General features: G+C 35.8%; 7 protein-coding genes across 10 annotated transcripts; 3 read left to right on the top strand and 4 right to left on the bottom strand.

Annotated features, from left to right (window-relative positions):
- Positions 1-16,056: 16,056 nt before the first annotated feature.
- LOC115954624 (transcription factor bHLH30-like) lies at positions 16,057-18,549 on the top strand. The gene is made up of 2 exons (XM_031072536.1): positions 16,057-16,727; positions 17,728-18,549. The coding sequence occupies exons 1-2, from the start codon at positions 16,428-16,430 to the stop codon at positions 18,193-18,195; spliced, it is 768 nt and encodes a 255-aa protein (XP_030928396.1). The 5' UTR covers positions 16,057-16,427; the 3' UTR covers positions 18,196-18,549.
- A 3,430-nt stretch (positions 18,550-21,979) lies between these two features.
- Positions 21,980-23,867, bottom strand: LOC115955081 (ABC transporter G family member 10-like). The gene has a single exon (XM_031073129.1). It carries the CDS (start codon positions 23,865-23,867, stop codon positions 22,056-22,058), a length of 1,812 nt encoding a protein of 603 aa, XP_030928989.1. The 3' UTR covers positions 21,980-22,055.
- Positions 23,868-29,098: 5,231 nt separating this feature from the next.
- Positions 29,099-31,071, bottom strand: LOC115954465 (ABC transporter G family member 10-like). The gene has a single exon (XM_031072321.1). The coding sequence runs from the start codon at positions 30,986-30,988 to the stop codon at positions 29,165-29,167; it is 1,824 nt and encodes a 607-aa protein (XP_030928181.1). The 5' UTR covers positions 30,989-31,071; the 3' UTR covers positions 29,099-29,164.
- Positions 31,072-38,150: 7,079 nt separating this feature from the next.
- Positions 38,151-38,576, bottom strand: LOC115956883. The gene has a single exon (XM_031075156.1). The coding sequence runs from the start codon at positions 38,574-38,576 to the stop codon at positions 38,151-38,153; it is 426 nt and encodes a 141-aa protein (XP_030931016.1).
- Positions 38,577-41,176: 2,600 nt separating this feature from the next.
- Positions 41,177-52,832, top strand: LOC115955020. The gene is made up of 16 exons (XM_031073048.1): positions 41,177-41,511; positions 41,626-41,738; positions 42,284-42,333; positions 43,345-43,578; positions 43,693-43,845; positions 45,179-45,274; positions 45,362-45,382; positions 47,311-47,322; positions 48,282-48,380; positions 49,192-49,223; positions 49,398-49,498; positions 49,600-49,672; positions 49,812-49,843; positions 51,738-51,828; positions 51,979-52,093; positions 52,187-52,832. The coding sequence occupies exons 1-16, from the start codon at positions 41,270-41,272 to the stop codon at positions 52,508-52,510; spliced, it is 1,788 nt and encodes a 595-aa protein (XP_030928908.1). The 5' UTR covers positions 41,177-41,269; the 3' UTR covers positions 52,511-52,832.
- A 3,022-nt stretch (positions 52,833-55,854) lies between these two features.
- LOC115957354 lies at positions 55,855-60,642 on the top strand. Of its 4 annotated transcripts, XM_031075575.1 has the most exons (7): positions 55,855-56,021; positions 56,412-56,456; positions 58,190-58,367; positions 58,738-59,488; positions 59,571-59,678; positions 59,834-60,006; positions 60,079-60,642. In XM_031075575.1, exons 3-7 carry the CDS (start codon positions 58,272-58,274, stop codon positions 60,265-60,267), a joined length of 1,317 nt encoding a protein of 438 aa, XP_030931435.1. In that variant the 5' UTR covers positions 55,855-56,021; positions 56,412-56,456; positions 58,190-58,271; the 3' UTR covers positions 60,268-60,642. The 4 variants fall into 4 exon arrangements, with proteins under 4 accessions (XP_030931435.1, XP_030931434.1, XP_030931437.1 ...); XM_031075574.1 differs by lacking the exon at positions 56,412-56,456; XM_031075577.1 differs by lacking the exons at positions 55,855-56,021; positions 56,412-56,456 and adding an exon at positions 56,053-56,122.
- A 986-nt stretch (positions 60,643-61,628) lies between these two features.
- LOC115955055 (protein trichome birefringence-like 42) lies at positions 61,629-64,509 on the bottom strand. The gene is made up of 4 exons (XM_031073092.1): positions 64,012-64,509; positions 63,723-63,903; positions 63,374-63,552; positions 61,629-62,221 (listed from the first exon to the last, which is right to left on the bottom strand). The coding sequence occupies exons 1-4, from the start codon at positions 64,425-64,427 to the stop codon at positions 61,723-61,725; spliced, it is 1,275 nt and encodes a 424-aa protein (XP_030928952.1). The 5' UTR covers positions 64,428-64,509; the 3' UTR covers positions 61,629-61,722.
- Between the last annotated feature and the right edge of the window lie 6,784 nt (positions 64,510-71,293).

The raw sequence follows: 71,293 nt of genomic DNA, 5'->3' as shown, positions 1-71,293 counted from the left end.
CTTTTATAGTTGCATAGATCATGACTTTATCATGATCTATTGGTTGTAGGGCTCCTTATCCTCAATCCCTTTTGTAAGTGAAAGAAAATAAGATCGTTAAATTGGTTAAGAAATTATTTCCTAAGTATTTTAACAATTTTCCCCTTTTTTCTACTAGTGTATAATTCCGTGCATATGCATGAGTTAGTATATTTAAAAATAATAACAATTATATACATTACACATATGTGAGTTCAAATTATTCCAAGTATTAAAATTAAAACTACACCTTTTTTATGCCATGAATTTCTAACATATGTAAAAGTTTCTCATTTAAATATATATATATATATAACTTAATTAGATTTAGACTCTTTGATTTTTGCATCCAAGAATTCGCTTGCCACGAAAATTAAAAAAAATAAATAGGACACATGGCGCAAAGTTGAACTCCAATTGAAATCCAATTTAGAATATAATTGGATTTAAACTCTTCAATTTTTGCACATAATAATTCACTTAACACAAAAATTTTAAAATTAGATAGGACATGTAGCGTAAAATTAAACTCCAATTTAGAATCTAATTAGACTTTTTCTAAGATTTGCCTTTAATTAGATATATAGATGAAGGTAATTCCATGTGATTTTTCTTCTTGGGAAGGTGCTTAGGGATGAAAGCATTAAACATTAAAGACATAGTTGTCAATTACAGAATCTATTTTGGACGTTCTCAAATTAATTGTTCTCATCCAACTATTGAATTATTAATAATAATAAAAAGGTGAAAAAAAATACAATTTACAAAAAAAGGAAAAAAAAAAAAAAAAGAGTAAAACTGGAAGTTTCTCTCTTGCAACAAATTAAAATTTGATTTTTTTTTTTTTTTTTTTTTTAATTTTGTCATTTGAAACCCAAAACTTTATAAAACATGATTAACTAAACATGCTATCCAAAAATGTTAAAAAACTACTGAGGGAGAACCTATTTTTGGTGGTCATTATTAATGTTAGTTAAAGGTTATTTCTCTCTACTAGTTTCAAAAATGTTAAAAAACCACGGATGGATACTTATTTTTGGTAGTCCTTATTAATGTTAAAGGCTTTCTCTCTCTTTAACAAAATGGTGGGTTTTGGGAGGTTCTTTTTTGATCTAAAGCATAAGACAAACACGATGTTTGGGTGCAATAGGCAACAATCAAAATTTTCTTCCCACTAGATAAATTGCTTTGTTAGTGATTTTTAACATATATGAATATGATAAACGAAAAATGCTTGCTTCTATTCCCTCATTCTAATTTCTAACATTCCAATTTAAAAACTAGCTCCCGTTTTCCAAGCTCTTGCTTCTAGGGTAGATAGATGGTCTAAATTTGACATGACATGGCCCCTTCGAAGAACTTCCTTTTCCTTTTTGTGCTTTTCAATTTTCACCATTCTTAACTAAGACTTTTAAGCTTCAATTATGAAGAGATGAATGGACGGAAGGAACTTCAAGATTATAGATCCATCTTATGATCGATGCCAAGGGGTCCTAAACGAATGACAAATCTTTGTCCAACCCAACAGGTTTAGGAGTCCTCACCTAGGTCCAACCAGGTCAAAAGGGCAAATTTTCATGATTTATAAATTACTAGTTAGGGTAGCATGTGCAAGGCACGTGCTTGCTGTGAAAAAAAAATACTGTAGTAATTAAAGTCAATTCTATATTTTATTTGTATTATAAAACAAAGATACGAATCAAAAGATACATTAATTTTAAGAATTTTGATAATTATGCTGGAAAAAGTTAATCTCATTCATTTAAGAATTTTGATCAACCACAAAGTTAGTGTAGTTATTTAACATATAAATATTTATTTAACTATAATAGTTTTTTAATACCTACTTGCTAAAGACAATATATCTATTCTCTAAAAATTTTTAAGAATGATAACGAATATTATCATCTTCCAACAATAAATAACTGAGTTTTGCTTAGATTTAAAAAAAAAAAAAAGGCTTGTGTCATTGAATATCATCATTCTATCTTTTTTAAGAATTTTTATCATTTAAAACTCAAAATATGTAAAGAAAATTTTTAGGATGTTAAAATTTAGCAGGAGTAATTTGGACATTACACAATAAAATATTTTAAGAATCATAAGTTTTCATTAGGGTTTAACTAAGAGAATAACAATATGACATATTTGCTCTTTTCCAAAATATTATGGGAAAAATTACATAATTTTAAGAAAAAATATACAAAAAGTCAAACTCAAAAAAATTATATGTGGAATAGTGAATTTTGGCTTAACAAAGTTGATTAAACCAACAAAAAATTTCTAAAAACACAACAGAATGACGCAATATTTTCATAATACCTTTATAATTTTGTTATATTTTATTTTAACTTGTAAAGAATTGACAGTTCAGCAGTTTTGAAAATATTGCAACAAGATCAAGATGTCTTAACATTTTTCACACAAAAAAATGTTATGTTCATGACATTTTCACAACAAATCATAAGTAGTAGGTTACTACAAGTTTTATTGGTAAGCAAAAAAGTAGTTTCATTGGTAAGTTTAAATTAGAACCAATAATAATTTACCATATTTGATTTGTTATGAAAGTGTTGTGAAAATTATTGTGGACAAACCAAAAATAATATAGCAAATATACTACAACTTTATGCATTCACAAAAAAAAAAAAAAGAAAAAAAAGAAAAAAAGAAGAAGTTAAACAAACCATAACTACTGTAGCAAAATTACTGTAACTTTTCTCATTCACTCTTTTTATATAATATATATATATATATATATATATATAGAAATATACATTGCACTTACAATGTAAATTTATATTGTAAACACATAAAATTGGTAAATGTTGTACACATTTGCAAAATTTGTACAATTTTTTTTTTTTTTTGCAAATGTATATTGTAGGGTGTTGGTTTTGAGCGCTCTTCCTATTGGACGAAAGGTCTCAAACCCAACTGGCTCAATACAATGAATTTTTAGAGAGTGGGCCTAAGAACTAGGTGTTAGTCTGAACCATAATCACTATACATAGTTGGGTGTGGGCGGACCAATGAGAAAATGGGTTTAAGCTTGAAATGTTGTCCTCGGGTGTTTCGTTCGAGGAGCTTGATATTCTTCTTCTTCTACTTTCAGTACTAGGTCCCCGTGGTTCTTCAAGACCATGCAGATTGCTGCTGTTTTCTCCTTTTTCTCTCCTCCTGTCCCTTTTTCGCGATCCCCCATTCTTGGAGGGTCTCTCCCATTATATATTTCTTTCCGGTCAATCTTGACCCTCTATTTGTTGATTGTGCAGGCCATTACTCGAGTGCTCATCTCATCAGCCACCTTCCTACACCCTCTGTGAGTTGCGGCAACCAAGACCATACTGTTCAGGGGTCCCTTCATCATTAATGTGGCCAAGACGTTAGTTGGGCGCATTAAATGCGGAGATGACAGCTTTTCCTTGAACTGCTCCTACACCATACCCCCGTGTGCGTCCTACTGTACTCGTCCTTTCTTCGGGAAACACTCTGGGAGGCTGCCTTTGATGGCGTGCCGTTCTCTCCTATTGGAGTCTGGAATGCCGAGGATAGAATCATCCTCGGCAACATTTTTAGGCCATTTGGATTTTCATCGTATGTCCTTCGACATTTCTCTCCTCGGCGCGGGCCTTGGCCTAGCACAAAATGGGCCGAGGTCGCCAAGTTCTCTAGCCCTACAATAACCCCTCAAAATCCTACTGTCCGGATCCTAAGACGGAGAGGAGGGTTTTGGTAACATCAAGCTTCTATTATGGCTTGTCATGTCCTGTCCTTCGTTAATGCTAGAGTCTTTTCGTATGCCTGAGACACGTTCCTGGCGCCTTGGTATATAAAGCGTGCCTTTAATGAATGCTGGTGGCTCTGTGCTCCCCACGTTCAATGGTGCAATGGCGATTTTGACGGCTGAGACTTCCTCATCTTTATGGGCGGGAAAATCCTCACAGTTATTTTTAATGGGAGGTATAAATTCCCATTTGAATGGACTTGTCTCTTTACTTTTGCACTTAAGAGTTCTTGCGCATCTGTCTTGAGTTTAATCAAACTTCTAGCCAAACTCAAGTTTCTTTCCAGCATAAAAAGCCTGCCCGAGGAGCTTATCCTCATTTCCGTAAGTTTTCTTTGCTCTTCAACTTGTGCTTTCCCTCTTCTAAGTTTATCTTTCTCTTGCTCCTCTCCTTATTTCGTCATCCCCTGAGTCTCTTTGGCAGTTTCTAGAAATAGGTAAATTAAAAAAAGTTGGTTGAGACCGAAGAGGCGATGGAAAAATTCATCGCCGATTATAGGATACCCCTCAATGTGGGTCTGAGGTACTGTGCGGAAGGGGAGTGGCACTTTAGGAGAAAAACGGGTGAGGTGGTGATCCCCATACTTGCCTTTATAGAGGGGGGCGTGAGAATCCCCATAGGGCCAATGATGAGGGATTATCTTAGGCACTTCTGATTAGCCCCCACCCAGTGTGCTGCTAACGTGTTTAGGATCCTGGGTTGTGTGGATGCCTTAAACGAGAAAATAGGGCTAAGGCTAACTCATCACGACGTGAACTGGTGCTACAACCTCCAATTCTTGAAAGGCAAGTCCTACTATTTGAAGACGAGGGATGATAGGGTTCGGCTTATTCAGTGCCTCCCCGAGTCCAGCAAAGGGTTAAACAAGGACTTCCTCATCGTGTTTGGGGAGTGGCACGATCGCCTCCCTTGCCCTACGGTGGAGGGGGAGCTAGGTGGGGTATCTAGAGTGGGAGAGGGATGATCTCCCTCTTTTATTTTTTGCCATCATGACTTTCACGGTTTGGTTACTGATGTGAATACGCCTTCTTTTTGCAGATCCACACGCCTCTCAGCGACACTTCTATCTAACCAACAAGGAGGATTTGGAGACTATCCTCAGGGTGGCGGTCTTTGTAAACGAGGCGGAAAACCAAGTTAGGGCCGCTCACAAGATCTTGGGGTACGATCCTATCTAGAGGTCATTCGCCGATCTGAAGTAAGTGATTAGAGCAAATGATCCTTGGCTTCAGAGAATCACTGTAGTTGAGCACAGGTTTCTGATTTCCGAGGGGTCTCCTGTTCCGGAGGGCATCCCGTTGGCTGGCTCTTCTTCATTTCACCAAGTAGCGGAAGCCGAGAGTGGTTCGGGTTTGCCCGAAGAAGGATTCGGTGCGTTTGACCAGGCTAGTTCGCCTGCGGATCCCGTTGATGACTTGGGTGACCTCGACCTTTTCGAGGAGGATTTCTTGTTAGTGGGGACATCCTCTCAAGCGGAGATGGGTCTTAAAAGGAAACCCCAGTCAAGCCTGCTCGACCTAATTGAGGGCCAGCCGGGGAAGGAGGCATCAGGGAAGTTGCAATCCAAGCCTCCCCCTCCTCCGCTACAGCCTCAACCTGTTCAAACCAGGTCTTCCCCTACTCGTTCGCAAACACTATCTCCCCGGCCCAAACACCCTGCTTTTCCTCAATCGACTTTACCTCCTCGGCTTGAGCCTACCAACTCAAAGAGGAAGAGGAGTTCTAAGGGTAAAGAGCCGATGGATGAGGGGAAGTCTCACACGCCTCAAGAGGAGGGTGAAGCCCTACGGGCTCAAAAGTAGTTAAAGATTGGGCCTCAAGGCCAAGGCAAGGAGATCGATGCTCAATCTGCGCTCGAGACTTGGCTCCCTGCCCCAGTTCTCCACGGGGAGCCATTAATGGAAAATGCCTTCCTAAGGGACTTTCGAGGCGGCGAAGGCACTTACGTGGCCGACGCATTGGAGAGGGCCCTGCTCCTTCCCACTGACATGAAAGAGCTGAAGAATACGAGGAGTCAGGAGGTCTTCCTCAGCATGAAGAGGTACTTGGCCATGGTAAAGCTTCTGATACTTGTGACTCCGTCAATTTTTGTTCCTCAATTTCCCATTCACAGTGTGTTTGTTCCAATTGGCAGGCCGTCTAGGCCGCTTATAGGCTGGAAGATGAGGCTAAGGGGCAGAGCAGGTCCTTGGAGATCGAACGTAATAAGCGCTTGGACGCTACTCGCACCCTTAAAAACTCTGAGACTGACCTCACTAAGGCTACGGAGGATCTGAAGGAGATGACCAGGCAGAGGGACAACGCTGAAGCAGGCCTGTCTAGTGCCCAAAAGCAAGTTGAGACCCAGACGAAGCGCCTACTTGAAGCTGAAGATCAGCTGAGGATTGTAAAGAAGCAGATTGATGATTTAAAGAAGAAGTCGTCCGAGGCAGAGATGGCTAGAGGCATTGCGGAATGGGCCAGGGATGAAGCTCTAAGGGCTAAAACGAAGGTTGAATTTGCCAAGACGGAGGCCGAGACCTCTAAGGACAAAGCTGAGGAGGAGGCCTATAACGCGGGGGAGGCCATCCTTAAGGCTCAAATCCCTAGGGTATGCCGGCTTTACTGCTTCTAGGTCTGGAATGAAGCCTTTAAACAAGCTGGGGTGGAGGCCTCGTCTGATCTGTGGAAGACGGAGAAGGTGTACTATCCCCCGGCCATTCGTGAGACTAGCTCTGAGACGGCGAGTGCTCCGGAGGAGGCTGAGGTTGCCTAGCCTGAGGCTGCCTTGACCGTGTCCCCCGCTAACAAGCCGGCCAAGGGGGGCGAGCTTCCTAAGGTGATAGGAACGGGTGGGAGTTCTAACCCTGAAGTGCCCCAAGAGGCTACCTGGTCCGTAGTCAGTGCTCAGGACCCTCACGCCGAGGAGCCACCTCTCTTGATTCAGCCCTTTCAATCCATTTCCTCGACTGATGTCACCCAAGGTCCCGAGGCCAATCCTGCTCAGCTTCCCAAGGAAGGGGATGTCTCCCAGGGTCTCGATGCCAATCCTATTCGGCTTCCCAAGGAAGGGGCAAAAGTAAAGTTAAAGAAGTAAAGACTCCGGCCACCTTTTGTGTTGGTTTTCTTTTCAAGTTAGTTTTTAGTTAATTTGCTTCTATTTTAGGAGTCTTGGAATTCATTTGTAAGTGAATTTTTCGACTATATATATGAAATTCCTTTCTTCTTTTCCCTTTTGAATCATGTGTTTATTGCCTTTACCGATATTACTATTACTGCAAAATTTCATGGCTTGTGAATTAATTATCCTAATGGATGTGAACGGTCATGCACGTAATATATTTGAAGTTAAATCCCTTAATATTGCCTTACCGATATCAAGGGGACGCTTAGTTTGTGTCTACCCATATCTCTAGGGTGCTAAGTGTATAATCCGAGGTGCCGAGCGTACGCTTAGGCCGTATCCACAGCTTTTACAAATCTTGAAGTGACTAGTTTCCCCATAGGCTTGAGTCTGAGGACCATGCAAGGCCTTGGTTCCGTTTAGCACTTAGATTTTCTTTGTAATAGTAATACCTTCTCAGGTTATTTACATTCCATGGACGGGGTACAGCTTTTTCATCTAAGTCTTCTAGGTAGTATGCTCCTATTCCCGCAACTGAAGTAATCTGGTATGGTCCTTCCCAGTTGGGTCCGAGCTTTCCCCATGATGGGTTTCTTGCGGCACCCACAACTTTCCCTAGCACTAAGTCCCTTGGTGCTAGTGGTCTAAGCTTCACGTTAGCATCATATCCCTATTTGAGCTTTTGATGGTAATAGGCCAATTGGACCATTGCCTTTTCTCTTCGTTCGTCGATCAGATCTAGGTTCTTCCCTAGTAGTTCGTCGTTACAATCCGAGGTGAATGAACTCGTCCTCAGAGTCGGGAAGTTTGCCTTTATAGGGATAACGGCCTCTGCCCCATAGGTCATGGCAAAAGGCGTCTCCCTTGTCGACCGCCGTGGTGTAGTCCGATAGGTCCATAGGACGTGCGGCAGCTTTTCCACCTATCTTCCTTTGGCGTCATCCAATCTCTTCTTAAGTTCGTTAACTATGACCTTGTTGACAGCCTCGGCTTGCCCGTTTCCCTGAGGATAGGCTGGGGTCAAGTACCTGTTAGTGATCCCCAACTCGCAACAGTATCTTCTGAAGGCCTTGCTGTCAAACTGGAGTCCATTGTCTGAGATAAGGGTGCGAGGGACTCCGAATTGTGTGACAATGTTTATCCAGATGAACTTCTTAGCATCCACATCTCTGATGTTGGCCAGAGGCTCGGCTTTGACCCACTTGGTGAAGTAATCTGTGTCAACCAGTAGGTATCTCTTATTTCCTGTTGCCTTTGGGAAGGGTCCTACGATATCCAGGTCCTACTGGGCGAACGACCACAGACTGGACAGAGGGTTGAAGGTCCCACCAGGTTGATGAATATTCGGGGCGAACCTTTGGCACTGGTTGCACTTTTTAACATACTCTAAGGCTTCCTTTTGCATCCTCGGCCACCAGTATCCCTCGGTAATGGCTCAGTGTGACAGAGATCTTTCTCCTGTGTGACTCCGGCAGATCCCTTCGTGCAGCTCTTCAAGCAGCAGTTCTGATGCCTCAGGGTGGGCGCATAGTAAATATGGCCCGAAATATGAGCGTTTGTACAATTTGTGGTCCTCGGACAACCAGAACCGAGGAGCTTTTCTTCGTATCTTCTCCGTCTCCGACTTTTCCTCGGGCAAGATGTCATCTTTGAGGAACCTCATGATAGGGTCCATCCAGCTAGGGCCCACTCTGACTTCATGAACATGGATCATGCCTTTGACCACTTCATTCGCTCTGTCCAGGTGCTGGACGAGAATAATTCAAGGCAGGTCCCCTGCTGAGGAAGTGGTAAGCATGGCCAGCAAATCCGCATCGGTGTCTCCGCTTCTGGGGACGTGCAACAAGCTGAAAGAGTTAAAGCCCAGCTGTAACCGTTTGACCCGGCTTAGGTACTCTTGCATCCTTGCATCTCTTACCTCTAATCCTTCCTTTACCTGGCACACTACCAATCTCGAGTCCAAGAACATCTCCACTGCCTTTCCTCCCATTTTCTGTACCATGGCAATTCCTTGTAGCAGGGCTTCATACTCGGCTTCATTGTTCGTGGGTGAGAACTCAAGTCTCAAGGACTTCTCTATGATGGCTTCCTCGGGAGATATTAGGACTAGCCCCACTCCAAATCCCCTTAGATTTGCCGCGCCATCAACGTACACCTTCCAACACGGGGGTCCTGGTGTAGAGATCACTCTAACCGATTTTCCATCCATGTTCTGTTCCTCTGCCACTATCTCTACTGGGGGTTCAGCGAATTCGACCACTAAGTCTGCTAGGACCTGACCCTTTATAGAGGTTCGAGGCATGTATTTGATGTCAAAAGCTCCCAGAATTGTGCTCCATATGGCAATCCTTCCAGTATAGTTAGCGGTTCGCAGTACAGACTTCAAGGGTAGTTGGGTTAGAACAACCACTGTGTGGGCCTGGAAATAATGGGGAAGCTTTCGCGTGGCGTGGACCACAGCCAGTATGGCTTTCTCCAGGGGTAGGTATCTGACCTCGGCTTCATGCAGCGACTCACTCACGTAATAGACCGGCTTTTGGATGCCATTGTCGTCTCGTATTAGCACCAAGCTCACAGCATGGGGGGCTACAGCAATGTATGCATACAGAACTTCATCGGCCTCGAGATTGGACATGATAGGTGGCCGGGATAGGTAATTTTTGAGTTGCTGGAAAGCCACCACACAGTCCTCGGAACACTCAAACCCCTTCCACTTGTTAATCAAGAGATAGAACGGCCTACATCTATCCGCCGATCTAGAAATGAATCGATTGAGGGCTGCGATCATCCCAGTAAGCTTTTGGACCTCCTCTACGTTTTGTGGTGGTTTTAGGCCATTTATGGCCTTGATCTGGTCAGGGTTAACCTCGATTCCCCTGTGGTTAACCATGTAGCCTAGAAACTTGCCTGACCCCACGCCAAATGAGCACTTGGAAGCATGTAGGCGCAGCTTATGTTTCCTCAAGACGCCAAAGGTGCTGCCGAGGTCCCTTAAATGCTCGGTCACCACTTTACTCTTCACCACCATGTCATCAACGTAGATTTCGATGTTCTTGCCCAGCTATGGTCCGAACATTCTTGTCATCATCCTTTGATAAGTTGATCTCGCATTCTTCAGGCCAAATGGCATTACCTTTTAGTGGTAATTTCCGATTGGCATTACGAAGGCCGTTTTCTCCTGATCCCCTCGCGCCAGTGGTATTTGGTGGTAGCCTTGAAAGGCGTCTAAGAAGCTCATCTGAGGATGGCCTGCTGTTGCGTCCACTAGCTGGTCTATTCGAGGCATTGGGAATGGGTCCTTAGGGCATGCCCTATTTAGATCTATGAAGTCCACGCAGACCCGCCATTTCCCACTTTTCTTCTTGACCACCACCGTGTTGGCCAGCCATTCGGGGTAAAAGACTTCTTTGATAGCTCTAGCATGTTTAAGCTTCGCCACTTTGTCTCTAATCACGTCGGCATGCTCTTTTGACGGGCGACGGGGTGGTTGCTTCTTGGGAATGATGGCCGGGTTGACATTGAGGTGATGGCAGATAAAGGCTGGGTCAATCCTAGAGGCGTCGCAGGCATCCCATGCAAATACGTCAATATTCCTTTTAAGGAACTCAATCAGCTTCTCTTTCTCCCGGAGAGGCAACCGAGCCCCTACTCGGAAGAACTTCTCTGGGTCGTCATCAATAACCACCTCTTCCAGGTCTTCGCATTTCGCCTCCCCGACAGTTGTGTTAGGGGGCAAAACCGGGGACTTTAGTTGCTATAAATTCTCTTGAGCGGAGGCCGAGGACTCCGCTTTAAGTCGATGCGAGACGGTTGCTACCACGCATTGCCTCGCTGTGGGTTGGCAACCATGGATTTCCAGTACTTGGTCTCCTGACGGGAATTTCACCTTCTGGTGCAACGAGGAAGCAACAGCCCCTAGGGTATGGAACCAGGGCCTACCGACAATGGCTGTATAGGGAGAGTAGGTGTCCACCACGACGAAATTCACCTCCACTATTTTCGGGCCGGTCTGGATGGGCAGCCTAATCATGCCTATTGGAATGACAAGTTTCCCGTCGAAGCTCATCAGAGGGGAGTTGTAGGGCATCAAGTCCTCTAGCTTTAACCCCAGCCCCTTGTATAGGTCGGGGTACATAACCTCAGCCGCGCTGCCACCATCCACCATTACTCTTTTCACATCGTAGTCCCCGATTCGAAGGGTGATTAGCAGTGCATCGTCGTGGGGCTGGATGGTCCCAATCTTATCTTCCTCTAAAAAGCTCAAAAATGGGACGAAAGCTCATCTTGGCCCTTTTTGGCCCTGGTTGAGACTCTTCAGCAGGCAGTTAAGCCACCGATAACACTCGTGCAGGGCGCATGCCTGTTCTCCCTGGCACAGCCACTATTACACTGATCGTTCTTGCGGGTGGCCTCAGGGCAGCATCCCTCCTGGCCTCTTGATGGCCTTGATGACCACTGGAATGATGCAGAAGGTGCTTCAATCTCCCTTCCCGGACTAGCTGGTTTAGGTGGTTCCAAAGGTTTTTGTAGTTCTCCGTAGTGTGGCCATGATCTTGGTGGTATTGGCAATAAAGGTTCTAATTGCGCTTCGAGGGTTCTCCCGCCATCTTATTCGGCCACCAAAAGTATGGCTCGTTCTTGATTTTCTCCAAAACCCGATGCACTAGGTCTCAGAATACGGTGTTGACAATCTGTGCATTGGTTGTTTCGGGTTGTCCTACAAAGTCCCTTTTCGGGTGGTTGCTGCCATACCGGTCTGACCTAAAATCCCTCCTCTCGTGAGGGATAACCTTCTCTTTTCCTTTTCCCTGTAACTGGTCTTCTTCCACTCACTTGTACTTGTCAATCCGATCCATCAGTTGACGCATACTGGTGGCGGGCTTGCCAGTCATAGACTTCTGTAGGCCATGATCAGTTGGGAGACTATTTTTGAAAGTGATAATGGCGACATCGTCAAAGTTGTCTTCTATTTCATTGTACGTCTCCCAATATCTGTCCGAGTAGGCCTTTAAGGTTTCTTCGTCATGCATGGATAACGATAACAAAGCACTTAAAGGCCGAGGGGCTCTGCGGTTCATAACGAAGCGGGAGCCAAAAGCTTGGGTCAGCTACCTGTACGAGTCGATGAAGTTCGTTTTCAGACCATTAAACCACCTTATCGCCGCTGGTCCTAAGCTGGACGGGAAGACCTTGTACATCAGCGCCTCGTTCCTAGAATGGACAGTCATCCTTTGGTTGAACTGGCTCACATGCTCTACCAGGTCTATTCAACCGTTGTAAATGGCGAAGGTTGGCTGCTGGAACCGTTGAGGGAGTATGGCCCCTTCTATGTGGTGCTTGAAAGGCAACTTGGAAAGTTGATCCAATGTCTTACTCATAGCGTCGTTTCCTAAGCTCCTAGGAGATGGGTTTCCGCGCCTACGCCTCCGATAGTGTTCTTCTTCGTGGGAGAAGGTCTCGCTTGGGGGAGTCCTCGATCTTCGCCTATAGTCGTCGTCATTTTCATCATCGGAGCGCATCAACTCTGGAACGAGATTGCCTTTGTTGTGCATGGTACAGCTTTCTTTTCAAATCGTCTATCTCTCGCTGCATGGATTGCCTATCGTTCTGTTTCTAAGACATATGGCTCCTAACTTCCTCCTGTTGCATGGCTTGGCTGTTATTTCATTTCTGAAGCACGTGACTGCTTGTGCGAGAATGGCTCCTGCTGGTTTGGGTGGTGTTTACGCTTCCCTCTTGAAACCTTCTGTTCTCTTCGTTTCGGTCGCACTCGAGGTTGGGGAAGTTACCCTGCTGTTGGGATTTGGCTGGTTCGAGCTGATGGGAACCTGCCTGATGAGGGCCTGACCCTACCATGCTCGTTGTCCTTACTAACACCCAAGTTCTCCCCACAGATGGCGCCAATTGTAGGGTGTTGGTTTTGAGTGCTCTTCTTATTGGATGAAAGGTCTCAAGCCCAACTGGCCCAATACAATAAATTTTTAGAGAGTGGGTCTAAGAACTAGGTATTAGTCTGAACCACAATCACTATACATAGTTGGGTGTGGGCGAACCAATGAGAAAATGGGTTTAAGCTTGAAATGTTGTCCCCAGGTGTTTCGTCCGAGGAGTTTGATATTCTTCTTCTTTTACTTTCAGTACTAGGTCCCCGTGGTTCTTCAAGATCATGCAGACTGCTGCTGTTTTCTCATTTTTCTCTCTCCCTGTCCCTTTTTTGCGATCCCCCATTCTTGGGGGGTCTTTTCCATTATATATTTATTTCCGATCGATCTTGACCCTCCATCTGTTGATTGTGCAGGCCATTACTCGAGTGCTCGTCCCATCAGCCACCTTCCCACACCCTCTGTGAGTTGCGGCAACTAAGACCATACTATTCAGGGGTCCCTTCATCATTAACGCAGTTAGGACGTTTGTTGGGTGCATTAAATGCGGAGGTGACAGCTTTTCCTTGAACTGCTCCTACACCATACCCTCGTGTGCGTCCTAGTGTACTCATCCTTTCTTCGGGGAACGCTCTGTGAGGCTGCCTTTGATGGCATGCTGTTCTCTCTTACTGGAGTTTGGAATGCTGAGGATAGAATCGTCCTCAGCAATATTTCTAGGCCATTTGGATTTTCATCGTATGTCCTCGGACATTTCTCTCCTCGGTGCGGGCCTTGGCCTAGCACAAAGTGAGCCGGGGTCGCCAAGTTCTCTAGCCCCACATATATAATATTTGCTACTTTTTGTGTGTATACAATGTAAGTTTACATTACAAGTAGAAAGTAAACATATAAAGACCCTTTAAAAGAAAAAAACAAAAAGGAGGAAAAAGGCAAGTCACTAAACAAAAATACTATTCATAACACTATTCATGAGCTTATTTGCTCTTTTTATATATAGGGAAAAAGAGCACAAATCGATGACTAGGGGAAAAAAAAAAGTGATGAACAGTACATATCGAACAAACCAAAAGTGCTGTAACTTTTACGCATTCACTCAACAAGTGTCACAACATTTTCACAAAACATTTATTTTCAGTTGTAGTTGGTCACAGTTTCATATTTTATTATTTTATTTTGATTTATAAGAAATTGACACCTCAATAATTGTGAAAATATTGTGAAATTTGTTGTGTCAGTATAACAATATATATATATATATATATATATATGCAGGTTCTTATAAATATTTAAAAAGAAAAAAAAGTACAAACGGAAGACTGAAGAAAAAAAAAAAAAAAGCTGTAGCTACAATAGCTACAGTGCCACTTGAACAAACCAAAGTGGCACTATAGCAATTGTTCAATACTTGAGGAAAAAAAAATGGCTCACTACATCAAAAGGGGCATTGTAGAGGCATTGCCTCTTCTTATATAGTTAGTAGAAAAAAGAGTACAAATCGATGATTGGAAAAAAAAAAAAAGTACATATTGAACAAACCAAAAGTACTGTAACTTTTACACATTCACCTAACAAATATCTCAACATTTTCACAAAACATTTATTTTTAGTTGTGGTTGGTCATAGTTTCATATTTTATTATTTTATTTTGACTTATAAGAAATTGACACCTCAATAATTGTGAAAATATTGTGAAATTTGTTGTATCAGTACAACAATATATATAAAAAAAAAAGTATAAAAGGAAGACTAAAAAAAAAAAAATGTAGCTACTGTTCAAAACTTAAAAAAGAAAAAAGAAAAAAAAGAAGACAAAGTGGCTAACCAAAATGGAACTGTAGATGAACAGTGAAAAATACTGTATGAACCGTGCAAAAATACTAGAGAAAAAAGAGCACAAATCGATGACTGGGAAAAAATAAAAATAAAAAATAAAAAGCGATGAACAGTATATATTGAACAAACCAAAAGTATTGTAGTTTTTACACATTCTCCTAACAAGTGTCACAAAATTTTCACAAAACATTTATTTTCAGTTGTAGTTGGTCACAATTTCATATTTTATTATTTTATTTTGACTTATAAGAAATTAACACCTCAATAATTGTGAAAATATTGTGAAATTTATTGTGTCAGTATAACAATATATATGCGTATTCTTATAAATATTTAAAAGGAAAAAAAAAAGTACAAACAGAAGACTGAAGGAAAAAAAAAAATGTTGTAACTACTGTAGCTATAGTGCCACTTGAACAAACCAAAAGTACTGTAACTTTTATATATTCACCTAACAAGTGTTACAACATTTTCACAAAACATTTATTTTCACAAAAAAAAAAAATTGTAACTACTATAGCTACAGTGCAGCTTGGTACTGTAGCTACTGCTCGAAAACTAAAAAAAAAAATGGGGCAAAGTGCCTCACCAAATTTCCACTGTAGATGAACAGTACGATACGTTGAATGAACAGTGCGTAAGCACTGTAGCGGCATAGCCGCTTTTTATATAGTTAATAGAAATTTAGACTTTAGAGCCTATATGCGTGGAACTCACCCTTAGATGAGAATGGTGTTATATATCTTGATACACCATATGCCTTCACCATTAAATTGAAATAGGATTATGTGAAAAATCTTTATTTTTTGTGAAAACATTGACTATAGTATAATGTTACAAGAAGAATACCAATGAGTTTCAATTGACTTAACTAGTAAAATTTCTTGTCGTCGAATAAAAGATGTGAAGTTTGAATCCCGCCTATAATAATTGATTAGTATATTTGCTTGATGATAAATAGTAACCATTATAGAACAGACATCATGAATTGAAATTCTATGACAAATATCTTTATCCCCAAAAATTGATATTAATAAATATGTATTTAGTATTAATTTATTTAGCTTTTTGTTGATTTTTTTATTTTATTTTATGATAGTATGTTAAAGTATATTTATACTTAAAAAATAATAATAAAAAGTAAAATTTTAAAAAACTGTACATAAAATTTAAAAATTTATCAAATAAGTTAGAGTGAAATTGACACTAAAAACAAAAATTGGGTTGAAGGAGGTTTATCTTTTATCTTTCATCCAACCCTTGAAGATTGATATATATAAATATATATATATATATATATATATATATTTCATATTTATTATTATTATTATTATTATTATATTTTATTGTTTTTATATTGTTTTTGAGTTATTTTTATGAGAAAGAAACTGTGCCTCACCTTCCATTAAAGGCTCACTCGGACCCAGCAAAGCAAAGTTCTCACTTTTCCTTTTCCGTAAAGACCCCTCAAAGTAATCTCAATCCCATATAAACTCTCACCTTTCTGTCTTTCCGCTTCAAAGTGGTCACTGACTGACTGACTGACTGACTATGCTTTCGAAGCCTACCAATTTTCTAGCTTCTCATACTGCCTTGGATTCCTCAAAACTGTCCAAACCCCCACATGACAAACAAGAAACTGCTGAGACTTTCCCATTAAACACCATACCCTTTCGCCTATTAATGGAAGTTACACCAATTAGCAAAACAACCACATCCCCTTCAACTCTCACACTCTCAATCCCCAGCTAAACCACTGTTTATGAAATTTCATTCATACCCTTTATTGCTTTCCTAGACATGGAACCTTTTGCTTGGAGTTCAAACACCATGGCCTTTGGTTCTGACGGTTTGATGAACGATGAGCTTTTGGCAAATTCTTCAATGGTAAGAAATGGGTCTGATTCATCTTCGTCTTTGGTTTTGGACAGTGAGAGAAGTGAGCTTGTGGAGGCTCGGATGAAGTTGGAGCGTAAAGGGGGTACTGCTGAGAGAACCATTGCTGCTTTGAAGAGTCACTGTGAGGCCGAGAGGCGGCGCAGAGCCCGGATTAATTCGCATCTCGATACGCTTCGGGGCCTAGTACCGGGCGCTAAGAAGGTTATATATATGATGATACTCTTCTTGTTATTGCTTGCTTGATAATATTCGAGTTTCAGTTTGTATGATAATGCTAGTTTAGTGTAACTTGGGGATAAAATTATAAGAATTGGGTACTTAATTTGAGAGAAAAAATAAAATAAAAAACGTTTTGTGTTGATGAAATTGGAAGAATTGGTTGTAGTGTTAGTGATTGTTAAGTGCAAAAGTATGATTTTAGGCTTTTAGCTTGAACTAGTAGTACTATAATATTTTTTACTATTCTTGCATATTAAGTTTCTGGGCTGTAATTTAATTTCAATTTAAGGGTAGTTAATATATGGAAGTGAATTCGGAGAAATTATTAGGTCCACCGAGAGATTGTTGAAGTGCTCCACCCAACCAATGAAATAATGCCACCTATGCGAGTTAGCTTTCTAATCACCACAAGAAAATATAAGGACCACTTCAATAGTCCTTTTGGTAGATGTAATAATTTCACGTGAATTCGATCATTTGATTCGAGTAGTGGTTATTGTTGTGGTTCTTCAATTCGTTTATTTGATTCACGTTCATTTCCAGATTGCTATTTGCTTTTTTTCCTTGTTGAATTCTTGCTGTGTATGCATGGCATCATGATTCAATGGCCATTTCACACGCAATATGGGAAGTATATACTTTGTTTCCTGAAAATACCTTAGTCTTTATTTTATTATTATTATTTTTTTCATTTTAAATAGTACTAATAAATTTGCTAGATCCCTGTCACAACATTGAAAGTCACAAGGACCTCATTATTTGACTTCATGCTAGTAAGCTGGATTTCACCTCCTTGCCTTCCTACATGTAGCCATTTAGTCAATGAGAGCCAAGAGTAGAAATTGATTGTAAAATAACATGTCTGAAATTTCTTGCTTTTATGAATTATGAGACTCAGTTGTTGGTGCCAGTGAATGTCACTGTAGTGATTTAATTTTTTTGCTTGTATTGTGTTTGTTGAATTGACAATCTAAACTCACAGATGGACAAAGCATCATTGCTCGCTGAAGTAATCAGCCATATGAAAGAACTAAAGAGGAGTGCAGAAGAAGCTAGTGATGGTTTTGTCATACCAATGGATTTTGATGAAGTAATAGTTGAACGAGAGGATGGATTTGATGGAGACCCTTATTCAATTAGAGCATCTTTATGCTGTGATTTTAAACCTGGACTTCTGTCTGATTTGAAACAAGCACTCAATGGTCTCCATCTGATAATAATAAGAGCAGAGATTGCTACCTTGGGAGGGAGAATGAAGAATGTTTTGGTGATGACCAATCGCAAAGAAGGGGAAGTTAATCATTCTGAAGTCCGCCAGGCCCTTAGATCTGTACTGGATAAATTTTATAGTTCAGAGGAATTCTTATTAGGAACCACTTTTTCAAACAAGAGGCAAAAGATTTCTATATTCAATTGTTCTAGTTCATCTTCATTAGGAGATGTCTGGTGAGCATAAAGATGGTTTGCATCTCTTGTCAAGTAATTTTTATGTCTGTAAGCATTGGCAAATGGGTGGTCCTACGGTGACCGATTGTAGTTATTTCGGCTGCTTTATTTATATACTGTGTCTAGTGCTGCCTGCATTTTAAGAAGGGCTAAATATGATGAAATTGTTGTAAAAGAAGTCATTGACTATTTAAGCTTGATGCAACTTATATTACTGATGTCAATGACAGAATTAGAAGTTAGCCAATGGAAGTTCGCTGTTTTCTATAGTTTCCCTTTCACTGCATTTTCTTTGATGTAATAGCAATACAATCTAGGTACTGATTGCATAGTATTTGGAAAAGCGAAGATACTGTTATTTTTTAGTCATAGTAACTTCTACCTGTGCTATGGTCCTTATGGTAAATGCTTTACACATTATCTTCCAAGAGATACATCTAATGTGTATTTGTTGTTCTCAATAGGGTGATTACGGATTACCCCAAAGACTTCCAAGAGATACATCTAATGTGTATTTGTTGTTCTCAATAGGGTGATTACGGATAATAGCAGGAGATCGAAGAATAAAAAAGTTTTCAATGACCCAAGTACGAGTACACCTTGCTAAAATGAAAAGGAAAAAGAAACTTTTTGGGATGATGGTACTTTCTGGAGAGAGATATCAAGAATGCATTAACAATTAATAGATTTTCAAAATTTGTTTGTCAATTATCAAACGCTATTGATTGAAAGTATTTCAAACGAAAAATTGAGATGTCTTTCAGGTCCTGGCAAGCTATAAATGGGGGCCACTTTCAAGTCTCTATAAGAGACAATCAGTAAAATTAAAGAGAACTTTATATCATGGAAACAACTCTGGATTGAGTGACTTTTGTTCAGCTTGCAACACCAGTGTTCCAGATTCTTCTTTCCTCCCTTCCAAATCAAATATTATCGAAAGTTGCACAGAAGAATAAAAATGCATAATTGTACGAAGATAGGTGTTTGAGAAAAGAAGAATAGAAAAGACGTTTGATTCTCACTTGGTGAACAAATGAAGTGATGTATTGTTCCCAGATAATCCTTTTATCTCTCTCTTATTCTTCAAGGTGTAATGGACATTTCAGTAAGTATTTTATACAACATTTCCTACAACAGACATAGTCAGTTGTGATTAATGCATAATAAAAATGATGTCAGTATTAACCTTAAGGGAAAGTGGTGTTACTTTAATTACAACAAATCATATTAGTGTTGTAAAAATTATTGTCCCTAACATTACTCTAAGTCTTGCATCATTGAGGCTATGATTACTGAAGTATGAACGTAGGTAATTAGGATTTCATTTATCCATTTTACAATTTAGACTTTTTTATTGTATCGGTATATGAGGATATGTTTCAAAATTTCAATGACACGATACTAGATGCATCTTTTAATTTGTAATATTTAAATGATTATGACTTGGAAGGAAGGCTCTATGAGCCCTTTTTGTTATTGCAAGAGTGGAATTTGAAGGAGCAAGTATTCTACATATTAACTTGCCTACTAAGAAAGATAAAGGGGCAAAAAAATCTTTCAAAGAATCATGAAGAAAAAAAATCATTAAACATGCTTATGTATTGGTTACAAATTTTAAATGATGTGACACATGATACATGTTTGAAATGTAATGTTTAAGCCACCATAAAGTGGATGAGGGAATGTTGTAGATGATATTATTGTTATTGCAAGAATAGAAACTCAAGGGGACTGTATTCAATTCAACATATTAACTTGCTTATCAAGAAAGATCAAGGGGCAAACATGTTATTGAGACAATCATGAAAAATAAACCATTAATCATGCTTATGTAATTTTTTTTGGAGAAGAATCATGCTTATGTAATGGTCACAAATTTCCCATGGAATTGATGAATTTGTGTTATTGGCTTTGAAATTCATTAATAATTGTTAAAGAGGCATTTTTTGAACGGCAAATCAACAAGGCTAAAGCCCACAAGCATTTTTTTCTAAGTATGGGCGAAATTGGGCTCTCAAAATTAGTCCCAAGGTCCACTGAATTTTGATTAAAAGAATTAAGTCTCCAACTGAAGGCCCATTTTCAATTGGCCCATTGAAGTTGAAGCCTTAAGACCGGTTCAAGGTGGGTCTTAAAAGCAATACATGAGCCATGAAAGAAAGCCTAAAATCCGTGGGCCTATCTCATGTAGTTACTGAGGTGGACAATTATTCTCAATCTAGCCCAAAAGGTCAAGCTGCTAGCATAATGTTACCAATACATAAAGAACATTTTTTTTTTTTTTTTGGGGTGAAAAGGAAATTTCATTAACAAACTAAAAAGCCTCTATGGAAGAGGATACAAATCGGTCATACAGAGTGCCCACAGAATCAAGTCTAATAAGCAACTCCACTTCAGGAGGGGGTGGATAAATACAACAAAATCTTGCTCCAACAGAGCACCTCGCCTAGCTAAGTTGTCTGCACACTTATTGCCTTTTCTGAAGCAGTGCATGATTTTGACGTTAGGAATTTGTTTCAGACCCTCTTTGCAATTAGCAACAAGCGCATCTAGGCTATTGAAATTACTAGATTTTTTCCTCACTAGATCAATGACCACCTTAGCATCTAGCTCTATTTCCACAGCAGGAAGTTTGAGAGCAATACAAAGCCATATGCCATCCCGTAAGGCCCACAATTCCGCAACAACACTAGTCGTGATACCAATGACTCGGGCATACCCTTTCACCCACTCTCCCTTCTCATTTCGGATCAGTCCTCCACCGCCAGCCAAGCCAGGATTGCCCCTTGACGAACCATTCGAGTTTAATTTGAACCAATTACTCGGGGGGATTTAGCCATCTCACTTGGATTTTGTTTCTAGAAGTGATCTGATTCCCACTGCTCACCAAATAGGCTACCTCTGCTGCTCTAGCCAAAGTTTCGTCTAAAAGATTGCGTTGCAGCCCAGTTCTACCAAAAACAATGCTATTTCGGTGAAGCCAAAGAATCCATACAGCCATAGGAAAGATTGTTCCCCACATAAAGAACATTAAAAGTTATGAACTGAATGTTAGCATTTGGTAAGCAAAGTAGCAATCAGAATGTTTCTTCTGCCCAACAAAAGCCATATTAATAGTAATGTTTCTTCTGCCCAACAAAAGCCATATTAATAGTACATATATTGCGTACTTGGGGCCAATATCGTTGAGGGGCTTAGAAGGAGAAGTCTAAATGGAAAAATTTTCTTACGATATGGCCCATCACAACATTCAACTGCATAGGTATCATGTCGTAATAATGGAACAAATGAATGTGGAGGAATGTGAAAAATATGCAAACTCAGCAGAGATTCCAGAAACAAAGGACCAATAGCAGGATTTCGAGAAGAAAGTAGAAACCAAGGTACATAGCACATCTTTTCAAGATCAAACCTCTCTTTTGTTTCTGAGACATCTCAGAAAGTGGAAAATAGAATTCCCATACTTATGAAATTGAGGCAATTATTGAGACTTGCCAGTGAAGGATTTCTACTTCATCATCGACACTGGAGGCTATGAGGCCGATTCTGCCCACTCAGTTGCAAGAAGTCAGTCTAAAGAAATGGTTGTGGAATTTGTCAATCTGAGCTCTAATAATAGAGAAATGGATTGGAGATTTTTATTAAATCATAAACAAAACAAAGGCAAACTCTCCTTTATTATTATTATTATTATTCAGTTTTTACCTACCTCTAGTAAAGATAACAACAAATCAGAGCCGTTAAGGGCTCAGCAACTAAAATGCCTAAAAACTAAAGAGCCAAGCTTGAAGTTTACTGACATTAATTGAAATAGACCAATGTGAGACCGTTCCCAATATTGCTTTGACGATTTCTGGTTTCTAGCTAGCACCTGGCTCTGTAAGACCTGTAACACAGAACAAGAAAACAAAGAAAAGTGTAGCCAAGGATGAACCCGGACATCACACCTAAATTACTCCACTTTCGTGACTGATTCAAACCTTGCTGGATCAGATAAGTGTCACCATACAAAAAGCATTTCCCTTGTACACTCTCCAAACATCTTCTCTTTCCTCCATACTCATTTATGATAAAGCTCTCAAATGGGTACTTAAACAAACTCAAATAATGCATGAAAATCCAATACCAAGGTATGTCATCCCTTGATATGAAATATCCAGAAAAGAGGAAAAAGGACCCCATTACCCCAGCAATTAAAGCTGTCCCCATGATGTAATCTGGCGCTAGTGCACTAAAACATATAACAAATGCATGGGACATTAATAAAACCATCCATACCACCAGTGTGAAGTAGAGAAAACCATCAATATCCTGCCTCAATCCAATTATCCAGTAAACTGGGGTGCTGTAGAGAAGAGCCACTGTTAAGTGGAAAGGAAGGAACACAAGAGTATTTGCTATAACGTAAGAAGAGATTCTGTAAGCTCCACTCAAGGTTTCTCTCATTAAAATCCTTCTATGTTGCAAGTATATTGGTAAGCCTTCAGTTGAGGAATACAACAAGTAGGTGAGGCTGAAGGCGAAGAAACCAACTTGAGTTTGCACCTTACTTTTTCTTGAACTATTGCTTGCCTCTGTAAATACAGTCCCAAGCACAAATCCAACAATCACTGCTTGTATCATTCTTGCAAGAAAGAGCTGTTTTGTTCTGAAAATATTGTTAGAGAATCTCTGACCCAGTATTAAAACCTCCTTGAATTGATTATTACCGTAAAATAACTTTTGCTCATCAACAAAACCTTGGTTAGGATTTCCTCCTAAATGCTCATGATCTTTTTCAATGTCGTTGACTTCGCATTCTATTATATCCATGACCAGGGTTTCTGCCACTTCAATGGCAAACTCAAGCACATTAACATGCCGAGGAATAGAATGACCTGCAAGTATAAGCTGTTGCTCCAGGAGATGCAGGGATCCATGGTGAAGAACATATCCATTTGATAACAACAGAATTTGATCAAATAGCTCAAGAATCCGGAAACTGGGTTGGTGGATGGTTAACACAATTGTTTTACCTTGTGTTGTAGCCATGGACTTCAGCAACAAAGCAACATGCAGAGCTGAAGTGGAATCCAATCCTGATGTTGGTTCATCAAGCAGAATAACAGCTGGGTCATGCACCAGATCAACACCGATTGAAACTCTACGCTTTTCACCACCCGAAATGCCACGGTTTGATTCACCACCAATTCTGGCATCGGCAATTTGCTCTAGTCCAAGCTCTTTCAGCAGTTCACTGACTCTGGCTGTGGCCATTTTGAACCCGCCTCGCAACTTGAGACGAGCACTATACATGAGAGTTTCTCTAACAGTAAGAAATGGGAAATGTACATCCTCTTGTGTGACATAACCGGATATTCTCTGAAAGTGTTTGGCATTCATTGTCTTGTCGTTTACAAGGACATGACCCAATACTCTACTAGGTGGGATTTTTCCAGCCAGTATATCTAAAAATGTGGTCTTTCCTGCCCCACTTGGGCCAGCAATGGCCATGACCTCTCCTGGTCTCGCTTCACAACTCACATTTTTCAAAATGAAAGTGCTATTGGGTTGCACTTGCTTCCCCCAACAAACCCGTTTGATTTCGTCGAATTGGTGACATAATTTGTAAGAAACTTTCTTGGTCTTTATACGATATTCAGTTTTCTGGTCAGGGGAATACCTTGGTAATTCCATTGAGAAAATGGAAGAAGGCAATGAATTGTGGAAGATAGGAACAGGAAGTAGAAGACGATGAGTTAGCTAAGCTGACTGTTAATTTAATTTACACGCCAACGTCTGATATGATATTTATGTCGATGCTACGCTGAAGACCTTATCCATATATATATATATATATGAAAAAGCAGTAATGTCTCCACCTGATCAAAATAAGCTTTTTATTAATGTCAGTATATTGATTAATTGCTAGGTATTAATGAAATGCATATATTTATTTTCTTGTATTGATTAAAGGATTTATATTAGCAAAAGGAAAGAAAAAAAAAACATTGATTTAGAATATGAAATTCTTCCTTGTATGTTTCGTTGCATTTTCATTTCAAGGAATAGTTATCCTTAACGTAGATGTATTAATTTTTGATCTTTCAATAAGCACATAACAGGTATAAAATAAAAAATCACAAAAAATAATCCGACAATCTGTCTACCTTTTTCAGCCAAAAAAAAAAAAAAAATTATTTCTATTCTAATTTTACAACCAATTGTATGAGAATGGTAATACTCATTACATTTAACTAGTGTATAATTTCATGCATGTGTACAGGTACAATTAAAAACAATTACAATTTCACGATTTAAAAATAATACAAAATATAAAAATTACACAAGCAATACAAAATATAAAAATAATTATATTTTTAAATGAGTTGAAATAATTAATTAAATATCTGTAAATTAACTAAACTAACATGTTCATGTTTGTAAATTCCTTTTAACGACATGTACGTACTATATATAGTATTCTAAATTCGTACTATGTAATTAAACTTAGTATTAATATAATAAATGCATATGTATTAAACATTTATATGTGTTGCACTAGTTATTTACGTAAAAATAAAATTTTATGATGCTTACTTTCACGAGATTTATATATATATCAAAGGATTGATTTTGAAATATGTCACTCTTACTCAAATTGAATTTCTTTAACAACAATGGAAATAAAGTAAAGAAAAAGACAACAGAAATTTAATTACACCCAATCAAGATATAAAAGATAATTGTATACTTATATATGTGTAAATAATTAAATATGAACAAATTCTTTCCACCAAATTAATTTGGAAGAATCTCCAATCCATTATGTGGCAGTTCATAAAACCATTTATGTGTATTATTTATAATCTATAATATATATAAACCCGAAGCCGACATCATAATATTATGCCACATAAACTTTTGAAACTCACAATTTTACACATCATTATTCTAATAGATATTTAAACTATCTAATACAATCTTGCTTCATTATATTATCTTTAAATAATGGAATATGTAATTTCATATACAAACATATGTAATTATAAGAACAAAATTTTATTCCAAACTAGTTTGAAGTTATCTTCTCCAACCTAGTATATGACGCTTATATGACCATCTATGTGCACTTTCAAACAAATCACATGACTGGAGAGTAAATATTTTAAATTTTCCAGTGTAATGCGTGGGTTACTGACTAGTTTTAACAAGTATATGACTCATTAAAATGGTCATTTGACTAAAAGTAGACATAGATGGCTCTATCAATTGCCATGTAGTTATTCCTTTGTAATAGTTATTTCTTAGTAGCTATTACTTTGTAATAGTTATTCTTTTATCCAAGAATATAAAAAAAGTTATGATTAATGGAATATAAAGTGATATACAAAAAATGCTACAAAGGATTTGTATACCATACATGAGAATTAATTTTTTTTCTAATTTTATGACCAAACGTTTGAATTGGTTGGCACTTCTAAGTGTGTACATGACAACCAAGATTCAAATCCCCACTCTTCCGTTGTAAATATCGAATTATTAAAAAAAAGAAATATATAGTTATTGCATTACTATATGTTTATTATTATTTATTAGTAATAGATATTAGTATATCATCATTTTCTATCATAATCTCTATTCATTGTACCAAATGTGTCATGCATTAATAACAATTGAAACAAAACCATGAAAAAGCCAAAATTAATTTAATAACACATGCAATACAAAATATAAAAATTAATTGTATTCTTAAATGAGTCAAAATTATTAAATATCTGTAATTTACTAAATTGTTCATATTTGTAAATTCCTTTTAATGACATGTACGATATATAATAGTCTAAATCTGCACTATGTAACTAAACTAAGTATAATATGATAGTTTTCTCAAAATATATATATATATATATATATATAATAGGATAGTTTCTAAAAAAAAGATATAATATGATAAACAAATTTATTTTTATGCATTAATTATTTATAAATGGTGCACTAATAATTTGTGTAAAATAAACATTAATTAATTATATATGAAAGAATTAATTTAGAAATATCACTTTCCCGATGGAATTGCTAACAAAAAATTGGAAAAAAAGTAAAGAAAAAGATAAAAGAAAATTTAATTACCCCCAAGTCAAGATATAAAAGATAATTTTACACTTATATTAGTGCAAATAATAAAGCATATACAAAGTTTTCCAGCAAAATAGTTTGGAAGAATTTTCACTATTATGTGTCGGCTTATAAAGCAATTTATGTGTCTTATATATATATATATATATAATTAAAATAGAATTTAAATTCTATTATATATTTTTTCAACCTAGCACCACCCATCGACCATTATCTAGCTATGCAACCCACCAAAAACTATGTTAAATGCCAGCCACTGCTACTAACAACAAAATTGATTGCCACCAACCACCGCCAAAATTACTGTACAACAACCGTACCTAAAACACAACCCATACCAAACTAAGCCAAATCCATCCATAAACCCAAGCTACCAACATCAAGTCAACTACCATCAACCACAATCACAATTGCTAAAATCATCCTACAAATTTCAAATCCAAAAAAACTCAAATTAAAAAAAAAAAAAAAAAATCCTCCAATAAAACCCACAAACCACACCGATCCAAATGATGTGACATCGCTTTTGGCTTGTTGGCTTTGCGATGATGAATGAAGTAAAGTCTGTGTGGTGTGTCATCGTTATGGTTTAATTTGGCTTTGAGGTGGTTTGATATGAGTCTAAGGAAAGTGAGAGACAATTGAAACTTGAAAGAGAAGATTGAATTTTGAGGACCTGAAAGAGAGATGTTGAAAGAGAGAAAAGAGAGACGATTTTTTTTGAGCAAAGAGAAAGAACCGTTGAAAAGAAGAGGGAATATAGAAGAGGAAGAGAAATAATGAAAAACTAAGTAGCACACCTTAGTATCTATACCTAGCAAAATTGGACCTAAATCTATTAACTCAATTGGAAGGGAAATAACTTGAAAGACCTATAGGAAATCTATTTTACCTTCTCCCCTCTCCCCGTGTGTGTGTTAAAAATACTTTGTATTCTCAAAAGAAAAAACAATGGGTTAATCCCACATTGAAAAATAAGTGTGAGTTAAAGAGATTTAAAGCCTGTGTTATGTATCCAAAAGTTAGGCCCTTTTGGATATATACCACTGTAAGTTTTTTTAAAAAACCTTCTCTCATCTCCCTGTGTGTATGTTAAAAATACTTAGTGTTGTGTATCCAAGAGTTAGGTCTTTTTGGATATATATCACTGTAAATTTCTTTAAAAAACTTTCTCTCCTCTTCCTGTGTGTTTGTTAAAAAAACTTAGTATTCTAAAAAAAAAAAAAAAAAAAGGTCAATTTTTTTTTGAATGAATGGGATTTTTTTTAATAAAAAAATTTGATATTTTTTTAATTATTTGAAGGTAACATGTAAAGTTGGATATTCTCACTTGGAGGAAAGAGAATTATAATTGGTTTTTTTAGTTCTCTTTAATGACATGTGATCTCTTAAGTATTTCTAAAACCACAATTGGTTCTGAAACAATTTTTAGTATTGGTCCATGACATTTAGTATTTGTGGTAATGATATAATGTACCTAAAAGAAAATTATGGTCCTCAAAAGTTAGTAATTTTTTTTTTATGTTTTTTTTTAGTGATGATATTACTAGTGAACTATAAAAAAAAATTGTATAAATTTAAGGATTTATATATTATTTAAATATTTTTTGAGTATTTAATTTGTTATCTTATTTGTATTAAAAGAAAGCCAGATACAATATGATGATGATGATGATGATGATGATGATAATATATTAGTAGGTGAAAAAATAAGGGTTAACTCATAATCTAATTAATCCTACTCGTTTTGTTTTCTAGTTCTATTAGTATCACACCATAGTGAAGTCCAAAGCCAGCCATTTATTATTATTTGATGCTATTAAAGGCACTAGGGGTGCAACAGGTTGGTCAGGGTTGAGTTTGTGCTTAACCCAAACTTGGTTTGATTACTTTGAGTGGGAAAGAATGGAACTTGTTGTAGACCCTAAAGGAATGGTGGTTTGGATGGCTTGGGTCTCAAGGGGTGGCGGTTAGATGCAAGTTGGAGTTAGTATAACGGTAGAGAAAACATATCTCGCTAGATCTGGCTAAGATCTCATTAGATTTGGTCAAGATTTGATTGAAATCTCATGGATGGAGGACGGCAGAAAAAACCCTCATAAAGGGTGGAGATATGTTAGATCAGTTGGATTTTGGTTTTCTTGCGTCGACCCATCACTTGACATGGAAGTTGTTAGATTTTGAAAGATGTGACCACTATCGAGTATTGAACATCACATTGAGCGGATCGGTTGAATCTATAGGATCAAGCCGGGTCGGATTTATTGGTTTGGTAGTTTCGGTTGGATCCTAATAGTCCTAAAAGGCGAGAAATTATAAGGTTCTCATAGTGGATAAGTGACGTGGTCCACCATTCTACTAAAAGACTCTCACCTTGTTTAAAATTGTTGAATTAGAAATTTTTTTAAAACAGAAACTGATTACTGACTTAACAATTTTAAACAAATGAAAGTTTTTTAGTGGATTAGTGGACAAGTAACGTTGTCCACCACTATAGGACTGTATAATTTCTCCTAAAAGGCGCACCATATAAGCTACTAAATGCTTAACAAATAAGAAAAAGTCTAGAACCACATAATTTTTCACAACTTCTTACTACAATTGTGTCATGATAGAGTATAATTGGTAAATAAAAAATAGTTGGTCTATGTGTAAGTAATAGCTAACTATTTACAATCTGTCACATCAGAGTTTTGGTAAAAAAATTGTGAAATAATTTACAGTAATAGGGCTACTCAAAAAATAAAGAGGCAAGCATTAAGTTACCAACATTAATTACTATAGGCCAATGAATTGATGTTTAAGAGGACAAGACAGAAACCAGAAGAACTTTCTCTGTATTGCATTGACGCTTTCTAGCATCTGGTTCTGTAAGATCTGTACCATAGAACAAGAAAACAAAAAAATCTGTACCCAATGATGAACCCCAGCATGACACCTAAGTTACTCCACTTTTGTGACTGTTTCAAACCTTGCTGCATCAGAAAACTATCACCATACTCAATGCATTGCCCTTCTACACTCACCAAACATCTTTTCTTTCCCTGCTCCCCTCCATACTCATTTATCATAAAACACTCAAATGGATACTTAAACAAACTCAAATAATGCATGAAAATCCAACACCAAGGTATGTCCTCCCTCGATATGAAATACCCAGAAAAGAGGAAAAAAGATCCCATAAGCCCTGCAATTAAATATGTCCCTATGATGAAATCTGGCACTAGTGCACTAAAACATAGAACAAATGAATTCGACATTAATAAAACCATCCAGACCACCAGTGAGAAGTAGAGAAAACCATCAATTTCCCTCCTTAATCCAACTATCCAGTAAACTGGGGTGGCGTAGAGAAGAGCCACAGTTAAGAGGAAAGGAAGGAACACAAAAGTATTCGCTATAATATAAGAAGAGATTCTATAAGCTCCTCTCAAGGTTTCTCTCATTAAAATCCTTCTCTCTTGCAAGTATATTGGCAAGCCATCAGTTGTGGAAGACAATAAGAAGGTGAGGCTGAAGGCAAAGAAACCAACTTGAGTTTTTAGCTTAAATCTCCGTGGATCATTGCTAACCTCTGTGAATATAGTCCCAAGCACAAACCCAACAAGTACTGCTTGTATCATTCTTGCAACAAAGAGCTGTTTTGTTCTGAAAATATTGTTAGAGAATCTCTGACCTAGTATTAAAACCTCCCTGAACCGACTGTTACAGTAACATATTTTATGTTTTTCAACATGACGTTGGTTAGGATTTCTACTTAAATGCTCATATCCTTGTTCAACGTCTTTGACTTCGCTTTCTACAATATCCATGACCAGGGTTTCTGCCACTTCAATGGCAAACTCAAGCACATTAACATGCAGAGGAACTAAATGACCTGCAAGTATAAGTTGTTGCTCTAGTAGATGCAGGGCTCCATGGTGAACAACTATTCCATTTGATAACAACAAAATTTGATCAAATAACTCAATAATCCGGAAACCGGGTTGATGGATAGTTAACGCAATTGTTTTACCTTGTGTTGTAGCCATAGACTTCAGCAACAAGGCAACCTGCAGAGCTGAAGTTGAGTCCAATCCTGATGTTGGTTCATCGAGCAAAAGAACAGCTGGATCATGCACTAGATCAACACCAATTGAAACTCTACGCTTTTCACCACCCGAAATGCCACGCCTTGATTCACCACCAATTCTGGCATTGGCAACATGCTCTAGTCCAAGCTCTTTCAGTAGCTCACTGACTCTGGCTGTGGCCATTTTGAGCCCGCCTTGCAACTTGAGACGGGCACTATACATGAGAGTTTCTCTAACAGTAAGAAATGGGAAAAGAGCTTCATCTTGTGTGACATAACCAGATATTCTCCGAAAGTGTTTAGCATTCATTGTCTGGTCATTTACAAGAACATGACCCAAAACTCTACTAGGTGGGATCTTTCCAGCTAGTATGTCTAACAATGTGGTCTTTCCTGCCCCACTTGGGCCAGCAATGGCCATGACTTCTCCTGGCCTCGCTTCACAATTCACATTTTTCAAAATGTAAGTGTTATTGGGTGGCTTCCCCCAACAAACCCGTTTGATTTCATCAAATTGATGACATAATTCGTAAGAAAGTTTCTTGGTCTTTATACTATATCGGTCTTTCTGGTCATCGGAATAATATTCCTTTGTTGGTAATTCCATTGAGAAACAGGAGAGAAGGCAATGAGATGTGGAGGATAGGAAGAGTTAGCAGAGAGGGAGAAGATGAGCTAGCTAAGCTAACACACTAAACTGACCCTTCATTATACACACCAGCCTCTGATATGATATATATATATATATATATATATATATTGATTACACAATCAAGTAGTTCATCAAAATAGCGTGAGGCATTTACCAACCCGCAGAGCTAAACCTGCGGTCGGTGCATTAGGACTTTTGAGTGGGCTTGACAGTTTCAAAATCTAAACGGCCCGGGGTACCAACATACCTTTTTAGGTTGTGTTTGACTGAGCGTGGGGTTGGCTTGGCTTTGCTTGCCTTACCCATGTGAGCAGTAAGTAAACAATAAAATAATTGTCGGATATGCAGTCCATAGAAATGTTGGAAAAATTGGTAAGCCAGACATTCATCCTACCTCTTAACTCTCAAGAAATTTATTTTCTAAACTCTTACATTCATAAAATTCCGCACATAATTTCAAGAAACACCCCCCACATGCATTCACTACAATCTTATTTAATCTATAAAACTTACACTTATTATTAATGAAAATTTAATTAAAAACAACTTTAACTTCTATCACGAAACTCATACTTACTTTTACTCTATTGCCAAAAGTATTGTAGTTGAATTGGCACCCCCCATGTACAAAGTGTTTGGGGGTCTAGGGGGAAAAGGGTTCGAATTACGGGGTTAGCAGTATGATGTAATTATTTCTCAAAAAAAAAAAAAAAAAAATACTCTATCGCTAAGTTAGTATTAACCAGGTAAATATATTTAAAGGGCACGTTATTGACAAAATGGCACAGCAAACTACCAAAGAAAACAATCCAAAGGCATATTAGGCAGAAGCCTTGTTGAACTACATATCAAACATATGATCATACCTGGATTATAAGCCCATGTAACATGTGAGTAGTAAGTTTGCAGTTATTTCTTTCATCTGAGCAGCCACTAAATGGTGTTTTGGGTGTACTAAAGAATGAGGATAAGGTTGGGGCTTCTGGAGTTACTTGTACCGAACCATTATTTCCTACAAGCCAAAGTAATAAACAAAAAAAATTCAGAATTTTAAGGAGGAGAAATATATATTACTAAATTTCAAGATTAAATTAATATACAAATTTTATAAATTTAGATCTAATAAGGCTTAACAAAATATAAATAAAAGAAAAGAAGATACAATTTTTAAATTAAAAAAAATATTTCGGTTTAATTATTTATCTAAATAAAAATTGATTTGTTTATTCAAATTTCCTTTCAATGTATGAAAAACAAAAACTTATGTACAATTGCCTAGAAGTTGCTTGTAGGTTTCACAATGTACCTAGGTTTTGAAACTCGAAGGAAGTTCCTAAGAAGATCAAGTGGAATGTTTTTGATAATTTGATAATTATAATAAAGGAGGGAGGATTTATATAGCTAGACTAAATACCTTAAATTTCAATTAATACCCACACATAAAGTCTAGCTAATGTTATATATTCATTTAATAGAGTCACAATCTCATTAGTGATTCGTATTATATACCAATTACTTAGATTAATTAGATTAATTGGACTGTTATAACATTATAATGAACGCATAGTCATTATTCTAACAAGTATCCGTGGTTTAGAAAAATAAATAAAGATGCTGTTATTTTTTTAGTTTGTTTACTAAATATATTATTTATAGTATACATATTGAGTTATAGTGGGCTCAATTTACGTTTTAAATTTTTTTAAAGAACTCATTTATAGTACTATACATAGTAGATATAGTATATACAGAGAAAAAAAAAATTTTAACCCCCCCCCCGCCCCCCTCCCCCCCAACACCCACTGCACGTTACTAGTTCTATGACGAATTTAAACACATATAAATTCTACAGTTTTAATCCAAAAATTTTCTAACACTATAATTTTGATGTTACCTAATTTAGAAATAATAAAACCTTAATGTAACACCCCATAACTTTGATACCTATTTAATTATTATATGTAAATTATAAAGGAGGCCTACAATTAAATGGATTAAATTGATTTGGGTCTAAGATATTAAAAATAAGATAAATACTATGGGATATGAAGCCCAAGTAAGGTGGCATAAGTAAATATATGTGCCTTGAAAACCTTAACCTTCTTCCTCTTTAGTCACACATGTATTTTACTGATGGGGGCTTCCTTTTTGCTTCAGCCGACTATTGAACTTTGCCTTTCTTTACTGTGGCGTTGAGTTGAAGTCTTCAGGTTCTAATTCTATGGAATTGTTGTGATTCAAGGAAGGTTGATTTCCTTTATTTTGCAACTAAGAGGTAAGTGGTGTTTATTAATTTTGGGGGTTTTCCCAAAATAATGTTGATTATTAAACTATTCTATATCAAAGAAATATGTTGATATTCTATATATAAATTGATATTTTATAAATGTTTGATGTGCACATTGACTATTCGTTTTATGAAAAACTTGTGGGACAACCTAAATTTATTTAAACTTATATGTGTGAATATATCTTTATATTTTGAGAATTATGAATGGATTATTTTTGTAAGCATGTTGAAATGTGTTTAGAAACCTATGGCAACTCGTGATTAAAAGTTCAGTATTGTATTTAGTTCTTAGCAATAGACAATCATACTGCAGCTAGTCTTTAGCAAGGGACGGTCCCAGAAAATGGGACAGTGCACATTTGATAGCTCTTTTGCAAGGGAGTATGCTATTGAGGATCTAAAAAGGAAGCTCCTTAGCAAGAGAGTGCACATTTAGGTTCCAAAGGAGCCTTCCTTAAGAAAAAGGGATGGAAAGAAGGTTCTAGTCCTAAAAGGGGACAGTACAACCCTGTTAACGGGGCGTAAACATTGACCACGAGAAAAGCCTAGGAAATTGTTTATATGATGGTATACATATTATGATGGCTCACAATATAAAGATATTATTTTCTTTTACATGAAATGTTTGATGAAAAAATATTGATGAGTTACAAGTTGTGAATTTGTTGAAAGAATTATTTATTTGAAAGGTTTGTTCCCACACTCCAATGTTAGTGAATTCCACTTATTGAGTTATCTCACCCCCCCTTTATTTCCCCTTACAGATACATTAGAGGAATTATTGGAGTAAAGACCCGTGGAAGACAACAGTTATAAATTATTTTATGGAAATGAGGAGTTTATTATGATTTTTATGGCATTAAACTTTGTACTAGAGAATTATTTGAGGATGTTTTGTCTTTGGTGGATTAGATCTCGACATTTGTGATGAGATTTTAGATTGCTGGTTTCTTTTATTTAATATTTTTTTTATGGATTATTCAGATTAAATAGACTTTTATTACTTATGATTTTGGGGCGTTATAATTGATTGTAGTGACCCAAAAAGGGGGTCTTGCAATCCATGGAATCCCACATTACCTAGGGAAGTACATGGGGATGTGCTTATAAGAAGTGACATTCCTTTAATCTGTAGAGAACTTTTTCCCCATTGCTGTGTGCTTTGAGGGAGAACAAAGTATGAGGCCCAAAGCGGACAATATCTATACAGTTGGGGCGGGGTTGTTACAAATGATATCAGAGCCGGCTCGGTAATCTCATGTAGGCTCAAAGACACTACCCCACAAAGTGGACCCTAACGAGAACGTTAGGGATTTAAGTGGGGGAGATTGTGATACCCCAATTTGATTGATTGTGTGATGTGTGTGGGTGTGTGATGAGTCCCACATTGGATATTTACTGGGTTGAACTGGCTTTATTAACAACTGCAAGGAGTCTCAATTGTGACTAGTCCTTTTGAGGTATAACGCAAATGTGGCTAGCGCTTTTCCTTGGGTCGTTACATATAGTATCAGACTTGCTGTGTGCTTTGAGGGAGAACAAAACCGTGAGGAGCATGGGCCCCAAAGCAAACAATAACTACACAGTTGGGGCGGAGCGGTTACACTTAATTTATTTATTTCCTTCTTTTTATTTTTCAATGTAAATTTACAAATTACAAGCCAGTTTGTAGAAGTCTTATAAAGGTATGATTGATTCTATAAAAAAGAAAAAGAAAAAAGAAGGAAAGGTCGATCATTTTACTCCTCCGAATCTGGGCCTAAATGCAATTTAGGAGTGAGCCTTTTTTTTTAGAGAGTTTCAACATATGACGTTTGTTCTTGATAATAGCTCTTTATTATCAAACCAAAACACCAATCAGTTTTCGATGTAGGCGGGGATTGAATCTTAAATCTCTTATACAACCATCAGAGACTTTACCAGTTAAACTAACTAGAACCCACAGGAGCGAGCCTATTAATACTTGTCAAAAGCCTAATCTTGAACATAAATAAGTAACAAAATTGGATATGGGCTTACATGATCATACATGTAACTATGTAAGGATACTTGTCTTTAATATTTTTCTAAGGTTACTATAAGGTTACTCTCTCTCTCTAATGGGCTCACTATAATACAATTTAATAAAGTAAATATGCAGTTACTTAAGACTTTTTGTTGTGGACGTAGACTATGGGATTAAACTATGATAAAACCCAATCTCAAACATAAATGAATTGCAAAATTGAATATGGGCTTACATAATCATACATAGAACTATGTAAGAATACTTGTCTTTAATATTTTTTCAGGGTGATTATGAGGTTAGTGTCTCTCTCCAATGGCCTCAGTATAATATAATTCAACAAAGTAAAGATGTAGATACTTATGACTTTTTGTTGTGGACGTAGAATGTTGGACTAAACCATGGTAATTTCGATGTGTTTTCACTCTCACTTTCTCTCCTCTCTCTTAATCTTAAACCTAATATTAATTGTGGATTTCAGTTAGTTCAACTAATAAAATCTATTGTTATTGAATAAGAGATCTAAGGTTCAAACCCTACCTACACCAAACATTGATTGATGTCTTAATTTGATGATAAAACCAATTATTATGAAGTAAACACCATAGATTGAAATTCGATTGTATCTTAAAAAAAATTTATAAAAGAAAACTTAAAATCAATTCTAACATTGTGTTAAAGACCATTTTGAGAAGTGCCATGTGACACCTAGTGGCTCATTCTATAGTCTTCTATAAAGCCTAATAGCTATTTCTTTGCGGATCCAATCACAAGTAATGAATAAGGTTTACTCACAACTTGTGGCGGGCTAAAAGGCCTCCAATGACCCAATATCATTAGTAGGTTGAATTTAATAGATAAATCCCAAATATTATTAGTTATACTAGGCCAATATATATATATATATATATATATGTATGTATGTATAATTTTTTATCCTTTGAAAATTTATACTAGTCAAGTTTGTAGGAGGAAGGAATCTTCCTAATTGCAGCTAAAATCAAATGTCACTTTTTTTAATTTTTTGATAAACTCAAATTTCATTAAGAACTAAAAGGAGCAACAAACAAGGTCCTTCCACAATTACAAGAATGAATGGGGAAGAGAAGAAATATTACAGCATAAAACACAATTTAAATCAGAATAAAGTTTAGCTAAACCATGAGTAACATTGTTAGCTTCCCTCCTAGTCCAGTTCAAATTGCAACCTAAGAAGCACTTCTTGAGTTCCAGAATGTTTAGCACGATATTAGAGATAGTCAAATCCATAACATTGTCAGAGTATTCCAGGGCATCAAAGTACAGCTTTGAGTCCCCTTCAATCAATACATTCTGATGGTTTTCTTCCAAGGCTAGTTGAAGAGCCCAAAGAATAGCACTTGTCTAAGCTACAATAGAAACACATGGAGGAATGCCTTTGGCCTAAGCTTTAACAATATCAAAACATCTAGCCACAACTGCTATGGTGGTATTGAGGGATTAACAGCTGCATCAACATTATATTTTATAATACTTGGAGGGGGGAGACACTGCCGATGCTCCACAATACACTCTTTCTGCACTTTTCTAGTACCTGCACACTTAGTTTGTTCTTTAATCTTCCATTCCATGTCAATTATGATTGATTGAAGGTATATTTCCCGGTTTAGGTTGTGAATTGCATTGTTTCTAGGCTTCAATATAGTCTCAAGAGTTACTGCCCATTGGATATTCAACCCATGCTTATCTTTTGAAGACATGGGTTTACCCTCTTGAATTTGGGGTTCCACCACAGCCTTGATGATGTTTGCAATGCAAGTAATACTCAACATAAGCAAATGATACTTTTATTCTACTAATCACCCAACAAAGTAATATTTTTACACTGCAAAGCTTAAGGTGAAGCCCATTGACCAAAACAAGGATAATTTGTGCTTTCAAATGCGTAGGGAGATGTTTCTCTTGCATAAAACAAGTCTCAAACTATGAAACCACCATAAAAATGGGGTGTCTTGAGTCGAAAACTAAGTCAATTGGCCCAAGAGAAAGAGAGGCAAATACTATATGACAATCCACTCTATATCCATCCAAACATGCTAACCTCTCAAAACTAACCCCCCCCCTCCCCCCAACTCAAGATATCACTTCACACCCTTTAAAATTCATAGCAAAGTCATGCACCCATCAAATTTAATTCTTACTCTTTCAAATGGGTCCCCCTTACACTTTATTAATAGACTATACAATAAAATTTGGCAGTAAGCTTCTACTAAAAAGCTCTCATAGACCAAATTTTGGTTTCACTAACTTGGATATTTTCTATAGACTAAGCCTAACCAAATAGATTAAGCATAGATCAATAAACCCAACTTATCCGCTAACTTTCACCAGCACTCCACAAGAGTATTTTTCTTTTAACTTAATTGATTGGAGTTTTATTTGTTGTCTCAAACCCACTCCCTCCTCTTATCTTATGGTTGCATATTTGGGCCTTACGCATTTAGATTAGGAATAGCACTATATAGATCAGGAAAGCGAATCACATTTAGTGAGTTTCAGGCTTAACTCTCCTAGAAAGAACTCAAGTCAAATGAAGTCAACCAACCCCAAGGTAACACATGCCAAACCTGAGAAAAGGGACCCCACAAGTTTATCCATGAACACATTATCATATTTGAGCTTAACTAGTTTAATAGAGTCTAAATTTGGGCTTGGACTTGGTTTGTTTGTTAAATAAATAAGCATAGCCTAAGTTGGACTTAAGTTATTTATAAACAACTTGGTTCATTTGCAGCCTTAATTATTTTTTTTTTTTGAGCAAAAAGATTGATATTTTATTGAAATTAGCTTGCCAAATTGGCTACATCTTGTTGAACAACATTGAATAATGGATCGGGAACTCCCTCCATCCAAACTACATAGCTTGAGACATTAATAGAATATCTTGCTAGACTATGCGCTAATCTATTGCCATCTCTTCTACAATGAGAGTATAGCAATTTTGCATAAGAACTAGAGAAAACCGTGGCATCATGAAGTAAAGGCTCCACTGAAGCAATTGAGTGTCCTTCGTTAAGTGAGTTTATAAGTTGCTCTGAGTCACCTTCAAGTACAGCCTCTGTTATGTCTATTTCCTCACCAAACTCCAGAGCCCGAGCAGCAGCTACTGCTTCAATCTCAATAGGCTGCATAGCAGGTGCAACGGTTTGAGCAAGAGAGGCCATAACAGCCCCTGTGTGATCACGAATAACCACCCTAATCCCGCTCATATTTTCCTGCTTAAAGATTGCGCCGTCGAAATTTATTTTGAAGCTTCTGGCATCAGGTGGTTTCCACTTCACTCTCTATCGAGGTAATGGCGCTGGTTTAGCTGGGATTATAGCCATGAATTCCTCCAGTTTTTCCTTCGCCTGGGCTTCAATCAGGTCCGATGGGCAGCAAGGCTTGTTGAGCCGAATCTGATTCCTTTGATTCCATAAGCTCCACGTCACCATTGCAAAGAGCTCCGGATTACCATTGTTTTGAAGTATCCATGATAATAGCTCCTTAAAGTTGACGGGGCTTATGTTCTTGCAGCCGTTCCACTTTGATGATGTTCAGGCAGACCTGTTCTTGCTGCAAGACCACAATGCATGTAACGTGGTTTCATCCTCCATCATACAACGCTCGCACCTGCTGTTTTCCAGAATGTGTCGTCGCTGCAAATTTGCTTTTGTTGGGACTGCCTCTCGGCATGCTCTCCACAGAAAATTTTTAATCTTGTTTGGGACTCGCAAATCCCAAATGCTGCGCTAGAAAATTCTGTCCTCTGCCAGTGCTTCCGTCGCCCCTGAAACTTCGTCTTCATGCTTTAAAAATCTGTATCCAGATTTGCAGTTGTACTTTCCTATTTGAGTCCATGGCCAAAACAACTTATCTTCAGTGGGGAATCTTGAGAGCGGGATTGATTTAATGATGGCAGCTTCCCCCGGAGCAAAAAGGCCATCAATCACATCATCATCCCAAGTCCTTGAATCCTCCTTGATGAGTTTGTCGACTGAGGCTTCCTCCCAACCTTCAAGAACGGGTGATAAAATTCTAGCCGGTGGTTTAGATGGTAGCCAAACATGATGCCACACCTTCACTTTCTGCCCATCACCTATTCTCCAACATGCACCCCTTTTGATCACATCTCTCCCTTGGAGTATTCTTTTCCAAGCATAAGAACCTCGGCTAGATTCTGGCACCTCCATAATGTACAATTTGGAAAGAAAAGAGGTTTGAAAACCTTGTAGAATAGGGAAGTTTTATCCTCCAATAACCTCCAAGCTTGTTTGGCCAAGAGGGAGTCATTGTGTAGGGCTAAATCACGAAAACCCATACCCCCTTCCTTTTTGACTTTTTTCATTTCATCCCATTTTAGCCAATGAACCTTTCTCTTCTCCCCTTGTTGTCCCCACCAAAACTTCCTGACCATCACCTCAATTTCATTGCACAACCCCAAAGGTAGTTTGAAGCAACCCATTGCATACGTAGGTATGGCTTGGATGACTGCCTTAATAAGCACCTCCCTTCCGGCTTGGGAAAGGAGTTTTCCTTCCCATCCTTGCAGCTTCCTCCACACTCTCTCCTTGATATAATTAAAACTTGCTTTTTTTCCCCTTCTAGTCAAAGATGGCAGCCCCAAGTATTTTTCATAGTGATGGATTTCACGGACTCCTAGAATGCCTTTGATGATTTGGCGGCTTGCTTCTGTAACTGCTTTGCTGAAGAATAAAGCTGTTTTCTCTCTGTTTAATTTTTGGCCAGAGACTTCTTCATACGCTGATAGCAACTCCAAAACTTTACTGCATTCTTCAGAATTGGCCCTACAAAAGAGAAGGCTATCATCTGCAAAAAATAAGTGGGTTAGTTTGGGTCCTCTTTTGCACAAATTGAATCCGTGGATGTCACCATTATTTGCTACTTTATTTATCAGGCCATGAAGGCCCTCAGTGCAAAGGAGGAAGAGAAAAGGAGAGAGAGGATCTCCTTGTCTAAGCCCTCTTGAGGGGTGAATCATACCCTTTGGTTCTCCGTTTACAAGTATAGAGTAGGTGACTGATCGCACACACACCATAATAAGCCCAATCCACCTTTCTGAAAATCCCATTTTCCTCATCACATTTTCTAAGAACACCCACTCAACATTTTCTAAAAAGTGTGCATAATTGCTTTTATACATATGCATGACGGGTTCAATGAAATTAGTTTCAGACTCAACATTTGATTGTTCAAATCCACACTAAATTAAAAATAAAATAAAATAAATAGAATTTCAAAGTTACCGTTGAATTGATAACTTCAAAAGAAATAATATTAATAATAGGGTAATGACAATCACACATTTCTTATTACACTACACTTACTGTACACACAAAATTACATGGACTAAAATTGTTTAAAATAAAATACAAGTTTAGTAAAAATTGTGAAATCATTTTTAATTGAAATCATCTTTTAATAAAATGATTTCAAAAAAAAGTATGTGCAATAGAATTTTTCATTAACAATTACAAACTTCAAAGTGGGTTTTGAATAAAATGCCACCTCACCAATTATGAAAAATTGTGAAATAAAAAAGGGTTTTTTTTTTTTTTTTTTTTTGAGAGGAAAATAAAAAAAGGTTTGAGTGATGTGTAGAATACTAATAATTGATGCATTTTATATGACTTGCGATCTGATATCCATGAGATCTTCCTTCACCTCATCATCTCTAGTCCACCTATGATATCACTCCACGTGGATTTTTAATAAATATTAGGTTCAATAATATTATTAAAAAAATCCACGTGGAGTGATATCATAGATGGACTAGAGGATATCAGATAAGCTTAGTCTTCATCTGTTACAGTCAAGAATTACCGTTAGTCCGTTACTTCCATTCCTCTGTGTCTCACTCTCTCTGTCTCTGTCTCTGTCTCTCTTGACTCTTGAGTCTCCAATGGCATTGTGTGCACCTACTCACAACCTATCTCTTAGCTCAGTCAAAAGCCATGCAAGAAGTAGAAGAGGCTATGGGACTGGGATGGTTGCAATGGCAGCTTCATACGAGTACGAGGAGGGACAGTTAGAGAGCCCCAAGTGGGTTGGTCAGACCCCACTCTCTCGTCTTGTTCGAACTATCATTTCCTTCAAGCCCCTCTACTCTCTGCTCAAGCTCGGGGCTAGAAATGTCCTCATCAGGTCTCTCTCTCTCTCTCTCTCTCTCTCTCTCTCACACACACACACACACACTCAGAGTCGCATACACTTATTTTCTTGGGTTTTGGAAGTGATTTTGGGATGTGGGTGAAACAGTACAGCTGAGAAGAAGAACATTCCATGGAGGGAAATGACAAAGGAGATTCTAGAATCAGATGTATATAAGGAGTTGGAGCGCGTTCAGAACCCTTCACTTGTATACCCAGATTGTAATTCTCTATTTCATCAATGCCCAATTTCTTTTCCGTTTTGCATTTATCAGTTTTTCTTTCCTGTTAAATTAAATTATATGATTAAATTTTCTATTTATTAATTTTGGGTTCAAACCTATCTTCACCTTACCCTCATTTAAAAAAAAAAAAAAAAAAAAAAAAAAAACCCACGTGTTGAACCTTACCCTCTCTTATGGAGACTTGAACCCAACTCCACACCTCACAAGCACTTATTCAGTGGAGTGACCACTGTACTAAATAATGCAGGGTGAACCTTACTTAATAAGGACAGTTTAGGCCTACATGTAAATGGGGAGTGTTAGATTAAATTATTAAATTCGACATTTCCTAATAGTGTAAACTTTTGGAATAATAGTTATCATCTTATTAATTATTATTATCATCAGTGTCGTTGTTAATGTAAGGGAGTGGGCGATGAAGGAGCTATCACTTGCTAGTCATCTTTATTCTAATTCAACCAGTTAATTATGAAGTGACTGCTTACATTCTAAAAATATCTAAAGTGACCGTTTATTGTACAGATTACCTGAATTCTTTTCATGCATATGATGAGGGCAACCTTTCATGGCTGGTAAAATTTTGAACTTTATTCTGAGCTTGTTTATATGTTTGTACTTCTCTATTTGACAATTGGAAAACATTCACTTGTATTTTTGTATGTTTTGGATTAGTTCTGTTTGCTCTGAAGGATGAGGTTTAGTGGACCCAAATTAGTACCTAATCAGTTCAGTATAATGTTCTAAACTCTTTAATATTGCAGAAAACAGTTTCATCCACCTAACATGGGTACTAGAAGCCTTGCCTGGTTTTGTACTTTGATGCGCTTATACGCACATCACACTTAGAATTTTCGGGAATACTCAATTGAATCTTTTGACTTATGTCCAAGAGGGTGGGTTCATAGAATTGACTTTTTTTTGGTAGTAACAAATCAATAGAATCCTAAAATTACTCTACAGCCTTATAGTAATTATGAGGATAGGAGAGAGATGAAATGAATGAATGAAAAGGAAAAGAGAGAATCACATATATAATAATATATACTTATGCTGATGCTCTATGTTTTCACTTTTCAGAGTTTGTTGGTTGGGCTTGTCAACATGTTTGCATACGGCCAAATATGTGTCCCTTAGATATGTTCATGTAAAAAAGCTTCAATTCTCTTTCAAGGGACAAATGGGGTCTATTTTAGCTTGGTGTCTCCTGCTTTTATAGTGAATCACATACAGTATTTCTGTTTAAGATTGGTGGGATTTTCCACTGAATTACATGTTTTATTATTATTATTATTTTTTCATATAATGCCATTTCACAGGTTTGATTAGAAATTCAAAATTATTGTCCCCACATGAACGATGCTTATTAACTTACCATTTGCTTATGTTCTGTCAAAATGATTAAGTTCTTGTTAGTGACAATATGTACCTACCTTTACTATTACACTGAGACCCTCTTGCTGCTAATATAATTTTTATAAAGGAAATTATGTAAATGAAGTTGTATAATGAGCTATTATCAGTTTGAAAAATAAGATAGTTCAAATACAGGATAATCCTTAAAAACATTGCTCATCTATTGGCAGGCTGCGGCAGAAGCAGAGGCTGCAACAATGTCAATGGCAAGACGAGCAATACCTGATGCTTCTTCCTTAGATGAAGCTAATGAAATAATACGTGGAAATTGGCTTCAAGCAATTGAGCAGCATCATCTGCAGTACTCCGGAAATTCCACGATCAGGGACATCTTAGATGTTGGATGCTCAGTTGGTGTCAGCACAGGCTATCTTGCTGACAACTTTCCATCAGCTAAAGTCACAGTGAGTACAATTTTCAATCTGGAAGTGATATTTCAATTAACTATAATATTGAAATTTGTAATAATTTATATGTCACTATTGAGCTTAAGTTATGTCTTGATACATTTGCTGCAGGGTCTAGATTTGTCACCTTACTTTCTTGCTGTAGCTCAATTTAAGGAAAAGAAAAGATCCCCAAGAAAGAATCCAATAATCTGGATTCATGCAAAAGGGGAGGACACGGGCTTGTTGTCCAACTCCTTTGACCTTGTTTCCATGGCTTATGTGGTATGCGTTGTTGTCTACCTAGTATCTGTCTTGAGTTTTCAACAATTCTGCTTAGTTTTTATTGGTGAAATATGAATATCCTGTTTTTGTAGTTAACAAGAATTGTAGAACTTAAAGCACTGTTGGTGTAATCTAAAAAGTCATATATGCCTTTTTAGATTTGAGAGAGGGATGATAGCAAACAAAAAGGCTAGGTTAGACTTGTTAGGAGAGTCGTACTATTGAAACCCATGTAAGATTCAGAACCACATTGAACGTAGTTCTAGTGTTGTGTCAATTTAAATGATAGCCTTTTCTCTTATATTCTTAAACGTGCTAAATGGAAGCATTCAGTAAAGGTAACTCATTCCTATCCAATACAAAAAAGTAGACATCTAGAACAAATTACAATATGTAGCTATTTTCCGGTTCTTGCTCAGTTTGTTACCAGTTATTGACCTAAATTATGTCCATATGCATGTCTTTATATGAGAGAGAGACAGAGAGTAATGGATGTGAAGTACAATAGTTGTAAGACTCTAGCACAATTCTTAAAGACATATTTTAGGAGACCTAAACCATAGGATTATGTAATTGTTGATGGTTCATGTGAAACTGAACCCTGAGGGTTCCATACCTTTCTTATGATTTGCAAATTTTTAAAAGTGATATAAAAGGTAAAGCAATTGCTCTACATCAAGGTCTTGGGAATCTTTTATACCTGGGATGCCCCCTATAATGATAGAGGGTGACTCTTCCATGTACAAAAGGGGGCTTGCATTGAATAATCTTAGGTTCTGGAGGAAAACTTGCTTAGAACTTCTTTGGCAAAGGTGGACCTTTATGAGTGCTGAGATTGGCCTCTGCAGTTCTGGAGGAAAACTTACTTAGTCTACTTCTCATTTGTATATTTTTATTTTGTTTCATTACAAATCGCAATAAACTTTTGTAAGATAACAAGTAGTAAAGCCTTACAATTGAACTTGAGTCTTGGATATAGATATTCTTGAGCTTTGTGTAGTTCTGACAGACAACTCTAAATTTATATTACCAAAAATACATTCTGATGTGCTGAAGAATCTATGTCCAACGTCCTGAAAGAATTGCAACGGATGCTCCCCATGAGATGGATTACCAGAAAAATCATTTCAGAATGTACAATAATCACCCATTTAACTGAGGGAATGCTCCTATCTAGTTTACAGGACGTAAAATCTTGGGTACTTGAAAATTTCCTTGAAAAAAAAATAAAGAAAGTGCTCTAAAAATCTGTTTGACTTGCTTTCTGTAAAGCTCCTCATCATAAGAAATATTTGCAGATACATATGCTTCTGACTCCCTAATTTCTATGCAGCTTCATGAATGTCCTGAAAATGCAATAGTCAATTTAGTGAAGGAAGCATTCCGTCTCCTTCGACCAGGAGGCACAGTTGCCTTGACGGATAATTCAGTAAATTTTCATATCATAAATCCTTAATTCTTAATAATATGTTCTACTGCTATAACATCACTCATTTTAGTTTTGCTCTCTGTGCAGCCAAAGTCAAAGATCCTTCAGGTATGATCTCAATTCTTCTAATATGATTCTGTTTCTATTACGGCAGTTTAGTATAGTAAATCTTTGCATAACAAACTTAATTTAAGAATACAAAATTTTATATTTCTTTCTACAATATTTTCTATTAGAAAGGAAAGTAATCGAAACACAGGAGTTTACTCAATCTTTAACTGGAAGATTTTGAATAGTTATTTGGAATCTTGAGACTAAAAAGTGTTGAAAAAATTGCCAAAAAATTTTGGAAGCTCAAAACATTATGAAAGTTTACTTGAACCTCAGCATACCATAGAAACTGGCATACTTTGGTGGCATTGATTAATTTTAAGTTCATCAATAATCTTAGGGTCTATGTCTTATGGTTTTTCATCTATTGTAGGAATTGTCTCCAGTTCTGTTCACTTTGTTGAAGAGCACTGAACCATTCCTAGATGAATACTACCTGACTGATCTGGAAGCAACATTGAGAGAAGCTGGATTTGTTAATGTACACACAGTTCTCACTGACCCAAGACACAGGACAGTGACTGCAACAGTGCCTCATTAACCCATCACATTTAGCTCCAATTGAGAATCTATTGGCTCCAAGTCTAAGGGCCACAGCTTAACTGCATAAATATACAAGTTTGACATCATGGAACATATGTGCCTTGAACCTATTTCTGAGGGTTATTCATTTAACATTTTGTTTGTTCCTTGAGTCCCTATTGTTAAATGTACTTCACAGAATGTCAAGTGAGTTTTCTTGCTTGTTTAGTTGGCATCAGATTGCTTTGTTAGCTCTTTATTTTATGTTTGTAAATTGAGAACTCTACTGAAAACTCTCTCAAGGATACATATTTTTTACGCATCAAGTTTGTTTCTTGAGCTGTATTTGGGTATTACCTAGTTGGACAGAACTTGAGGCGTGTTGTAACTTTTTTTTTTTTTTTTTTTTTTTTTTGGGAGAAAGTGATGCGTGTTGTAACTTGTAAGCAAATTTATTGGACTTTGGAACATAATTTTAGTTGAAACGCATTTGATATTTTTCTGGTGTGATGATGTTCATTTTCGTACCGCTTTCAATAGTTAATGGGCACGTGTAGCAACGAAAATAACATTTTTTACATGGAAAGAAAATTCATTCTCAGTTACATCATATTGAAAATAACTAATGAAAAAGCAATAAATGTTGTATTTGGATACTGCTTATTTGTTGAAAATTGAAAATTTATTACTGAAAATAATGTAGCAAAATAATTTTTAAAAGTGTGAATAGTACTATGGACCTAAATTTACCTAAAAATCTGTGTTTTGCTAATTTTTGTGGATCTATGAATATAATCTATGGGATCCACTAAAAAAATGCAGACGCACGAATTGGACAAAACGCCCAGTCCAAACGCACGCAAAATTGACGCGTTTTCCTTATTATTTTTCATTTTGTTCTTCATAATTCTGAGTGAAAAATAGAACTTTTTCCCCTCTACAAAATCAATTTTAATTTCTAATATTTATATTTTGTAAAATTTTTTTTAGAAAACTCTTAATTAAATCAATACCCTTATTTTAAATGTCCAAGAAGAGTCAGATTATACAATATTTGTGTATATGATGTATATAAAATGGATAGAAATTTGGCTCATAATATGTTTGAAACTATTTTTTTCCAATCTATTATATAGCAAAATATTAAAACTATTATTTTTAAATAGGTCACATCATTCATTAAAGAAGTTATGTTACTAAATTTATATATAAATGGTCTCTTCAACTACCACATATTAAACCCCAAGAGATTAGTTTAGTAATTCATATTTCGTAGTATCTCATGATGTTCATAGGATTTGGATTCAAAACCTCTTTGCTAGCATCTTGGAGCCACCCTTAAAGGATTTCTCCTTATAAAAACTTAGTGTATGTGGTAGAAGGAGACTGTATATACATAACAGATACTCGAAAATGTTTGGATACTCTCATTTGTCAAAAAAAAAAAAAATTTGTATCATACTAGTAGATTGGAATGGAATAAGATAACTCCAAATATGAACCAAACTTTTTTCATATAAAAAATGTATGTATAAAATACCCCAAAAGTTGAGGTTTTACTTTTGGGTCTATATGGAGATGGAGATACTCCACCAGACATTGCAAATGTTGTAGTTTTGATTTAACTATGCTTTAATAAAATTTCAATCCTGTTTTCTCTCTCTTCCCCCCCCCCCCCCCCAAAAAAAAAAAAAAAAAAAAAAAAACCCGAGTTAGCTAACAATTTTTTTAGAAGAAAAAATTTAGAAGTTAGCTAACCTAACTCATCCAAAAGACCTTCATCAATTTGCTTAAAAAAAAAAAAAAAGAAAAAGAAAAAAACTTTTGGTTTTGCATCTATTTCTTCCAATCCATCTATTCCATTAATCCAACAACCAAATCATAACTATTCCAGTGGATATTCCCCTATAATCAAAAGCTTTCTTTTCCTTGAAAATCAAGCAAACCTTTATCGTTTTTTTTTTTTCTTAATAAAAATAAAGTAAACCAATCCACCAATATCCAGATATTGACTCCATCAAAGATCCAGACCGTCCCTTGCACGACTTTTATTCAATCAACAAGTCCCATGAGACACAGTCTCTGATAACAAAAAGTAATGTGATCAAACGGCTCTAAATAATCGTGGTGCAAAACACTGAGGCACTACCCCTTTCTTTGCTGCTTCGTCCTTGTAGTTGTTCTGAGAATTTGGGTGACTGAAACCGACCTTCTTCCTTCCTGTAAAACTTTCTCAAAGTTTCTAAAAAAACCAAAAGAATTTTACCAAATTACAATCTAGTCCCCCCAAAGTTCAGCTTCAGATCCCAAACCCATATTCAATTTCTCATTTCTCTCTCTCTCTCTCTCTCTCTCTCTCATGGAAAAAGAGGAGGAGAAGAAATCTAAGGGTGATGAAAGCGTGGATGTGAATGAAGAAACTGAAGCAATAGAGCTTATTCTCTTCCAAGTCCCTGAATGTTACGTCTACATAGTAAGTCAAAATCTGTGCTTTTTTTCTCTACTCTTTTTGTATTTCTCTATCTGGGTTTTATTGAAATCAATAGCATTTTTGTCGTGAAGCATTGGGTTTTCTGTTATTTGTGCTTTGATTTTGTAAATGGGTTTCCTTTAATTCAGTGTAATTTCTTTATAATTCACTGGGTTTGTTGTTCCTGTGTAGTTTTGTTAATGGGTTTCTTTGAAATCAATTGCATTGTTGCAATTCATTGACCTTTTAAAAACAATGTTTTTTTGTTAATGGTTTACATGGGAATCAATAGGATTTTTGTTTTAATTCTTGATGATTATCAATGTCACTGATCAAGATTGTGTTTTGAACTGTTTATTTTTAGTAATGTTGGGTGAAGAAGAAGTTTTAAGTTGTTAAAACAACTGTTGTGACAATGAATTTGGGATTGGTTACAAGAAATCTATGCCCTTGTGATACATGTGGTATTCTTTAGCTTTTATTTACATTGACTATTGTTTGCTAGATTAGTTATGTTTAGGTTGTTCCATGAATCAGACAGGGTTTTGGGTATTGAGTTACTTGTTAAAGATCTTAGGTTTTTAGTTATGAGATCACTACATTCACTAAGTCTGCACTTCCATAAAATTTAGAATAGATGACGCACAGAGACAAATATCTTCTTGTGTTTGAATCAAATTTGTATGTACATAACAGTTTCTTAGTTCTCTATGACACTTAAATTACTAGGAATTTCTCTTTAAGTTCTGATATGGATGACTTTGAAATATTGTTCTGTTAAGTTTATTGTTATGTTGTTTTTTCTGTTTTGTAGATTCCACCAAGGAAAAGTGCAGCTTCCTACAGGTTTTTTTCTTAACTTGTTAAAATGTGATGCCTAATATCTAAAGGATCTTTGATATATTGAAATTTCTACTGTTTTTCAGCGCTTAAAGAAGCTAAATTACTTCGTGTTATGCTTTGTCCAATTCTTACCAAAAATTGGGGATCAATGTTTATGCCTCTGATGTTCATTTTCAGGGCTGATGAGTGGGATGTCAACAAATGGGCATGGGAGGGCATGTTGAAAGTTATTAGCAAGGGAGAAGAATGCATTATCAGACTTGAAGACAAGACCACAGGTAAGATCATATTTAATTTGCTAAAGGAGCAACCTGTAAGGTTCATATACCTCAGAAATAACTATTATTTGTTCAACAATAATCTTATATATCTGAAATAGGTGAACTATATGCTCGGGCTTTTTTGAGAAATGGTGAGCCACATCCAGTGGAACCTGTAATTGATAGCAGCAGGTTGATTCTTTTTCTCACTGAAGTTAAAGCCCATCTTTGTTGGACTATAAATGTTGGACAGTGCAGCTACATTTTCTAAATGTTAATATTACTATTCAGCAACTGTAGGATGTCTAAATAATAATTCTTTCTCTGGCAGATATTTTGTTCTTCGCATAGAAGAGAACATTGGTAAGCAACTATGCCTCTTGTTTCTTTATTTTTCTTTTTTATTTTTATTGAATAGTTATACCATTTGACTATTTAGCCATTACAAAAATCGAAATGATTGTCTAAATTTCTATTTTCCATTCATAACTGAATTTTGAGTTACATACTTATTTTTTAAAATAAATAATTTAAAAAAAAAAGAATCTCAAGTTAGATTTCCCCCCCTCCCCCACCCCACCTGATGCAGTACCAACCAAAACTAATGCAACACTGTAAATTGAAGAACAGAAAATAAAATGACCAAGGAATCCGTATCTAGGCTTGCTTAGCTCCGTCACCAAGCAAGAAAGAAAAAACCTAGGAATTAGCACCTACGGTTTGGTTGGAATTCACACCATACCATTGAGAAAATTTTGTCTAAAATTTTATTAATGGAGCAAACTGTCAACTTGTTTCCATTGGAGTACAATAGTCTATTTATGTAGACTAGTAGGACTTAACCGTAATTTTAATTGACCCTGGAAAACTCAATTATTACATTACAAAAATAAACCTGACTCTGGGAAATAAAATAAAATATGAATAACCTAATTAACTAATAATACCTAAAATAAAATCCAATTGACACCTAAAATTAAACAACACTAAAAATAAAATTTTCTTTGTGCTTTTTGCATCACCACCCAAAGAAAAGAAAAGGCAACCTTTAGAGGAAAGAATAGGAGATAAAAGGAGAGGAAAAACGATAAAAAGGAGTCAAGGCTTGTCACTACAGTAAAATGATTCTTCTACCATAATCACTATGCCTACCACCACTCAGCATGAGAACCTGCCTTTACCTGATCTTGGTGTTTTTAAGAATAAACAGATTTGTTAAAGAGGCAACGCTCATTGCCTGCTACATACATGGGGCTGCTACTGTTATGTGTATAATTCCAACAATAGTTGAATATTTTTATTTTCTGTACTAATATCCTTTTAGTGTAGGGTCATAGGTTTAGGAATCAAATATTAAATTCAGTTCGATATTAGCCATTTGTGTTGATTGTATGCTTTTCGCAACTGTTAACCCTGCCTTTTAGAAAATATAATATTTTCTGTGATTTTTCTTTTTGATTAGTAAGAACTTATATAAAAATTTAAAGGGAGTGCTGTCCTCAAATATACAGGAAGTATACAAGAGAACCTTAAAAATTATGATAAGCATTTTGAAAAATCAAGAAAATCCAGAAAAGAAGATGGTAGACTGCCCAAAGCAGTCATCAGTTAATATGAAGATTGTACAAACAAAGGTTTTAACTTGTTCACTGAAATTTCCTTTCTGTTGAAAGTCCAGGTATTTCATTCAGGCCAAGTAGTCCACATAATATTAATGGGGACAACACTCGATATCAAAAAACCTTTATGGTGACCATGCATCCCTTTCAACAAAGAAGACCTTCAACTGCTCAACTACCTTTCTTTTCATCCCCTAATGAATCCCAAAGAACAGAGGAAAAAAAGAAAAAAAAGGTTAACACATGCTTGATGCTGCATGCAATGGACAATGTAATAACAAGAAACCAACTGCTTTGCCACTGTAGTTTACATATGGAATAACCATATTCTATAATAATGTTCCTTTTAATCAGGTTATCAACTATTAAAATCCTTCCCATGGTGGCTACCCGAGCCCAAAAAAAACCTTTCATGGTACTTTAGCATCCTAAGTACTCTTCCCAAGTGAAAATAATAGGCTTTAAGCCCTCTCAAATCCTCATAAAAGAACTGAACATCAAATATACTGATCTTGATGCCCATTTGAAAAATGTTTGAACCCCCTATTTTTGATGCTATATGTGCCTTTGCTCTGTACTTCATTCTTTTTTTCATGATCTTTTTTATTATGCTCCTCATTCATCTTGAGGTTATGCAGGTGGTCGTCTTCGGCATGCTTTCATTGGCTTAGGGTTTCGAGAAAGAACAGAAGCTTATGATTTCCAAGCAGCCCTGCATGATCACATGAAGTATCTTCCTATCTACTATATGCAATTTTTGCCTTTTTATCCTATGCTTTTTATCTTCAAATGTGTTTGAACTGCTGGTTTCTTAATTCATGCTGGCTTAGAAGATCAATTTCAATGAGTAAAACTGATTCATCCTAAATTGTCTTGAAGGTATCTGAACAAAAAGAAAACTGCAGAAGAGATGGAACAACATTACCAGCAGGCTTCTTCAGTAGATTACAGTTTAAAAGATGGCGAGACTCTTGTGCTCCAACTGAAGAGCAACGTGAGTGTCATTTTCATTTGACTGTTATATTGAATGAATAATGTCGAATTTTCATTATTTTGGTTGAATTTAACCCTTTTTTAATGTCAACAGAAAAGTGGTAGTTGTGTGAAGTCAAAATTTTTTGACCAGAGTTTGAACAATCCCTCAGAGGAAAAGGGTAACCGGAAAGAGTCCATAATTCCGATCAAACCACCACCTCCTCCCCCAGCACCACTTTCTCCTGCTGTTACTGTCCAGAAGTCTCCAACAAATGGGCCACCAAATTTCAATCTTGAGGGAACTTCCAAAGATGAGGCCCCAGAATCAACAAAAGAAGAGGCTAAAGAGCTAACTTCTTCTGAAAGTCACAGCCAACAGGATATAGCAGATGATGATTTTGGGGATTTTCAAGCAGCTGGGTCACATGGTCTATGATACTGATATTTTATACTTGTGCTCAAATTCTTCCCTGGTTTTAATGGTTTGGGATTTGTGATAGCTTAGGTACTTACATTTCAAAATTTCCTTTGGTCTGGTAAATATCTGGTAAATACTACACAATTTGGAGTTAGTTAGAGACTGAACTTTGATGATGCGGGTCATTTTATTTATTTGTTTCTTACAAGATCCAGTATATGGGGAATGCAAACCGCCTTACCTTTGTGTGGTGTTTAAAATTATCCTAAAGTAGACAAAATGAACTTATATCTTTAGTTACATTAACATCAGAATGAAGTTGAGTGCAGTCTGGCAATAATTAAGCCTCTTTCTTTTCCAGATATGTCTTCATCCTTCCTTTTCGACTATAACACTCCAATCCATCACTCGTAAATCGTATTCCAATGATTTACCACCAAGCTTAACTATTAGTGATGTCTGAAGGAGTTGTTCTGGCGTTGTCACTCTTGTTTTTATCTCCTTTTGTGGTCTATACGCATTTCCCAGTAAATTACTAAATTTGGTTGAATTCTAGTGGTGGTTATTTTTTATGTAGTTGCTCTTTTTTGTGAATGATCTTCCCTTTTTTTCTGTATATATGATGATCTTGTTCTCTCTCTCTCACTCATTGTTCTTAGTTTCCAATTTCTATGTCCTTATCGGTTCTTGCTCTATACTCCATTTCTATTTGATTTGTTTGAATGTTATTGGATTATTCTCTGAAACCTTCTTATGTTTAAGACAAAAAGGACAAAAAGAAGCGTAAGTTATAGAATGCAACTGAATATTGTGTGCCAGGGCTACTAGGACTTCAGTGCATAATGAAGGGAAAGACAGCAAGGATGAATTGATCAAAACTAGCTAATGGTACTTCTTAAGCAGATACGTAATAAGTATAAAGGATTCCAATGGAAAACATTCAGCAAAGAAAAAAAAAAAAAAAAAAAAATTCCCATGGCAAACAAATTTGCTCAAGCTTAGCTCCAGTTGTATTGACTATTGGGCATGAGTGTATTGTACCCGATGATGGAATGGCAATATCTACACTATACTAGTTGCCTTAGATTGTTATTCCATTTCTATTATTATTAGGATTACTCAACAACTTTGATGAGGTCAAATGCTTGGAGAACAGGAAGGGAGAAAAGAAAAGAAAAGAAAAGAAAAGAAAAGGCATAAATGTGAAATATCATTCGACGAAGCACATAAATCTTGCGAAGATGACGTGATGTGGGATGCATGTGAATATAGATGCAAAATGCTTTTGTGCTTTCATGGAGTATAAGCCATGTCTTCAAAAGAGTATAATTCTTATATACACCCATACACATCGCTCTTGTTAAATTATCTTTTGCTTTTTTAAATTGAAAAATTGCCTGACTAATTAATTTCTTCACCTGCATAAAGCTCTGTTGGGAAAGGGAAACTAATTAGCCAAAGGAATTAGACGATTTGTACAACTGTCTATTATCCGAGTTTCTTGCTTCAAAGCTAAAACAGCATCATACTTTAATGCTTACTACAAGATTTTGTGTTTATAAATTCCTACTCTTTAAGATTTTGTTTTTATAATTCAAATGCACAAATATCCTTCCTGCATTTGGATACTTAAATTTGGATTTTGATTTGAATTTGAATTTTAAAGTGATGAATTTGAAATACCTTAATTCCAAATCTATAAATATTGAAGTCTTATGGAATTCTAAAATTCTATGAATTTAAAAGTTATTTCAAATTCAAAGATTTGAAACTAATGTTGGATTTGTCAAATGACTCAAATCTAACTCTTTGACCAATTTTTAACTATCCAAATAAGGTATTTGAATTTTGATCACCCAAATCGAAATCCATGTGCTCAAATCTTGACATCCAAACACACCTTGCCCTTGAATGGGTAAAAGACGCATGAAAATAGTTTAGTTTCAAACTAATTTGGAGTTATCTTATTCTAATCCACTATGTGACGATTATTTTAGTCGCATGACTTTTTAAGGAGTTGTTTGACTTGTTTAGATAATACACATAGATATCTTATAAATCGCCATATAATGAGTTGAGAGAGATTCAACCAAAGGTTTGAAGTTAAACTTTTTCCATTGGTCTTTTACACATTTTTGTGTTAAAAAGAACTCATGTTGTGAAAATGTGACATTTTAGTTTAGCTTCCAATTTTTGGCCTTTTCCTCATCTTTTACTAAATAAACAACAAAAATTCACCCAATTTTTTTATTTTTTTTTATAATTTAACTTTTATCTTTTTATCTCACCTTTAACAAATAAACTACCAAAAATTATGGGATGCGGAACTCTTAATAATAATAATAATATGTTTGTTTGTTCTTTTTTTTTTTTTTGAGAGAGTTTCAACCTATGACGTCTACTCTTAATGATAGCTCATTATCATTCGACCAAGACACCAATCAGTTTTTGGTGTACGCGGAGATTGAACCCCAGATTTTTTATACAACTATCAGAAATTTTACCAGTTGAGTTAACTGTAACTCACATAATAATATGTTTGTTTAAATGTTCCTGATGTGGTTTATAAGCTTATATTGTAAAAGAAAGACAAAGTTAAAATTTATTACTAATTTTGAATAAAAATAAAAGGTCATGCAAAACAAAGTAGAAGTATGTTAATAAATAGAGAAATACTATGATCACAATATTTTCACAACAAATACTAGGTGGCAAGTTGTTAATGACTGATATTGAGGAAAAAAAAGGTAATTTCAAAATTTGTTCAAATTAAAACTAGTAACAATCTGTCACCTAAGATTTATCGGGAAAATATTGTGAATGTAGTAGTTTTCAAATAAATATGATCGATAAATATCTTAATTAATTTTTTGTGATTGGTGAGACATTATTTATAGATAAGATATGTAATGCCCTTAACATTATTCCCAAAAAAAAAAAAAAAAAAAAAAAAAAAAAAAAAAAAAAAACATAACTTACCAAAAACAAATTATAGAAAGGAGTTGACCAGACAAAAAAAGAAAAGAAGTGGGGGAAAAGAAATCCAAAAACACAAAAATAAATCATGATCAAGTTTAGACTCTAAACAAAGAAAAGCTGAATTAAACCTAAAATAAACAAGAATGAGAGGACCCCACCCACCGGAAAAGTGAAAACGAATTGGAAAGGCCTACCAATATATTTTGGCCCCTTTACTTCTCTATCTTAATATTTTTTTGAAGGATTTGCCTATCCTAATTTTCTTAAAAAGACACGTGTCAATCTTACAGGACTTCAAGAAGCCCAAGTGAACTGTGTCTATACGTTTTCTCTCTCTCTCTCTCTCTCTCTCTCCTAGACATTGTATTTCCATTTGTTTTAAAACAAAACTCTTTCTCTCTCCTAGACATAGTATTTCTATTTTTTTTAAAACGCTTTGTTTCTATTATTTTGTTTGGTCCTATAAAAACTGAACTGAATTTGGGTTTTATGCAAAATCTCTGTCAGGCTTTTGGCTTGTGGCCTGGGTTTTCGCCATCTCTCACAACACGTAAGTTTTGAAGCTTCAATTTCAGCTAAATAAGGAAAAGGGTTTCTAATTTTTTGATCATATTTCCTTTGTTTCATTCAAAATCCAGTCTTGCATATCATGTAAGCTATAATCCTGTTACTGAAATTTTCATGTGCTTTACTTTTTTTTATCTGTTGAAACAACTTTTGTTTTTTGTTGGTGGACTTATTTTGATCATCATGTCTAAACATAGCTGAAGATGAGATTAAAAAAAAAAAAAGTATGTTGTTTTGGTTCTGGTTTTTGGGTAATTAGTCTTATTTATATTGGTGAAGAAAATTTGGAATTTTGGGGGTGAAGTGGTTGACCTTCCGGTTTGAATTTGTTAAATTACTTGAAGGGTTTGATGATCGGAGGTTTTGTTTTCAGGTGGGTGTTCTTGGTGAATGAGCTTTCATGTACAGTTTTTCCATGGTTGGTTGAATTTTTCATGAAAAAAGATATGCTATTTGTTCTTTTTTTTTTCTTTTAATTTTGTTTGAATGAATGCTAATATTGTTTCGAGATAATAATGATCGGATATGAGACATCAACAGTCCTCTTGCATGGTGATGTAATAAACGTCTGCCCCACAAATTTCTTTATAAACCCTTTTCATGTATCTGCCCTACTGCAAAAGAATGAATATCTCATAAGGTTTAGTGTTTTGGGCTTTGCAAATTTGCAGCAAGTCTAAAGTTTTGAACTTGCATTCTTTAAAGCACTTATGAGGCATCTTGATTATAGCTAATGGCATGATACCTCATCATTTTGGCTAAAGTTTTGAGCTTTCAATCTTTAAGGAATTTATGAGGCATCCTGATTTTTATTTTTATTTTTTATTTTTTAATAATAATCAAGGCATCCTGATTAAGAGCAATGGCATGATATCTGATCATTTTGGTTGGCTTCTTATGCAAGTGATCCTTGCAAATAGTTATTAGCATCAACTTTTGGGAGTCTTTTTGTTGTTTAGAACATGTTTTATTTTATTTTGTGAGACAAATGGTCAAGCGATTTATTTTGAACTTAATTAGGCTGAAACTTGGCCTGTCTGGTGGAATTGCAATGTTGGTCCATTTGATACCAATTTTTTAGAGCCAAGATGTCAAGATTAATATTTGTTGTCATTTTTAATCACCAAGTGACTTACAATGGATTGTATATATAATATCAGCCTTATCAGTGGATGGTGCCATCAGAAAACCTTATTAAAAGGATTATTGTTCTTATATATATATATATATATCAAAAGAGTAAAAGTAAAAGGATTGATGTTACCTTGAATACAATTAGCTATCCCTTCCCACATGCTAGTGTTACATTCATGCAACTTATTGGTGGATTTTATATGTGATATCAGGGGATGGTGCCCTCATTAACAAACTTAATTAAAAGCATTAATGTTACCTTGAATATACAGTAAGCTATCTCTGCATCCCTGTCAGCTAGTGTTGCATGTCTTGACTATTGCTTCACTCCTGTGGGTAAGTTTATACCCATACGAGCTCAAAATGTTTCCTTGAGAATCATATCTAATTGATATGGTTTCACTTAGAGAATTACTGATTTGTTTTAATTTTATACGACTTGTTGCAAAATTTCAAACTTTGTGGGTCATCTATGAAAATTCTATTAGTTGTTCTGAACATAGCAATCCCAGTTAAATGTGTTGCCTTTTATGGATTAGCTGATATTTGAACACAGTTATTGTGGTTCTGTTTTCAGTAACCATTGTGACTTTTTTCTATGCACTATGATTTTCAATCTGAAGTTGCATACTTTTCCTTTGCAACTGGAAATTTGGTAGACCTGTTAATATTTTTTTGTTGGCAAGATTCTTACAATTTGTTCTGCTGGTTGTCCACTTTATGTCAGCTGGGTCTTTATGAAAATGGTTGCTACCGCCTACATGTATCTAATGCTTTCCTAAAGTTCTCAAATTCTATTTTTTCCTTTTTTGTTATACACTTCAGACTATGAATTAGGTTTATATAGTGCACTTTTTCATGATAAGATATTTTATTATTATTATTATTTTTTTGGTTAATGGTAATCACATATTTCTGTGGTTAGATTATCATAGTTCACTGAGCAGAACATGATTAATTCATTTCTTTTTAGCTTCAACTATGTTTCATCTAATTTTCCTGTTGTTTGTCTTGCAGTGTGACCTGAAAGAATTGTAACCTTTTCATTACCACACTATAGTGGAAGAAGTCCAAAAACCTGTTCCAACAAAGTTTATGCATGATCACAATGGATGCAAAAGGTATAAAATGGGTTGGGAACATATATCAAAAGTTTGAAGCTATGTGCTTGGAGGTGGAAGAAATAATGTACCAGGTATGTCTTTTTGGATAATTAGCCTTTAGCTGTCCCCCACATTCTGAGTTCCAATTATGACTCTTAAGAACTAGCAGCTTATCAGCAGCAGTAGTCCCTTACTCCTATGACTGCTGCTTGTAAAAGTACTGCTGCTACTTCCAGACCAATCCTTTATACTTTGACCATAATTGACTTGATCTTCATATGATTCTTTTCTTTAGTATTCGTTTGTCAAGAGAGTTGATCTATGATCATCTGTATGAGATCGCTTGTATCCATTTATCATGGATATGTTTGAGTCAACTGTCTTCATCTGAACTGGTGGGCTTGCTAGTTTCATTCCTCCCTGAACATTAAGGTTATTATTATCTTTATTGTTTTGGAACAGGACACTGTCAAATATGTTGAGGATCAGGTTCAGAATGTTGGGGCAACTGTTAAAAGGTTCTATTCAGATGTCGTGCAAGATTTTACTCCCCCATCCTCAGAGGATCCTGTGAAAGTGCCAGCCTCTGAATTACCTGGAGAACGCTATTCTGATGTTGGGATCTATAGAAGGCGAAAAGTAGGTATGAAAAAAGATCCTCTGAGGGTTGATGTTGGGAAACAAGCTGAGGATTCAAAAGTAATTTCTGGTATGAATAAAAATGTGGGCTGTGCAAGATCTCTTCATGCTGTTCGTGATGTAGATAATTTGTGCCAACTATCTTCTGGGGATTCTGTGAAAGGAACTTGCTCTGAGGCATTTTCAGGACATCATAGGGATGGGAATATCTATAACAAGTCAAACCTTGGTATCCAAGAAATTCCAGAAAATAACAAACTGCCACAGACTGAAATGTCAGGGGAAATTGCACCTATAAATGACGTGGGCAGAGCATCATCAGAACTCTCAAATCAAAATCAGGGGGCTTCATGTGACCAGACAGTTACAGTTTCAGCCCCTGCTTTGGTTGAAGTTGGAAGGTTTGACTCCATAGCAGAAAGTTGTAATGAGGTTGAAAATGCAAGTGAACATATAAATGATGACTCAATGCATAGTGCATCATCTGATATGACTTTTTTGGTTGACTCTGTTGGAAATGAAGGAAAAGAAATGAGACCTCCATCCTCTGATGGCCTCTCAGATGAGTCAAATGGTGACTATTTCCTTGTTCATAATTGGCTGTTGTTTTTCTTCCCATTTGCTGGTTTCTTTCTTTTGACTAATGGTTTTTGCAGCTGCGGACATTTGTACAAACAATGGGGCGATTTCTCTTTTTGGTTCCTCGCTGGATTTAGTACAGTACAATGAAGTTGCTGATAAGGAGGTTTTTGTGTCTCATCCAGGTATTATTACATTTCATCTGGACGCTTTATATGAATCTTCTCCTCCTTGTTATTAAGATAAGGAGGAAGAGTTTGTTGATGTTGTTGAAAATGGATCAATGAGGCATCTCGATCTGTTTCATATTGCTTATTTTTACATGTTACAAAATTTGCAGGAAGATCAGATGACTGGAGTTTGGAGGCACTTGAGAGTAGTACTGTTTCTGAACAGGGAGTGGAGACCACCCAACAAGATGCTAAGGTAAAGCTTGAGGAAACCTGTATTCTTGTGGATGGAGATGAACTTCATTTTGTTCCTCACAAGGAAGGCAAACGCAGGCCGTACAAGGTACTCTCTCTCGCTATGTGTATGTGTGTGTATGTGTGTAATTGCTTCTAATTGCACATTTTTCTTTTTCAGAAAAAGATTCAGGAAGCCTTTTCTTCAAGAATAAGGTCGGCAAGGAAGCATGAGTATGAGCAGCTGGCAGTTTGGCATGGGTCTGATGGAAAAATAAGTAAAGCAACGGCTGAGAGTTCAACGCCTCTGGTGAACAGGAAGAAAACCACAACTAATGATTTCAATGAAACTGAGTGGGAGCTTCTCTAGATACAAAAGTATTTACTTTGTAAATAATTAGTGACTGCTTATGCAGCCTCCTATTGCAAGCTAAAAAGGTGATTAAGGTGCTGTGCTCGACATTCAATGTGGCAGCCATTCTACCTCTTATATAAGTTACATGAAGTGGGTAAAATGGTTTTAAAAAAAGGGAAAAAGGACCTAGCATTATGGTGATGAAATTTATGAAATAAATTATAATTACCAACTACCAACTACCAACTACCCCATGTGTAGGGTTAAAAGCAGGTCTATTTACTTTACAAATATGATGTGCAAACGTTTGCTCTGTGCTTATGCTCAGCATTGTTAGTAAATACTCCTTCATATTTAATGAAAGTGTTCTACCAAAATCGACTTATTTCATATGTTGGTCATGCTACTTAGTGAGATTTAGATTTTATGTGTTACCCTGGTTAGAGGAAGCACATGTTGTGGATTCTTGGATTTGGCTATTATAGAGGGTAGCAATTGGTCAAGCATATTAATAGGTGCACTATATATAAATATTTTCTCAGCAAGCTCAACAGTTTGTTTTTATAGTTTATACCATACTATAGGCTCATCTTGGAGAAACTGTGAAGTAGAGAAGTAATGCTCTTCGTCATTCACTTCCAGCTACTGGCACTGAAGTGGGAGTGTTAATACTTCCCTATGCACAGACTACTCTCGGTCTTAAACATCTCACTATTGTTTCTCATATGTTTTTACATTTTCAAGTAGTGCTACCTTATTTGAATCAGGGATTACTAAAGAGACAAATATGGGATTGCTTATAGCATTTAATGAATATTCAACTATGAAATCGGTTTCATTTCAAATTTAGCTGGGATTCCAATTGAAGATTGTAAATGATGTCATTTACGACACAAGTAGTTGGTTCCAAAGCCAAATAGTTGAAAAGTTTGTGTCCTTTATCCCTTATCCTTCAAACTTCTGTTAAGGCATATATATATATATATATATATATATATATAGATTGAGAAAAACCAATAAAAACATTATTTACCTACTTTGGGTAGATGGGTGAGTAAAACATTTCATTAATGTTCCAGGGAACCAATTCAAACTTTGGGTAGTACTGGTTTAGACTTTTCCCAAACTGCTGTTGACAAATTTGCGTTACTGGCTTGATCTATGAGTTTATGTTCAGTACGAGACCTTACCATAATGATTGCCATTATCAACATTTTCGGTGGATGGGTCATCAGGTTATCAAAGCTCGATATCAGAATGGTTCGGAAACAAGTTCACATATTACCCAGATTGGCACTAAACGAGTGGTAAAATTAAATTAAAAAAAAATAAAATAAAATTGTAGCACCGCTGAAAACTAATTCAATAGGTGTGAATTGCAAACAATTCAATTCTCTTTTAAGAATTTCTATTTTCCACATTTGAAAATAATTTTTTCAAGCAAACAATTCAAGATCAAACAATTAGATGTTAAGAAATAGAAATATCTCTGGACTTGTCTAAGACCATAGATGCATACACTAGCCTGTTCCATGTATCCGGCAATCCAGGCAAACACCAGTGGCTGCAATCGGCATAAGTCAACGGATCACTTCGTTGTGTTACTGTCAACAGCTTCCCTTGCCTCGATGTGTAGATTGATGGATGTGCATCTCTTCGATATTGAGATAGATTTGTGATGTTCAAGTACCTCGCTGGTTTGCTCATTCTGCCAATTGTTCTCTCAACAATCTCTACCAATGACTTGGGAAATGTTGCAACATAGGACTCATCCATGATGTGTTTGGTTTCATTGTAACACCACTGATCCTCTTTGTGTTCTGGTGATATGCTTCGGAAAAATACCTTGGTATTGTTCATGTCCACATTCTTATCAATCCAATGAGCCCAAGTTTTCATGGCTGTCTCCAATGCTAATTCGTTCTCCATCTTCCTCACTACTTTTCCTCTATACAAAAAATAATTCAACCTGCAAATGTCTTTCAAATTAGATATAGTGCCCGTTTGTTTGCACTTTCAAATGACAAAAAACACTTTTTACTTCAAAGTTCAAAATGCGGTGAGTATTAAAAAGCTGTTTTAGCAAGAAAGTTTCTTTTTTAAAAAGTGCAAGATCCCCAAAAAGCCAAAGGACCTTGGCTAGTTTTTGCAAAAAAGTCACTTCAACTTTCAGGAATTGTTGGTTCAATTACCAAATTGCTCACTTGTTTTATTAAAAACCCAACTTTACCCTTTGAAACCCCTTCAAACCATCATGCCAGAACAGATAACACCATATTCAATAAGACAAAAACATTATTAAAATAGTGATATTGATATTATTAAAAATAGATAACATTATTAAAGTAAGACACATAACATACTTGGTTTAAAATTTTTAGAATAACAAATAATTGATGCTAAAAAAAAACTAACATTATTAAAATAATACCAATAATAGTAATAGTAATAACAAATAATTATGACAATAATATATTTATTATTATTATTATTAAGTAACTTTTTTTTTTTGAGTAAGTATTATGAAGTAGTTGATTTAAAAATGAAATAAACTCCCTTATATATATATTGTTCTTTTTGGTAATTTACCACTCAAATCATCACTTTTATAAGTGCTAGCCAAACACTTAGTTTTTTCAAAAAATACTTTTTAATAGTTTTTACCAAACATTCAGTTTTTTCAAAAAACCCAATTTCATATCGCACTTTTTGAAAACCCTACATTTTCAAAAAACCCAGTTTCAAAAAGCTAAACCAAACTCACCCATAGCAACAAAATTTTTTTTCCCATGTTCATGGCATAAGACTAAGCTTTGCAGATTCAAATTTCAATTTGAAGTTTAAATAATTAAGCGGCAGCTTATGGAGTTTCATTTTGAAGTTTAAATAATGATTCAGCAGTTGAGGAAAGATTAGGATAAATAAAAGATCAAAGAATATTTGAATTCTTTTCAAATTGTATTCAGATAAGATTCGGTTCCTATTATTTAGGATTAGTTGTGGTGAGGTAACGAGGTTATCTCATGTTTGAAATATTAGCTATTTGTGAACGTTTAAACAGAATTAGAAATTGGATTCAACAACAATGTCATAATAATTCTCACAAGATTATAAAGCTTACTCTTTGAGTTTCCCCTTCCACCAGTGACCAGTATTAAATACCATTATATCAGCACCACGCCATTTACTTGCTGAGGATGAAATTTTTTCTAGCTTTAGAGTTTTAGTACCACGTTTTTGGTTTTCTACCAAGTCTACTAGAAAGGGGCTCCAATAGAACTCCACGGAACAATTATAGACCTGTCGCATATTTTTCATCTTCTTAAGAATTCAGCTATCATAAAGAGGCTTATGAACCACACTAAGAGCAATCAATGATAAACTCCGGTCTCTCTTAAAAAAAAAAATGATAAACGCTGGTGCTATTGAAATACTCAGAAGAGACAGATATGATGAAACAGTCCTCTTACCTTTGCTCTAATAACCTTGTAGAAACCATTTGTCTCTTGAACATGGGCTTCTGAAGAAGGATTAGGAATGGAAGAGTAAAGAAGGCAAGCCAGAGATTCCCACATGTTTCTGTTGAGTGAGTCTCCAACTATAATCACTCTCTTCCCTCTAAGTCTCTCTAACATGTCTGTACCATTGAACCTTAAAAAAAAACAAAAAAACAAAAAAAAAAAAAACCTTGTCAAATATGAATGAACTTGCATATATTGAAGTAAAAACAGAGTTGAAGTTGGAAAGCTTTTGACTTACTTGGGAATTTCACACCCCTTTGCTTCCCAACTCCAATTTTCATATTCAAAATCAGGCCTTCCATTCCTTTGGCAACTAACTTGATCACTAAGAAATGGACACTGTGATCCCTTATACAAAGGACTGTCTTTCGGAGCATAAGTCCATTTCCCATCAAAGATATTGCAGCTATGTTCTTCCTCTTTTGTCTCTTTTTCATGTTCACTGATGTTTGATGGTTGTGAAAAAATCATGCTTGCTGCTGGCTGCTGAGCCGAGTCATTTGATGATGTTATTGACGAGGCTATGCTTTGAACACCTGATAGTTTTTCGATTTCATCGCCCTGATTTAGACAGAAGAGCAGAATGATGCAGCTTAATAAGCTTACAAATATGCAGAACATCCATTTGTCATTGATAGTGGAACTGATCTCCATGGCTGCACTGATACTATTTCTCTATAGTTCAAGGCAGGTTTATGGTTTGTCTGGTTCCAAGTTTCAAAATGACCAAGTGATTATATTCATCCAACCACGACATGGGTGGTTTCCAATCTTTATCAATTGATTGCTATTGCTATAAAATTATTGTAAAACTTGTTAATGAGTTTGGTTAAGGATACTGATGTGATTTTAGTGCTTAATTAGGGACAGATATGGTAACAAAATTGTGTGTAAAATGTGAATAATATAGCCAGGCCTTCTCAATGCAATTGACTTGGAACTTTGAGTCTTTGACTATTTAAGTGGCAAGTGTTAACTACTAACTAGTGACTAGTTCTATTGTACTAACTACGGAAGCAGAAGTATGTATAAGATGCTTTAGGTAAAGCAGTCTCACTTGATTCCATATTAGGTAGGTCATAGGTGGTGGTAGATATAACAAAACAAATTTGACACCATACATGGTTTCATTTTTCAACTTTAAATTAGAGGAGGATTATTAATTATCGATTTATCATTACTTTTAAAAATTGTTTTCAGATTTTTTTTTTTTTTTTGGTGACTAACATGTACATTTCTTCAAGCTTAGACAATGGACATGTGCCTCATAAATAGATTGACATATACGATGCAATTTAATTAAACACCTCAAAAATAAGAATTAAAGACTATAGGAACTTTTCCACCCTTATGGGTGGTAGTTGAGATTCTTGGCTCGAGGGGTAAAGTTGACCCTCTATTAGGACTTGATAATTTGTTTAACTTTCAGTAGCGTATTAAAGTATTAGTTGTATGTCTCAAAAGCATGATAACTACTCCTTTTATTGTATTCTTTTCCTGGGTAAAAAAAATCATAGCGGATTATTATATCTGACTTCATTATCCTTATATTACTATGTGTGGAAAACTGTAAGCAGGCCATGGGTCCAATTTTCCAACTGCAATGAAATTAGGTAAATTTAATAATGGGGTTGAAAATCTCTCTAAAAAAAGAAAAAAAGAAAAAGAAAAAAAAAGAAGAAGAAGGTAAATTTGATAATGGGATCAATAATTTGATTTCATATCCATTCTTAACAAAATTTGGTTAGGATTAATGCCATTGATTTCATGAGGTTGTTTCACTGAGAAATTGCAGCCAAAAATTAATCAACCAACAAAAAATTCGTTCAACCAGTTATAACTCTCTTTTTTTTGGGGGTGTTGAATCAACCAGTTATTGCCTGGTTTAAAGGTTACATGGTTTCTCAATTTGAATGAATTGGATACAAATAGAAATAACCTCATGAACTGCATTTGGTGGTTCCACAGTTCCACTCTTTGAAATTCAATTTATTTGTTTCCTCTTTCTTTTTTCTTTATTTATTTATTTTTTGGTGGTATTGGTAATGATTCCTAGTTTACTTTACATTTATTGGTGCATAGATATACAATAATTTGGGAATACAATAATAATGTGCTCCATTTTCTCATATGAATACTGGTTTTAAACTCAAAATATTGTATATATACACAATAAATAGATATGACATTGACAAATATTAGAGGAAGTGACAGTTTAATCTTTTGGGGGAAGTCAAATTCTTTATTATTTTTTTTCTTTCTTTCCTTTGCAAATCATGGACAAACTTTAAAGGCATAACATATGTTGCATTAAAGATACTAGAAAATACCATATTTATCACTATCAAGTATCAAATGGCTGTAATAATTATAATGACACATACAATTCATAATATTCATTGCTATAGTTACACATACCTACCTTCGACTTCCTATTGAAAGTGTGCAATAAACTCCGAATCTTTTCAGTTTTCAGCATCACATCACTTTGATTTCTTGTTATGAATAGGGATGAACGGTGTATGAACAAAAATGGTTTTGGGGTTCTGTTTTGAAAATGGCAACGATGTATGACAGACAATGAAAGAGAGGACTGTCATGTCATGCAAATTACTTATCACATTTCTTTCTGCTCAGTAACAAGCTAGGTACTGGAAATTTGGTAGTACAAACTGAGTGTAACTGCAAATTATGACTATTTGAAGACCAGGAACAAGCACCTAGTTGATTGAAGAAAGACTTTAAAAATTCAAATGAAAAGGCAAAAACATTTTAAAATCTGTGTCTTTTTCCTCTTTGTTCTATTTGTTTCATCTTATTTTATTAAAAAAAAATCAGCTTTTACGAAGCAAGGAAATGTTGGCTTCTTTGTACCAATGGCCAAGTGACAAATTCAAAACTGGGAATATACTCAACTCAGGGATTGGAAAAAGAATTTCTGATAATTATCGAGTAGGCAATAATTAATTCCTAAAGAATGATGAAATCAATGATGTCCAAGGCAGTTGTTACACCTTGTTAATTTTTGAGATGTACGTAGTCTCCTATTTCACACACATTAGGTAATTATTAAAAAAAAAAAAAATGCTTGAGATAACACCATAACAAATTATAAATTGTTTTAAAGTTTAAACGGATAAGAAGTGATAAATTTAACCATCCACATTAAATGTTTAAAAATACAAAAAATTTAGTTTGTTATCAAAAAATCAAATGGAAAGGCTGAGAATTTCACAAGTTATTTAAAAATTGCTGCCAAATTTTGCAAAAATTTGAATCCAAGAAAATTGTACCCATATAAATATATAACCACTAAAGTTATAAATATATAACCACTAAATAACCACTAAAGTTGAAAAGAAGTGTCATAAATATACCAAACTTCCAAAGTACATTAATTTCATACTCCTTTTTGGCATTTTGGTATTTTCTATTTTAGTAGTGGGTTTTATTAATTAAGTTCATGGGAAGACTTAATAATCGTATAAAAGAAGAGAGTACATAAGATTGTATAATTTTCTAAGAAAGTGTAATCTTAACCTTTCTATAATTGCCTGTTGTAAACCATGCTAACTATTTCAAGATTGTGTCATCCTAAATTCCTAATAGTAGGGATATGTTGAGTAATAATGCTAACACTAATCACAACTTTAATTACAATTAAGTATTAAGCAAAATGAACCTTTTAAGTAACCACTTGTGCCAAACGCATTACTAATAAAATATAAAACGTAGTTACACAGAAATACAACAAAAATATATGACTATGCTTTTTCCTTATAAACAAAACAGATATATGAGAAATAATGCAAGATAAGAAGAACCTAAATTCAAGAAACAAATCACCAGAAAGGTTTTGTCAATATTTATAAACAAAATCGTTTAAAATTACACGGAAGACTGTCCGAATTAATGTGCCTAAATGGAAAATCCAATAAGAAATTGTTTCAATATCTTACATCTCCATATATATTGGGCAAACTTTGCCATAGCATGTACAGCTAATTGGTTTGCGCAAGCTTGAAAGTTGAAAGAGAGGTCCCAAAACAACCTCATAATTATATTCCACTCACAAGATTCTCAAAATTGGTCCCGTTCTCTGCATTATCTACGGTTGCCTTATGCACCACACTAGAGTCACCTTCAACTTCAAGTATCAAAAGCGTAAAGCCGAAGTGTGGAATATATAAATATATATATATATATATATATATTGATGTTTAAGTCATGGTTTTGATGTATTAGGATGACAAATCCTTCTCATAATGTAGAATATACATTGAAGAGTTATCTTGTGTGTAAAACATTACTTACAATTTAGGCATATATTTCAAGTACCTGTTTTTGCTGCCACAACCGAGCATGCATTGTCCTGTTACATGCATATATTACCACTTACATAACAACATGTTCAAACCAAATGACTTCATTTTTCCTTCTGATGATTTTTTTATTTTTTGATTTTTGATTTGTTTTTTGTTGCATAAAAAGGGAGTAATATTTAAACAAACTGTTTAATTACAACACAAAAAGTAAAGATTTTAGCAAACAGTTCACAACAAAGGGATTCTAGTATAGTTCTAAAAATAAGTAGCAGCCAAAAAGTTGGAAGTTGGAACAGTTGAACCTTTCCTGTTTCTTTGCTCCCCTAGCTATTTGTCAAAGAGTAGCTAACAAGAAGGCCGTTTCTACTATTAGCTTCCTATAAACTATAAAGCATCTACCCTATGCTAGGCTTAAATCATACCTTAATTAAATATCACATGATTCGGAGATTAAGCTACTAGTCTATCCTAGGTGTGCAACGAGAATCCTATATATTATTCATTTTCCATTCGAATTCATAATAAGACAAGGGAATTTGGTTATAGATTAGGTGAGGGAATAAAACATTTTGTGTGGCTAAACTATTATGCATACATTTCGATCCATAAAAAAAATAACAATTTAAGTGGCACTTGTATTTTCCACAACCAGGCCCATGATGCTTGAGGGAATTGGAAAATTTGGTTATGTTTGTAGGCAAACTTGGCTGAACAAAATCTGCCTGAGTTATGACCCCAATTTTGGTAGTCAGGCAATTGGGGGTGACTCGGGGTAGAGGGTAAGGAAGCAACATTTGTTCCAACTCGAATGGTAACACAAAGGACAACAAATGAAGGGCCTAAGTCATATAGTTTCAAACTTTCATCAAATTCCCTGACCCTAGATTAGAGACCTAAGGGATCACATGGAAGCCAATTATCAGACCAAAAGAAGATGTTAGTACCATCTCCTGCATTCCATATAGGTCCTTCGCAGTAGGTTTTGGCCATAAATGATTACTTTTCAAGAGTGTAAACTATTATTAGACTTATTTATTAATAGAAAAAGAGTAATAGTCTTCATTTTTATATTCATGATGAATCTTACTAATTAAATTCAAGATTGAATTTATTATAAATGTGAGATAAAAGAGCACTAGGTTACCATAATTTGGAAGTATATAATAATTTTCTATAAAAAGGCATATTTGGGAAATGATTTGTAACTAGAACCCAAGAAACCGAATTGCTAATAGACGGAACTACATGATATTCGGCCTAAAGTTCAAAAAAATCTATGGATGGAGCTAGGACTCTTAAGCCACTAGTCCAATTGCCAAGCAGGTCAAAGCGGGCCCATAATTTTGGCCCTAACCTATATACGAATGACATAGGCCTAGCCTAGGTCACATTCATTTCCTTTGCCCAAGGCCCCAAGCATTTTAGTAGGCTCATCTAAATGCCTCTGATTGCTTTTCTTTTATTAATATATATATATTTTTTTTTAAAAAGACCTATCTAAATGCTTATAATTCGTTTCTCCCTTGTTCCAAACTGTTTGCCCTGCCTAGAAAATTTAACTATTTAAGAAAAATACATTAAATCCTTCTCAAAAAATGAAGAAAGAAAAAAAAATCATTAAATGTCTTATTTCTTTAAAAATAGTAAGTTAAAGGTTTCCTAAATTACCATTAAATAAATTTATCAAAAATTTTAAAAACTATGGATATAAAAATAAAAATAAAAATCCTTTAAACAATTTTTAAAGTTATTGTCGATTACAAACTCTATTATTGTACTACTCTTACAATTACAAACTTGTAAATTACAAATTTATCTTCAAATTTAAATTATCTAGCCGCCAAGCTTAATTTAAATTCAATTTTTATCTTTAATCTAAAATAGAGCAAGTTTAAGCCGAAATTCAAATCAATATAGGAGGGGCAGTAGCTGCTTATACAGGAGAAAACACTCCTTAAAAAAGGGCGGAATGAAAATCCGGGGTTTAGAGAGCAAAGGATTAATGTATCACAAATTTCCTCATAGTGTTCAGCTACGTACTAATATGCATGTTAATCAATTGAGCTCAGCCATTAGATAATTTAAAAGCTTGTTTGATATTCTAAAAAAAAAAAACTTGTTTGAGGCCTAACAGATAAGAAGATTTAAGGGAATTAAACCATTATAAATACAATTAGAATCATGCCACATTTTTTCTTTCTTTCTTTTTTAGCCCATGCCAACAATTTTTAAAATAACTAAAAATGGGAAATCAATACTAATGGCTTAAACGGAAATATATACAATTCTACAAATTCATTGACCTAATAGAAAATACATAAATAATGGCCATGTCAAATGAAAAATGTGGGGCCCAATAATTTAAGGACCAAGCCCAATTGCTCCTGGAAAATCCGAAGGCCCAATCCGAGGAGAGCTGTGGCCCAAGCTCTACAGTGCAGAGCACAAAACAATTTTTGGAAGGCAGCCGAGGACAGTTTGGTCCTCGGCAGATCCTGAATCCCACCGAAATGAAGGGATAAAACTGGTATAGGGACGAATTTGTAAGGAGATCCAAAATATCTTGGGGAAGTTATCCTTACTACCCTTCCGGATAAGACCCAACACATGACAGAGCCGTACTCTGCAGCCTTATCAACCATACCCAACAATTCTGGGATTAGACTGATGGGACAAATATCAGTCTTGTAAAGATTGACCCTACACGTGGACGAAAGACAATGAACACGGACGAGTATAAAAGAAGAAAGTAAATAAATCTGAAAGGGATCCCATCCCACCGGAGAAAGAAAGATCACATGGGGGAGAACATCTCAACAACACCGGACTTCACTGAAGAAAGTCCGTCGTTGGATAACCAGGGTAAGGCCTCAATGGTCCTCGGATCAACTCCGAGGAGTCCCATCCCATAGGGTGCGACGTCTTAGGGCTTAAATGTTCAGGCCCAACTCCTTTTTCTACCTGAATTCCTCTAAAGCCAGGATCGGACATCGCCCCGTGATCAACGGCTAGCTTTTCAAGCCCACTCTCTACAAATCATATTGTGAGGGATCTTTCGTACGCGAGCCCAACATCCTTATTGGGCCGCCAGAGAATCGTGTCCTTACAAAAAATATAATATTTCTTTCGAATAAAAGAACTCAGCATATTTAGGGATGTGGGGTTCTAACTAATTGTTTTTGTTTTGAATTTTGA

This window comes from Quercus lobata, chromosome 8 (assembly GCF_001633185.2).
Source record: "Quercus lobata isolate SW786 chromosome 8, ValleyOak3.0 Primary Assembly, whole genome shotgun sequence".
NCBI classification, from domain to species: Eukaryota; Viridiplantae; Streptophyta; class Magnoliopsida; order Fagales; family Fagaceae; genus Quercus; species Quercus lobata.
The sequence above is the reverse complement of the archived record's forward strand: the minus strand, read 5'-3'. Positions and strand labels throughout refer to the sequence as shown.

What these genes read in the sequence shown, in the direction of transcription:
- LOC115955081 (XM_031073129.1), bottom strand. Translation starts at nt 23,867, where the DNA reads ATGGAATTACCAAGGTATTCCCCTGACCAGAAAACTGAATATCGTATA.
- LOC115955055 (XM_031073092.1), bottom strand. Translation starts at nt 64,427, where the DNA reads ATGGAGATCAGTTCCACTATCAATGACAAATGGATGTTCTGCATATTT. An exon ending in ACAAGGTTATTAGAGCAAAG is followed by an intron (nt 63,553 to 63,722) that starts GTAAGAGGACTG and finishes AATATGCGACAG; the next exon opens with GTCTATAATTGTTCCGTGGA. An exon ending in TGGAAGGGGAAACTCAAAGA is followed by an intron (nt 62,222 to 63,373) that starts GTAAGCTTTATA and finishes AGACATTTGCAG; the next exon opens with GTTGAATTATTTTTTGTATA.
- LOC115954624 (XM_031072536.1), top strand. Translation starts at nt 16,428, where the DNA reads ATGGAACCTTTTGCTTGGAGTTCAAACACCATGGCCTTTGGTTCTGAC. An exon ending in TAGTACCGGGCGCTAAGAAG is followed by an intron (nt 16,728 to 17,727) that starts GTTATATATATG and finishes CTAAACTCACAG; the next exon opens with ATGGACAAAGCATCATTGCT.
- LOC115956883 (XM_031075156.1), bottom strand. Translation starts at nt 38,576, where the DNA reads ATGAGCGGGATTAGGGTGGTTATTCGTGATCACACAGGGGCTGTTATG.
- LOC115955020 (XM_031073048.1), top strand. Translation starts at nt 41,270, where the DNA reads ATGGCATTGTGTGCACCTACTCACAACCTATCTCTTAGCTCAGTCAAA. An exon ending in CTGAATGTTACGTCTACATA is followed by an intron (nt 48,381 to 49,191) that starts GTAAGTCAAAAT and finishes TCTGTTTTGTAG; the next exon opens with ATTCCACCAAGGAAAAGTGC. An exon ending in AAAAGTGCAGCTTCCTACAG is followed by an intron (nt 49,224 to 49,397) that starts GTTTTTTTCTTA and finishes GTTCATTTTCAG; the next exon opens with GGCTGATGAGTGGGATGTCA.
- LOC115957354 (XM_031075574.1), top strand. Translation starts at nt 58,272, where the DNA reads ATGATCACAATGGATGCAAAAGGTATAAAATGGGTTGGGAACATATAT. An exon ending in TGGAAGAAATAATGTACCAG is followed by an intron (nt 58,368 to 58,737) that starts GTATGTCTTTTT and finishes GTTTTGGAACAG; the next exon opens with GACACTGTCAAATATGTTGA. An exon ending in GCAAACGCAGGCCGTACAAG is followed by an intron (nt 60,007 to 60,078) that starts GTACTCTCTCTC and finishes TTTCTTTTTCAG; the next exon opens with AAAAAGATTCAGGAAGCCTT.
- LOC115954465 (XM_031072321.1), bottom strand. Translation starts at nt 30,988, where the DNA reads ATGGAATTACCAACAAAGGAATATTATTCCGATGACCAGAAAGACCGA.